The sequence below is a fragment of the Salmo salar genome, unplaced genomic scaffold, assembly GCF_905237065.1.
Source record: "Salmo salar unplaced genomic scaffold, Ssal_v3.1, whole genome shotgun sequence".
Taxonomy (NCBI): domain Eukaryota; kingdom Metazoa; phylum Chordata; class Actinopteri; order Salmoniformes; family Salmonidae; genus Salmo; species Salmo salar.
The window spans coordinates 1-72,089 of NW_025549090.1; the positions used below are offsets into that span (position 1 = coordinate 1).

Consider the following 72,089-nt stretch of genomic DNA (forward strand, 5'->3'; position numbering starts at 1 on the left):
GGATATATTGAACAGAACAGCCCTATATAGGGATGGCAGGAGGGGACAAACTGAACAGAACAGCCCTATATAGGGATGGCAGGAGGGCAACAAAGTGAACAGAACAGCCATATGTAGGGATGGCAGGAGGGGACAAATGAAAAGAACAGCCCTATATAGGGATGGCAGGAGGGGACAAACTGAACAGAACAGCCCTATATATCGATGGCAGGAGGGGACAAACTGAACAGAACTTTTTATTTCACCTTTATTGAACTTGGCAAGTCAGTTAAGAACAAATTCTTATTTACAATGATGGCCTAACAAAATGTAAAAGGCCTCCTGCGGAGACAGGGGCTGGGATAAAAAAATATATAAGACAAAACATACATCACGACAAGAGAGACAACACAACACCACATAAAGAGAGACCTAAGACAACATCATAGCAAGGCAGCAACACATGGCTACACAGCATGGTAGCAACACAACATAACAACAACATGGTAGCAACACAACATGACAACAACATGGTAGCAACACAACATGACAACAACATGATAGCAACACAACATTGTAGCAGCACAAAACATGGTACAAACATTATTGGGCACAGACAACAGCACAAAGGGCAAGAAGGTAGAGACAACAATACATCACACAAAGCAGCCACAACTGTCAGTAAGAGTCTCCATGATTGAGTCTTTGACTGAAGAGACTGAGATAAAACTGTCCAGTTTGAGTGTTTGTTGAAGCTCGTTCCAGTCGCTAGCTGCAGCGAACTGAAAAGAGGAGCGAACCAGGGAGGTGTGTGTTTTGGGGACATTTAACAGAATGTGACTGGCAGAACGGGTGTTGTATGTGGAGGATGAGGGCTGCAGTAGATATCTCAGATAGGGGAGGAGTGAGGCCTAAGAGGGTTTTATAAATAAGCATCAACCAGTGGGTCTTGCGGTGGGTATACAGAGATTACCAGTTTACAGAGGTGTATAGAGTGCAGTGATGTGTCCTATAAGGAGCATTGGTGGCAAATCTGATGGCCGAATGGTAAAGAACATCTAGCCACTCGAAAGCACCCTTACCTGCCGATCTATAAATTATATCTCCGTAATCTAGCATGGGTAGGATGGTCATCTGAATCAGGGTTAGTTTGGCAGCTGGGGTGAAAGAGGAGCGACTACGATAGAGGAAACCAGGTCTAGATTTAACAGGCCTGATAGAGGAAACCAGGTCTAGATTTAACAGGCCGGTGCTGAAGGAGGACGAGCACCCAGCAACAGTCAACAAAGAGCTAATTTAAAGTTTAATGCTTAAAACCAGCAAATCAAATTGTTTGGGGACAGACTTGGTGGAGACAACCGAGCACTGAAGGTGATCCTTGGTAAAGATTTCCACTTCACCACCTTTGGAAGATGACTGTCGTTCTGCTGTAGAATTTGTTAATTTTGTCTCGTGTAATAAACTCTATACATTAGTTTATACTGGATTAATCATATATTTTTTCTAACTTTAATTTTGTTAGTTATATTCCAACATTCCCTCCATCTTGTGCCCAATATCAGTTATTTTTAAGTCTTGGTTCCTATAGTTTATATTTTCTTCTAAACACATACTAACTCACTCAATATATTTAACCTTAGTTTGATATATTTATCACATTTGATGAATGTTTCTGCATAGTTACCAAGATGTTCAAATAATAACTACAAATATATAAACTCTAAAAAGAAAGTGGCTACTGAAGATATTGAACTCACACTAGTGTCTGTATGTTGCAGAGTGGACTGGTTAGTCCAACACAGAGCAGCTCCACTCCTCTGTCTCCCAGGTCATTGTTGCTGAGGTCCAGTTCTCTCAGGGGGCCGTTTGGTGTCTGCAGAGCTGAGGCCAGAGATTCGCAAGATTCATATGTGAGGGTACAGCCATCCAGTCTGGAGAGAGGAGATAATCTGTTAGATATAAAAATCCTTCATTATAATGATACTGTAAACATCAACTCAATAACAGAACTTACAGTGCTCTCTTGCAGGTTTTCACTACCGGCAGCAACCTCTGATAACCTTTCTCTGATGTGTTGTATGTCTTCAGGTCAAACTCCTCCAGCACCTCCTCTGACATCAGTAACAGGTAGGCCAGGGCTGAACATTGGTCAGGTTTTAGTCTTGTTTCTGAAAGAGTTCCTGATCGCAGGGAGGTCTGCATGTCTTCAACTAGAGAGTTGGCACCAAGTTCATTCAGACAGTGGAACAAGTTGATGATCCTTTCTGGTGAGGATTCCCTTTCGATGTTGTTTGAAAGGTACCTGACTGTTCTCTCAACTGTTTCCTCATTGGTCTGTGTTGTACTTCCTGTCTGTGTCAGAAGGCCTCGTAACAGATTCTGATTGGACTCCAGTGAGAGACCCAGAAGGAAGCGGAGGAACAGGTCCAGGTGTCCATTCTCACTCTTCAAGGCCTGGTCCACTGCTCTCCTGTGTAAGACAGACAACTGTATTGACTCCTTCTCTTTATCATCACTAGTGGGGGAGAAAACATTTTCCTTCTTGTCCAGACATGATTCTAAAGCATGCACTGCTGCTAGAAACTCCTGAATGCTCAGATGCACAAAGCTGTAGACCTTGTCTTGGTACAGCCCAGATTCTTCCTTAAAGATCTCTGTACACAATGCTGAGTACTCTGATGCCTCTGTGACATCAAGGCCACACTCTCTCAGGTCGTCCTCATAGAAGATCAGGTTGCCCTTCTGCAGCTGTTGGAAAGCCAGCTTTGCCAGTTTCAGGATCATCTCTTTGTCTGACTGAGACAGTTCCTTTGGGTTTGTCTCTGTTGCTTTGTTGTACTTCTTGTTCTTCACAATGGTTTGGATGAGCATGAAGTGTGAATACATCTGGGTCAGAGTTTTGGGGACTTCATCCTTCTCTGCCTCTTTTAGCATCATCTCAAGGACAGTGGCTGATATCCAACAGAAGACTGGCATGTGGCACATGATGTGGAGGCTCCTTGATGTCTTCATGTGTTTGATGATATCATTGGCCAGATTCTGATCTGGGATTTTCTTCCTGAAATACTCCTCCTTCTGTGGATCATTGAACCCTCGTACCTCTGTCACCTGGTCAACACACTCAGGAGGGATCTGATTGGCTGCTGCAGGCCGTGAGGTTATCCAGACGAGAGCAGAGGGAAGCAGATTCCCCTCGATGAGGTTTGTCAGCAGCACGTCCACTGAGGTTGGCTTCGTGACATCACAGCACTTCTCATTGTTTTTTAAGTCTAGAGGAAGTCGACACTCATCCAGACCATCAAAAATGAAAACAGTTTTGGTTTCACCATCTTCAATGCTGTCAATCTCTTTCAGCTCTGGGAAGTAGTGGGAAAGAAGTTGCATCAGACTGTATTGGTCCTTTTTCAGGTTCAGATCACGGAAAGGAAGAGGAAACATGAAATGAACGTCCTGATTTGCTTTTCCCTCTGCCCAGTCAAGGATGACCTTCTGCACAGAGACTGTTTTTCCAATGCCAGCGATTCCTTTTGTCAGCACAGTTCTGATAGGTTTGTCTTGTTGAGGTAAAGGCTTGAAGATGTCGTTGCATTTGATTGGTGTCTCTTGTGTGTTTTGTTTCTTGGATGCCATCTCTATCTGTCTAACCTCATGTTCATTATTGAGCCCTCCACTTCCACCCTCTGTGATGTAGAGCTCTGTGTAGATGTCCTTTAACAGACTTTGGTTTCCATGGTGTCCAATTCCTTCAGATACGTGTTGATACTTGTGTTTCAGTTTAGCCTTAATGTCTTGTTGGACTGTCAGTAGAGTTTGACCTGTAGGAAAACAATGAGAGTTGGGACTCATAACTTTGTGTGTGTGTTTTATATAGGCCTTTGTACCGTTCTTTGTAATATTGTATGAAATACAGTCTTACTTCTTCCGTCCAGAAGGTTGTGTGTGATATTTAATGGATCCTCACTGTCCAAACTCTCCACTTCCTTATTGTCATCTGGTAATGGTTCCTGGCTGAAAGCAGGTGGCTGATCACTCTTCATTGATAGCAGGCTAGTTGTAGGGGACTCTGCTCTGGGCTTCTGGACACTGAACAAAACAGGGAGACAGATCACCTCATCAATATCTCATCAACTTCATTTTAACAACTGTATAATGGACCTTCTACTGTATAAATCCAGATGTTTCTTTTTAAATGAATCCACATTTGGGAAAACAGCAGCACTGAGTGGTTTCTACTCTGTCTTTTATAAAGCTAGCCATCTTCAGTTAGCTAGCCATCTTCAGTTAGCTAGCCATCTTCAGTTAGCTATCCATCTTCAGTTAGCTAGCCATCTTCAGTTAGCTATCCATCTTCAGTTAGCTAGCCATCTTCAGTTAGCTAGCCAGCTTCAGTTAGCTAGACATCTTCAGTTAGCTAGCCAGCTTCAGTTAGCTAGCTATCTTCAGTTAGCTTCACATTCCAGGTCCGGCTTCATCCATACTATGATAGTGTATACGTCCGCTGCTAAGTCTAGTAGGCTTATAACTGTATGTCGCACATGGCTAGTCGAACCCCAAACTCTTCAGTTAACTCAGATCTAACTCCACTTATCCTGAATGAAGTGTCTGAGCCACTAGTTGAGGACCAATGAAATCAGATACCATTCCTCTCACACAGATTGGGTCATCCTCCCCTTCATTTGAGGAAGATGACCGATTTAAAGATTGGATTAATCATATAGCTCTGCATTGACATGATTGGTTGACGGTAGGTGGGGGCGGGATGTCCTGTATAAACACAAAATCACTTCCTTGACAACAGCTCTGCACTGCTCCTCAAAGAACAGGAAGTATGAACGCCCTGACTTCTACAAAGGCCGTATCACCGTAAAATGCTGCATGGCAAATGCAGACGTCAGATTGACCATGCAGAGCCTTTATTTTTGTATTTAACCTTTATTTAACTAGGCAAGTCAGGCAAGTCAGCGGTGCTGCAATCTACTGCAGAGATAGCCTGCTGAGTTCTGTCTTACTATCCAGGTCTGTACCCAAACAATTTGAGTTCCTACTTTTAAAAATCCACCTTTCCAGAAACAAGTCTCTCACTGTTGCCGCTTGCTATAGACCACCCTCTGCCCCCAGCTGTGCTCCGGACACCATATGTGAACTAATTGCCCCCCCATCTATCTTCAGAGCTCGTGCTGCTAGGTGACCTAAACTGGGACATGCTTAACACCCCAGCCATCATACAATCTAAGCTTGATGCCCTCAAACTCACACAAATTATCAATGAACCTACCAGGTAAAACCCCAAAGCTGTAAACACGGGCACCCTCATAGATATCATCCTAACCAAATTGCCCTCCAAATACACCTCTGCTGTTTTCAACCAAGATCTCAGCGATCACTGCCTCATTGCCTGCATCCGTAATGGGTCTGTGGTCAAACGACCACCCCTCATCACTGTCAAACGCTCCCTAAAACACTTCAGCAAGCAGGCCTTTCTAATCGACCTGGCCCGGGTATCCTGGAATGATATTGACCTCATCCCGTCAGTAGAGGATGCCTGGTTATTCTTCAAAAGTGCCTTCCTCACCATCTTAAATAAGCATGCCCCATTCAAAAATGTAGAACTAGGAACAGATATAGCCCTTTGTTCACTCCAGACCTGACTGCCCTTGACCAGCACAAAAACATCCTGTGCATTAGCCCCCATGATATGCAACTTTTCAGGGAAGTTAGGAACCAATATACACAGGCAGTTAGGAAAGCTAAGGCTAGCTTTTCAAGCAGAAATGTGCATCCTGTAGCACAAACTGAAAAAAGTTCAGGGACACTGTAAAGTCCATGGAGAATAAGAGCACCTCCTCCCAGCTGCCCACTGCACTGAGGCTAGGAAACACTGTCACCACCGATAAATCCACTGTAATTGAGAATTTCAATAAGAATTTTTCTACTGCTGGCCATGCTTTCCACCTGGCTACCCCTACCCCGGCCAACTGCCTTGCACCCCCCCACAGCAACTCGCCCAAGCCTCCCCCATTTCTCCTTCACCCAAATCCAGATAGCTGATGTTCTGAAAGAGCTGCAAAATCTGGACCCCTACAAATCAGCCGAGCTAGACAATCTGGACCCTCTCTTTCTAAAATTATCTGCTGGAATTCTTGCAACCCCTATTACTAGCCTGTTCAACCTCTCTTTCATATCATCTGAGATTCCCAAAGATTGGAAAGCTGCCGCGAACATCGCCCTCTTCAAAGGGGGTGACACTCTAGACCCAAACTGCTACAGACCTATATCTTTAATATCCTACCCTGCCTTTCTAATGTCTTCGAAAGCCAAGTTAACAAACAGATTACCGACCATTTTGAATCCCACTATACCTTCTCCGCTATGCAATCTGGTCATGGGTGCTGGTCATGGGTGCACCTCAGCCACGCTCGTGGTCCTAAACGATATCATAACTGCCATCGATAAGAGACATTAATGTGCAGCCGTATTCATCGACCTGGCCAAGGCTTTCGACTCTGTCAATCACCACATTCTTATCGGCAGACTCAACAGCCTTGGTTTCTCAAATGACTGCCTTGCCTGGTTCACCAACTACTTCTCTGATAGAGTTCAGTGTGTCAAATCGGAGGGCCTGTTGTCCGGACCTCTGACAGTCTCTATGGGGATGCCACAGGGTTCAATTCTCGGGGAAACTCTCTTCTCTGTATACATCAATGATGTCGCTCTTGCTGCTGGTGATTCTCTGATCCACCTCTATGCAGACGACACCATTCTGTATACCTCTGGCCCCTCATTGGACCCTGTGTTAACAAACCTCCAGACGAGATTCAATGCCATTACAACACTCCTTCCGTGGCCTCCAACTGCTCTTAAATGCAAGTAAAACTAAATGCATGCTCTTCAACCAATCGCCGTTACACTCATGGATTTGATATTTCAGCATTATCTCAACGAAGTGTTCGGTGTTCGACTAGCAATGTGCCTCATTCACGAGCAGTTAAAAGCCTGCTAGAGTGAAAAGGCTCTGCATGGTCAATCTGCCGTCTGCATTGACCAGAAGTCAGGGCATTCATACTTCTTCACTTTGCTGAGTAGAGCAGAGCTGTTGATCAGGAAGTTTAAACCTCCCGCCCTCACCTACCATCAACCAATCATGTCAATGCGGAGCTATACGGAGACCGCCACATTGTTGCAAAATTTGGGAGGTGCATGGCATCGCCGTACAAAGCTCAATTTGGCCTCCAAGCCTCTGGAGGCTCCACAATTGCTTAACTGATCAAATCAAATGTATTTATAAAGCCATTCTTACATCAGCTGATATCTCAAAGTGCTGTACAAAACCCCAGCCTAAAACCCCAAACAGCAAGAAATGCAGGTGTAGAAGCACGGTGGCTAGGAAAAACTCCCTAGAAAGGCCAGAACCTAGGAAGAAACCTAGAGAGGAACCAGGCTGTGAGGGGTGGCCAGTCCTCTTCTGGCTGATCCTCTGAACCGTATACCACATTGCCAGATCAAGCAGAAATTGGCTTTAATAGCGGCAGGCGGGTGAGCAATTTCCACCGTCGTAGTATGGATGAAGCCTGACCTGGAATGTGACGCTAACTGAAGCTGGCTACCTGAAGCGGGCTAACTGAAGCTGGCTAACGGCAGCTGGCTAACTGAGGCTGGCTAACTGAAGCTGGCTAGCTTTATAAATGCCTGAGTAGATGTAGCTGTAGCTTGCTTCGTAGTGTAACACTTAGGTTAATTCTGAAGGATTCGTTGCCATAGAGATGTACCTGGCTAAAAGATGAGACACTTGTGGTACTGGGTATCTCGAGTTGAACTCAGAGCAGTGGCATGTATTCATGGATGCCAGGCTTCCCCAAAAAATTGACCAATAGAAAAACAATACAAAGAATAAAACCATTCATCTTACGCCTCTCTGCGTTTCATAATGTTCCTTCAATTCACAAGAGGCTGAATATATCTCAGAGGAGAAGGCATCTGAGTGAGTGAAACAGCGCCCCCTCTGTCTCTAAACATGTAGGACATCTATTCAATTCAATTCAATTCAAGGGGCTTTATTGGCATGGGAAACATATGTTTACATTGCCAAAGCAAGTGAAAAAGATAATAAACAAAAGTGAAATAATCAATAAAAAATTAACAGTAAACATTACACTCACACGTTTCAAAGGAATGGACATTTTAAATGTCATATTATGGCTATGTACACTGTTATAACGATGTACAAATGGTTAATGTACAAAAGGGAAAATAAATAAACATGAATATGGGGTCATGGGCGTCGAAGGATTGGACCAAGGCGCAGCGGGTAAAGTGCTCTTCTTCTTAATTTATTTAAAGAAAACACTTAAACAAAAGACGAAAACAGTTCCATAAGGCTCCCAGGCTATACAGAAAATAACCACCCACAAAACACAAGTGAAACAAACACAACTAAATATGGCCTCCAATTAGAGACAACAACAACCAGCTGCCTCTAATTGGAGGTCATTGCCAAAAACCAACATAGAAATAGAAAACTAGATTTAAACATAGAAATAGAAAACATAGAACCTAAACCAAAAACACCAAAACACACAAAACAAACACCCCCTGCCACGCCCTGACCAAACTACAATGACAAATAACCCCTTTTACTGGTCAGGACGTGACAATGGGTTGTATTTACAATGGTGTTTGTTCTTCACTGGTTGCCCTTTTCTTGTAGCAACAGGTCACAAATCGTGCTGCTGTGATGGCACACTGGTATTTCACCCAGTAGATATGGAAGTTCATCAAAATTGGATTTGTTTTGGAATTCTTTGTGGGTCTTTGTAATCTGAGGGAAATATGTGTCTCTAATATGGTTATACATTTGACAGGTTAGGAAGGGCAGCTCAGTTTCCACCTCATTTTGTGGGCAGTGTGCACAAAGCCTGTTTTCACTTGAGAGCCAGGTCTGCCTATGGCAGCCTCTCAATAGCAAGGCCATGCTCACTGACTCTGTACATAGTCAAAGCTTTCCTTAATTTTGGGTCAGTCGCGGTGGTCAGGTATTCTGCCACTGTGTACTCTGTAGCATTGAAGACAAGGGAAGCCAGAGAGCATCTGGCATTCCTTGACAAAAAGAGTATACAAAAATTAGCCAATCAGCGTTGAGCTAAACTGAGTGAGCTTAACTGTGAATGGTCCTGGCACACAAAAAAACAGTGTCAAGGGAAGCCAGTTTGGATTTGGCTTCACTCCAATCAAATCCCACTGAGAGCATATTTCATTGACAGAAGAACTTGAATTGTTGCACCTCGTTGTGGCTTGCTTGCCAGCTAGGTAAATCTTAACCTTTCCTAAATTAGCCATGGATGGAGATAGGGATTTGGACTTGTGGTTTTACTTAATTCTCCGTAATGGCTAATGATTATAACGGCGATTCTGATCCAACCATTCATTCATAAAAGTGGGTACTGTGTGTCAGAGTGATAGACTGTTTTGTCAACATGAAAGACAGGAGGATGGCATTTGTGTTTCTTTACAAGTAGGGTGAGTCAACATTATCTTTCTACTTCCACACACACAGCCACATCATATTTAGCTTATGTTGATTGGACTCAATTATTTTTGGTTGAACTGGTGTTGGAACAGTGGAAGCAGCTCCTGTTTTCTTTGTGACTTGCTGTAACTCTCTGTGGTTCTAAATCAATAGTTGTTCAGTGGTCAGAAAATGTCAGAAACATTAACTTGACCATGCTGTAGGTCATGTAACTGTTTGTTACATGCAATATGCTTTGTGGACTTCACTGGACAGAGGTTTCTATCCGGTTTTGTGATAAAACAAAGTTGTGGTTGAATTTATTCTGCCACAGTGTCTTATTGTCTCAGCCTTTAGTCCTATATATCACTGTGTCTTATTGTCTAGGCCTTTAGTCCTATATATCACTGTGTCTTATTGTCTAGGCCTTTAGTCCTATATATCACGGTGTCAAGGCATATGAATTAACAGGTTATAGAGCACACAATGAAATGATCACAACACATGGGTTTTAATATGGCTGCCTCCCCCAGTGATTTTACCCACGCACCGCTACTGATTCAGAGTTGACCACATTTGACTCTCTAACTCCTCATATCTGATTAACAGTGATTTGTTTACACCGGAGGGAGAAGAGCATCCGGCAGCGTGTGCAACGATGTCCGAGAGGGAAAGAAAACTGTGTTCGTTGTTTGTAGTAACATCTTTGTTGTTGTAACATCCCAAACGGATGGTTTCACCGTTAAGGAATCTAGCTTTAAGAGAACTGTATATATTTACAATTAATCGCTTACCTCTTAGAACTGGTGTCTTGAGTCATTTTAGAGGCAGTGGTCCCCTCCTCTCTCTCCCCAGAGAGACTCGTTATAGAGGCAGTGGTCCCCTCCTCTCTCTCCCCAGAGAGACTCGTTTTAGAGGCAGTGGTCTCCTCCTCTCTCTCCCCAGAGAGACTCATTTTAGATGTAAGTCACAGCTCACACAGCTACAATAAGAAATAACAGAACAGTCAATATTTCTGAACATTGAAGAACCAATAACAATGACAACACTTTTACGGTCTGTGGTCAGAGTTTAAACAGAGACTTCATGTTGCATTTAAACATTTACAGTCCAATATGTTATTACTTTGACCTGGATCTCCATTAGCTAGTCTCCCTTGTTGGATCCCCTCAGTCCATAACAACAGCTGTCTACATGGGCTCCACACACAACTAAAATACATTATAGACATCTACTTTACATTGAAAGACGGTAGTAGACATTATAATGTGCAATCAATCGCCTATAACAACTCTATACCTCATAGCCTATAACATCAAATATTAATTAGGCTAATCAATATAAATCAACATAAAAGCCTACAATTATTATTCTTGAAAGTTGAAATCAGTATTGTAATAACTTTACAATTCTGCGGATGTTTAACCCCCTAAATCACCTCTCTCTAAAATAGTCTAACTTCTCAAACACTTTTCTATATTAAATTGTAAAAGGCTACAAACCTCAAACATGTTTCTTCGGCCGTTATTTCTCTACTTCCTTATAAAATGTTGGCTACTTCCCATTTCAACACAGTCGACGCGTTCAACACGTATATTTTTATATTATATGTTCATATTTATGTAACATTAAGTCCCCTAACCCAGACGACGCTGGGCCAAATTGTGCGCTGCCCTATGGGTCTCCTGATCACGGACATTTACAGCCCGCGATCGAACCCGGCTATGTATTGATGCAGTGTCTTAGACCGCTGCGCTACTCGGGAGCTTAAGTTAAAACAGCTGACAGATATTTCTTCCTAACCCTTTAAGAGAATACAGCCTACACACCATCGTTTCTTGTTCTGGTTTAGTAGTAGCCTACAAGGTGACACGCATTGCTTTGTTATGCAAGAAAATGTCCAAAAATTGACACATTGGTTTGTCTGGCAAGTCCGTTTGATTGTGCATGAGCTGGGGTGTACTACTTAGTGCACACCGTACCAAACCGTTGCAAAACGTTTTGGAACGACAACGAGTTTCAAATTCAGGTAATTCAGAGCCAGACCGACTTTTGGAAACCCTGATTTAGTCAACATTTACATCGTTTATGTAACAATTGTTGCATGTCACTTTTACTTGACCGACTTGACGAGACGGACTAGTTTCTTTAGCGACAGATTTACAAAATTCCGACGCACGTCGTCTTTCAGGAATTGAAACAACGCAAAGTGTCGACTGTGTTGGGGATCATCGGATAGCAAATCACGATAATGTGCAATCAATCACCTATAACAACAACTCACTACCTCATAGCCTATAACATCACATCATATTAATTAGGCTAATCAATATAAATCAACATTTACCTACAATTATTATTCTTGAAAGTTGAAATCAATATTGTAATAACTTTACAATTCTGCGGATGTTTAACCCCTAAATCACCTCTCTCTACAATAGTCTAACTTCTCAAACACTTTTCTATATTAAATTGTAAAAGGCTACAAACCTCAAACATGTTTCTTCGACCGTTATTTCTCTACTTCCTTATAAAATGTTGGCTACTTCCCATTTCAACACAGTCGACGCGTTCAACACGTATAGGTTTTTTTTATATTATATGTTGATATTGATGTCATATAAAGTCTTCATACACTTCATGCAGGTGTTCAGCCCATAAATTCATATTGTATCTGGTAAAAGTGGATTTGTATTAATGTGATGTGATTGAGTGATGTTTTGCAGTGCTACCAGCAGAGGGCAGTGGGACAACAACCAGGTTCGGCAGAAGGACGCTGGACGGGTCATATCTGTGTTATTATGGTAACATGATAGAATGGGGAACCAATGATAGACAATGATTCTGCAGAACCCAAAACAGACTGATTATAATGTATAGTATATGATGTTACATTGAACTAATCACATTTATTAAAGACCAACTCACAGAGACACATAAATACATTCCATAACTTTTCATTTTATTTATTGAAAATGTATTTGACAGGGATTCTGCACATCAATCAACATTTCTGTAAATGTGACAGATTTAGCCAGCTAGCTAGTTTTCAACTGTAGTCCCTGGGCTGGTAGATAAACATTTTAATAAAAACAAAATAAATGTTTTTGCACTAACAACAACTGATTCTACTAATCAAAGGCTTGATGGTAATTAGTTAATTAGTTTAATCTAAGGTGTTCGTTCTCGGGTAAAAACTAAAACATGCAGCCCTTTGGGGTCCCAGAGGAGAGGTTTGGAATAAACTGACCTAGAACAATGTTACACAAATTAACTCATTATTTATTAATTATCTCACCAATTCACACACACACACCACAAAACACACAACACACACACACACACACACACACACACACACACACACACACACACACACACACACACACACACACACACACACAGAAAAGACACAGACACACACGAAAGTAATGTGATACAAATTTACCCTGCCCCCACCACCCAACAGACTTTTACCCTGCCCCTACCACCCAACAGACTCTTACCCTGCCCCCCACCACCCAACAGACTCTCACCCTGTCCCCACCACCCAACAGACTCTTACCCTGCCCCCCACCAACCAACAGACTCTTACCCTGCCCCCCACCACCCAACAGACTCTTACCCTGACCCCACCACCCAACAGACTCTTACCCTGCCCCCACCACCCAACAGCCTATTGCCCTGTCCCCCACCCAACAGACCCTTACCCTGCCCCCACAACCCAACAGACTCTTACCCTGCCCCCCACCACCCAACAGACTCTTACCCTGCCCCCACCACCCAACAGACTCTTACCCTGCCCCCACCACCCAACAGACTCTTACCCTGCCCCCCACCACCCAACAGACTCTTACCCTGCCCCACCACCCAACAGACTCTTACCCTGCCCCCACCACCCAACAGACTCTTACCCTGCCCCCACCACCCAACAGACTCTTACCCTGCCCCCACCACCCAACAGACTCTTACCCTGCCCCCACCACCAAACAGACTCTTACCCTGCCCCCACCACCCAACAGACTCTTACCCTGTCCCCCACCCAACAGACTCTTACCCTGCCCCCCACCACCCAACAGACACTTACCCTGCCCCCACCACCCAACAGACTCTTACCCTGCCCCCACCACCCAACAGACTCTTACCCTGCCCCCACCACCCAACAGACTCTTACCCTGTCCCCACCACCCAACAGACTCTTACCCTGCCCCCCACCAACCAACAGACTCTTACCCTGCCCCCCACCACCCAACAGACTCTTACCCTGATCCCACCACCCAACAGACTCTTACCCTGCCCCCACCACCCAACAGCCTATTGCCCTGTCCCCCACCCAACAGACTCTTACCCTGCCCCCACAACCCAACAGACTCTTACCCTGCCCCCACCACCCAACAGACTCTTACCCTGTCCCCACCACCCAACAGACTCTTACCCTGCCCCCACCACCCAACAGACTCTTACCCTGCCCCCACCACCCAACAGACTCTTACCCTGCCCCCACCACCCAACAGACTCTTACCCTGCCCCCACCACCCAACAGACTCTTACCCTGCCCCCACCACCCAACAGACTCTTACCCTGCCCCACCACCCAACAGACTCTTACCCTGCCCCCACCACCAAACAGACTCTTACCCTGCCCCCACCACCCAACAGACTCTTACCCTGTCCCCCCACCCAACAGACACTTACCCTGCCCCCCACCACCCAACAGACTCTTACCCTGCCCCCACCACCCAACAGACTCTTACCCTGCCCCCACCACCCAACAGACTCTTACCCTGCCCCCACCACCCAACAGACTCTTACCCTGCCCCCCACCTAAAAGACTCTTACTCTGCCCCCACCTAACAGACTCTTACCCTGCCCCCACCACCCAACAGACTCTTACCCTGCCCCCACCTAAAAGACTCTTACCCTGCCCCCCACCCAACAGACCCTTACCCTGTCACCCACCCAACAGACCATTACCCTGCCCCCACCACCCAACAGACTCTTACCCTGCCCCCACCACCCAACAGACTCTTACCCTGTCCCCCACCCAACAGACTATTACCCTGTCCCCACCACCCAACAGACTCGTACCCTGACCCCACCACCCAACAGACTCTTACCCTGTCCCCCACCCAACAGACTCTTACCCTGCCCCCACCTAAAAGACTCTTACTCTGCCCCCCACCTAAAAGACTCTTACCCTGCCCCGACCACCCAACAGACTCTTACCCTGTCCCCCCACCTAACAGACACCTACCCTGCCCCAACACCCAACAGACTCTTACCCTGCCCCCACCACCCAACAGACTCTTACCCTGCCCCCACCACCCAACAGACTCTTACCCTGCCCCCACCACCTAACAGACTCTTACCCTGCCCCCACCTAAAAGACTCTTACTCTGCCCCCACCTAACAGACTCTTACCCTGTCCCCACCACCCAACAGACTCGTACCCTGCCCCCCACCACCCAACAGACTCTTACCCTGACCCCACCACCCAACAGACTCTTACCCTGTCCCCACCACCCAACAGACTCGTACCCTGCCCCCACCTAATATACTCTTAGCTTGCCCCCACCACCTGCCCCCACCACCTAACAGACTCTTACCCTGTCCCCCACCTAACAGACACTTACCCTGCACCCCCACCTAACAGACTTTTACCCTGCCCCCACCACCTGCCCCCACCACCCAACAGACTCTTACCCTGCCCCCTGTCCCCACCACCCAACACTCTTATCCTGCCCCCAACAGACTCTTACCCTGCCCACCACCACCCAACAGACTCTTATCCTGCCCCCACCACCCAACAGACTCTTACCCTGCCCCCACCACCACCCAACAGACTCTTACCCTGCCCCCACCACCCAACAGACTCTTATCCTGCTGCTGCTCCCCCAACAGACTCTTACCCTGCCCCCACCACCCAACAGACTCTTATCCTGCCCCCACCACCCAACAGACTCTTACCCTGCCCCCACCATCACCCAACAGATTCTTACCCTGCCCCCACCACCCAACAGACTCTTATCCTGCCCCAACAGACTCTTACCCTGCCCCCACCACCCAACAGACTCTTATCCTGCCCCAACAGACTCTTACCCTGTCCCCACCACCCAACAGACTCTTACCCTGCCCCCACCACCCAACAGACTCTTATCCTGCCCCCACCACCCAACAGACTCTTATCCTGCCCCAACAGACTCTTACCCTGCCCCCACCACCCAACAGACTCTTATCCTGCTGCTGCTACCCCAACAGACACTTACCCTGCCCCCACCGCACCCCAACAGACACTTACCCTGCCCCCACCACCACCCAACAGACTATTACCCTGCCCTCCCCACCCAACAGTCTCTTACCATGCCCCCCCACCACCTAACACTCTTATCCTGCCCCAACCACCCAACAGACTCTTACCCTGCCCCAACCACCCAACAGACTCTTACCCTGCCCCCCCCACCACCCAACAGACTCTTACCGTGCTCCAAACATCCAACACATTCCTACCCTGCCCCCCCCACCCAACAGACTCTTACCCTGCCCCAACATCCAACACACACTTACCCTGACCCCCCACCACCCAACAGAGTCTTACCCAGACCCTACCATCCAACAGACTCTTACCCTGTCCCCCACCATCCAACAGACTCTTACCCTGTCCCCACCATCCAACAGACTCTTACCCTGCCCCCACCACGCAACATACTCTTACCCTGCCCCCCCACCACCCAACAGATTCTTACCCTGTCCCCACCACCCAACAGAATCTTACCCTGCTCTCACCACCCAATAGATTCTTACCCTGCCCCAACCACCCAACACTCTTACCCTGCCCCCCACCACCCAACAGATTCTTACCATGCCCCCACCACTCAGCAGACTCTTACCCTGTCCCCACCACCCAACAGATTCTTACCCTGTCCCCACCACCCAACAGAATCTTACCCTGCCTCACCACCCAACAGATTCTTACCCTGCCCCAACCACCCAACACTCTTACCCTGCCCCCCCACCACCCAACAGACTCTTACCCTGCCCCCACCACCCAACATACTCTTACCCTGCCCCCCCACCACCCAACAGATACTTACCCTGCCCCCACCACCCAACAGACTCTTGCCCTGCCCCACCACCACCCAACACTCTTACCCTGCCCCCCACCACCAAACAGATTCTTACCCTGCCCCCACCACCCAACAGATTCTTACCCTGCCCCCCACCACCCAACAGATTCTTACCCTGCCCCCACCACCCAACAGACACTTACCCTGCCCCCATCACCCAACAGACTCTTTCCCTGCCCCCACCACCCAACAGACTCTTGCCCTGCCCCCACCACCCAACAACTCTTACCCTGCCCCCCACCACCCAACAGACTCTTACCCTGCCCCCACCACCCAATAGACTCTTACCCTGCCCCCCCACCACCCAACAGACTCTTACCCTGCCCCCACCACCCAACAGATTCTTACCCTGCCCCCCACCACCCAACAGATTCTTACCCTGCCCCCACCACTCAACAGACTCTTACCCTGCCCCCACCACTCAACAGACTCTTACCCTGCCCCCACCACTCAACAGACTCTTACCCTGCCCCCACCACCCAACAGACTCTTACCCTGTCCCCACCACCCAACAGACTCTTACCCTGCCCCCACCACCCAACAGACTCTTACCCTGTCCCCACCACCCAACAGACTCTTACCCTGCCCCCCCACCCAACAGACTCTTACCCTGCCCTCCCCACCCAACAGACTCTTACCCTGCCCTCCCCACCCAACAGACTCTTACCCTGCCCCCACCTCCCAACAGACTCTTACCCTGACCACCCCACCACCCAACAGATTCTTACCCTGCCCCCCACCACCCAACAGATTCTTACCCTGTCCCCACCACCCAACACTCTTACCCTGCCCCCCCACCACCCAACAGATTCTTACCCTGTCCCCACCACCCAACAGATTCTTACCCTGCCCCACCACCCAGATGTAATGTGTCATTGCTACAGTTGTAAATGTGTATATATTATTATCATCTTTATCGTCTCATTCACTTCTCTTTTTATTTTTTATTAATTTTGAGCTGCATTGTTGGAGCCCATAACAAGAGAGAGATTTTCACTGTACCCTGGAATTACATCTGAGTCCCTGTCCATGTGACCAATTACATCTGAGTCCCTGCCCATGTGACCAATTACATCTGAGTCCCTGTCCATGTGACCAATTACATCTGAGTCCCTGTCCATGTGACCAATTACATCTGAGTCCCTGTCCATGTGACCAATTACATCTGAGTCCCTGTCCATGTGACCAATTACATCTGAGTCCCTGTCCATGTGATTAATACACTCATCTAATCTAATTAACAACGTTATTTAAAAGTGTTTTCTAAAATGTATTATTATTACAATAATACTGTTGATAGTTATTATTATTGTTATTATTATTAATAGTAGCATTATATATGTTTTGTTATTTGTATTACTGCTGTTACCATGACAACTATCTATCTAGTAATCATTACTTTTAATGCTGTTAACAAATATCAGTGTTATAATATTATTTCTGCTTTTGACGGTGATTTGATGGTCTCCAGAATGGAAAAGGTTGGGAACTGCTGAGCTAGTCAGTCACATCTGTGTGGTAACATGATAGGATGGGTAACCAATCATATACAATGATTCTGCAGCCCCAAAACAGACTGATTAGAATGTATAGTATATGATGTTACATTGAACTGTCACGTCCTGAACCTTGTAAGGGGTCATTTTCTATAGTAGAGTGGTCAGGGCGTGACAGGGGGTGTTTTTCTTGCTTTCTGTTTCTATGTGGGTGTTCTAGATTTCTATTTCTATGTTGGGGTTATTGGGATGATCTCCAATTAGAGGCAGCCGGTCCTAGTTGTCTCTTATTGGAGGTCTTATTTATGTAGGGGGTTTTCCTTTTGTATTTTGTGGGTTGTTAATTCTTGAGTAGTGTTTGCCTGCTCTGCGTTACGGCTTTTGTTGTTTTGTTATTTAAAGTGGTTGGTGTATTGCATTTAGTTTCACGATTAATAAAAAGATGTGGAACTACGAACACGCTGCGTTATGGTCCGATCCTTCAGAAAGCCGTGACATGAACTAATCACAGTAATCACAGACCAACTCACACACACAGTATATACAAAGACACACAAAATACATTCCTTTTAATTTACATGTACTACATGTATTTGCAGAGATTCTGCACATCAGGAATATGATGCCATTTGCGTCATCTTTGGCTGATCAGTAAAGGTCCAGGGTCATGCTCAGGGGGTTACTATGGAGATAGAGGAATACGTAAAGGAGTGACAGGTTACACAGCTCCTTATATGTCCTTCAGACACTCTCAAGTCATTGGTAAAGGAGTGACAGGTTACACAGCTCCTTATATGTCCTTCAGCCACTCTCAAGTCATTGGTAAAGGAGTGACAGGTTACACAGCTCCTTAAAACCTGTTACGGCTGGGGGTTCCGCTAGCGGAACGTTTCGACAACATCCGGTGAAATTGCGGAGTGCGAAATTCAAATTACATTATTAGATATATTTAACTTTCATAAAATCACAGGTGCAATGCACCAAAATAAAGATTAACTTCTTGTTAATCCAGCCGCTGTGTCAGATTTCAAAAAGGCTTTACGGCAAAAGCAAACCATGCGATTATCTGAGGACAGCACCCCATCATACAAACACATGACAATCATATTTCAACCCGCCAGGCGCGACACAAAATTCAGAAATAATGATATAATTCATGCCTTACCTTTGAAGATCTTCTGTTGGCCCTAACCCTAACCCCATAAACATCACAAATGGTCCTTCTGTTCGATAAATTCCATCGTTATATCCCCAAAATGTCCATTTATTTGGCGCGTTTGAATCAGAAAAACACCGGTTCCAACTCGCCCAACATGACTACAAATGATCTAATAAGTTACCTGTAAACTTGATCCAAACATTTCAAACAACTTTCATAATCCAATTTTAGGTATTTTAAAACGTAAATAATCGATCAAATTTAAGACGGAATATACTGTGTTCAATAGCGGATAAAATGAAAGTGGAGCGAGCTCCTGGGCGGGCCCCAAACAAAACAGTCAACTCGGCTCGACACTCAGAAAGGAAAGGGCTACTTCTTCATTACTCAAAAGAAAAACAACAACCAATTTCTAAAGACTGTTGACATCTAGTGGATGGCATAAGAACTGCAACCAGATGCCTCAAAAATCTAGATTCCCATAGAAAATCTATTGAAAAGAGTGAACTCAATTGTTTTTTTCCTGGATGGTTTGTCCTCAGGTTTTCGCCTACCAAAAAAGTTCTGTTCTACTCACAGACATTATTTGAACAGTTTTAGAACCTTTAGAGTTTTCTATCGAAATCTACCAATTATATGCATATCCTAGCTTCTGGGCCTGAGTGGCAGGCAGTTTAATTTGGGCACGCATTTCATCCGGACCTGAAAATACTGCCCCCATCCCAAACAGGTTAAATGTCCTTCAGCCACTCTCAAGTCATTGGTAAAGGGGTGACAGGTTACACAGCTCCTTAAATGTCCTTCAATGGTCAATGTGTTCCAGACGTGAGGCTCTCACTGAGAAAACTGCTGATAGACTGAGGTGGTTGTGTTGATATTCAGTCTCTCTCATGAACCTCTAACAGGAAAGCTGCTGATAGACTGAGGTGGTTGTGTTGATATTCAGTCTCTCTCATGAACCTCTTACCGGCCAACACTGTACAATATATTCATCAAATACATCTATGTTGAATGTGTGTAGGACTGACTGACCCTCCTGCTAGATAGTGGTCCAGCTAGGAACCTAGTAGACTGACCCTCCTGCTAGATAGGGGTCCAGCTAGGTACCTAGTGGAGGACTGACTGACCCTCCTGCTAGATAGGGGTCCAGCTAGGTACCTAGTGGAGGACTGACTGACCCTCCTGCTAGAAGATCCATACTTCCAGGAGGCTGCAGAAGGAGAGAGGCTGTGTGGTTGGTCCTTCAGTAAGTTTATTGGTATTATAGTGGTCATGTTTGATTGACATTTTCTGTACATTTTTGGGAGCCTGAATTAAAGCAACAGACAGCAAGAACATGTTGAACCATCCTGTCTGTCTATTCTGCCTGGTCTCCCCACACCCAGGGGTTGATTACAACTGTTGATCTGAAGCAGTGACCAAAGACAGGGGTCCAGCTCCACAAGAAGGTTGATCATCCTGGAACTAGACTCATTTCCTTTTCTCAACACCATGTCGATGAGGTCACGTGCCTTCTCTGCCCTCTCAGCTATCCCCTTTAGTGAGTCCTTTTCCTCACTTCCTTCAGACAGAGTGAGTTGTAATCCCATAAAGAATTGTCGTGTCTTTGGGGTACCATTAAACTGAAGACATGTTTATCAATTAACTCCCTGTAATTATTATCACGCGATTAAACTGATTAATCGTTTAATTGTAATTAACTAGGAGATCGGGGCACCAAGGAAAATATTCAGATTACAAAGTTATAATTTTCCTAATATAACTTTCCTATATTATAATATAGGCCGATTATCTTCTGGTTTAAATGGTGTATTTTACCTCGCGTCCAGTCTCATTCCAAACGTCGTAAATTGTTGTATCTGCACGAACCCAGTCTTTACTAAAATCATCCATACATCAATTGTCTTAAAATCATTTATTTACTACACTAAGTAATTAACAGAAAACATACAAACAGTAATTATCGTCACAAAGGATTGGTAGAGTAATGTGCCCTAATGGCTAACAGGCATGGCTGGTCTGTTAGACAATGGGTCATAAACGGTCAGCTGAGGAGGTACACAGAGTTCATTAATATTAACAATTGACAATTGAACGCTCACTCATTCGGGAACAATTGCAATCAATATATATTTACGATCAGTGTGTCGTCGGGATCCTTGTTGGAGCGTCGTTCTGATGGAGAGTTCTCTCTCTCTCTCTCTCTCTCTCTCTCTCGGTTAGAATGGATCTTTCAAAGCGACATTCATTAATGTCGTCATAGAATGGATGTTTCGTTGGTCTTCGCGTTCAATGATATAATTTACTTAGCTGCAGACTAATAATTAATATCAAAGACAGTTCTTATTCTGTCGGTATCAATAGTCTAAAAGTTAACCACGTGGTATGGTTCACTTTCAGTAGAGTACTTGGATGGTCAAACCTATGGGCCAACTCGCAATGGAGTGGAGGCCTGGTCTGGAGAAATGTAAATCAGGGTGGGTTTTATAGGTGACCCTAGAACAGGCTTGTCAAATGACGCCTGGTCCTGTCTGTGTCCCTGGGGGGTGTGCCGATGACTGAGTTAAGCTTGGTACAGAAATACAATTCTATCACATTAACATCAGTACATAGCATCTCAATGTATTACAAATAGCTTTATCCTTATTAATACATTTTATACAACCATGTGGATTCAAGTCTCAAGGCTGAGGCTATTATATAAACAGTTTTATGGTAATATGGCTATATTGTCTCTTCTGAGTATCACAAAATTGTACCAAGCGGACCAGTTCGTAGCTGGATTCTGCACCAATCTTTCATACCTTCTCCAGAACACAAATGTCGCTTGGCTCCCCAATTCTGTGAGTTGGAAGAATTTACTGTGTCTCTCTATGGGCCATGTGGCAAGAGATTCTCCTGGAATGTTAGAGTTTTTACAACCCTTTCACACAGGGCCTGGGTGGAGGGAGGTAGGTTGGGGGATGGTGCAAAGGGGGGGAGGGGGTCAACTGTCCTCCCTGTACTCAAAGAGGCCAACGTCATGACAGAATCTAAGGAAGGTCTTTGGTCAAGATGTCAACATGGTGGTGTGTATCTTTGACTAGCCTGACTATCAGCCTCCCCATCTGTATAGAACAAGAGATCATTCCAGTTCATTCCCTTAATTGTGTTTTCAAAATCGTTGTGGAAATTCTTTCACACAGAGACACTCGAAGTCAATCTGAAATGAATCATTGTTTATTGTCAGCGAGCTGGAGAGGTTCCAACCAATCAGGAGCTCTCCTTGGTCAGACCCAACTCAATGTACCATAGTACACATGTCAATCAGGATCTCTCCCTGGTCAGACCCAACTCAATGTACCATAGTACACATGTCAATCAGGATCTCTCCCTGGTCAGACCCAACTCAATGTACCATAGTACACATGTCAATCAGGATCTCTCCCTGGTCAGACCCAACTCAATGTACCATAGTACACATGTCAATCAGGATCTCTCCCTGGTCAGACCCAACTCAATGTACCATAGTACACATGTCAATCAGGATCTCTCCCTGGTCAGACCCAACTCAATGTACCATAGTACACATGTCAATCAGGATCTCTCCCTGGTCAGACCCAGCAGTTGTCTTATAAACGGCTATACACAGACAAGTTATATTTGCATGATTTAGCATAATTAATAAATCATTACCGTTTTGTTCCATTCATGTGACCGACCAATACTGGTTCATAACATTTAACAGACCAACACTGGTTCATAACATTTAACAGACCAACACTGGTTCATTACATTTAACAGACCAATACTGGTTCATAACATTTAACAGACCAATACTGGTTCATAACATTTAACAGACCAATACTGGTTCATAACATTTAACAGACCAATACTGGTTCATAACATTTAACAGACCAATACTGGTTCATAACATTTAACAGACCAATACTGGTTCATAACATTTAACAGACCAATACTGGTTCATAACATTTAACAGACCAATACTGGTTCATAGCATTTAACAGACCAATACTGGTTCATAACATTTGACAGACCGACACCTCACCAGTCTTCTTCTCTCTAAGCTGAGACCTTGAAACTGAGATATCTCCTTCTCAAAACAACGTCTGGGCTTACTGCCAAATTACAGCTACTGATAGTGAGGATTTGTACAGTCAGCCACTTGATGAACACACAAATTAGTTTATAGAACAGCACATTAATAAAACACAGACATTTGTTAAAAGAATAGCACAAACATAAACATTTCCCTTACAATCATTTAAGTGTCTTTGTCCACAGACTAGGAGACAGGCCTCAGCATCTTCAGATTAGGTGAAGAAGTGTCTTTGTCCACAGACTAGGAGACAGGCCTCAGCATCTTCAGATTAGGTGCTACAAGACAGAGGATGGAGGAGAAGGGAAGAGAGAGATCAGAAAGTATGGAGAAGAATGAGGAGTGAGATACACCTGAGATAATGATGTGATGATGGTCCTATGATACACCTGAGATAATGATGGTCCTATGATACACCTGAGATAATGATGTGATGATGGTCCTATGATACACCTGAGATAATGATGTGATGATGATCCTATGATACACCTGAGATAATGATGTGATGATGGTCCTATGATACACCTGAGATAATGATGTGATGATGGTCCTATGATACACCTGAGATAATGATGTGATGATGGTCCTATGATAGAACTATAACAAGAGACATTTATTACAGACAGCAACACAAAAACATGCTTCCATTCTGAAAAATACTTTCTCATTGATCTGGGTAGCTATGTTTTTATTTGACCTATATTTAATCATTCCACATATTCAAGGGAGGGAGAAAAGAAAACGGTCTTACCTAGATTCACTCAAGTACTTAACAAGATGGTGTTCATGTTCAATGAGAGCTTTGAGACAAGCTCCCGTCACTTCTGGTCCTTTAGGGAGGACTGATCTCAGTAGTTCTCTCATTCGGTCCTGTTCAGTTGTTTCAGCTTTTATTCTGGAGTACTCTTCATCACCAATCATGCCCTTTGACCGCAGAACATCTGCTATTGGCATTGGGTTTTTGACTCCCTGAATGAGTATAGCCCTGTGATTCTGAAGAAACTCCTCAGCAGGAATCCCAATGAGTATTAATGCTGAAGGGGGGATCAATTAAATGAATATGTCTTTAGGGTGAACAGCAGCTGTTTCTACATCATGCAGTCTCTCCAGTTATCATTCCCCTGATAGTCATTTCTTGTATAGAGCTGACTCCAGGGTTGTGGTCAATTCCAATTGAAGTCATTGAAAGTAGATGCCCTTTTCCAGTTATTGAATTGGAATTTCAGTTCACTTCCTGAATTGACTGACTTATTTGGAATTGACACCTACCCTGGCTGACACGATTGTCTATTCTACATAACATACAGAGCCTTGCAAAAGTGTTCATACCCCTTGGATTTCTCTATTGTGTTACATAGTGGGATTAAAATTGATTTAGTTGTAATGTTTTGTCATCAATCTACTGAAAATAGTCTGTAATGTCAAAGTGGACATGTTCCCCATACATACAATATCTGGAAGTATTACATTTCAAGCACAGATTCAACTATATACAAAGACCAGGGATGTTTTTGAAAGCCTCGTGAAGAAGGGCAGTGATTGGTAGATGGGTAACAATAACAAAATCAGACATTTAATAATTATGCTGTGGATTACATATTAAACCACCCAGACACATCAAAGATAGTGGTCCTTCTGAACTGAGTTGCAGGACAGGAAGGAAACTGCTCAGGGACGTCACCATCAGGACATTGGTGAATTTAAAACAGTTCCAGAGTTAAATGTCTGTGATGGGAGAAAACTGAGGATGGATCAACAACATTGTAGTGACTCCATAATAACGACTTAAATGACAGAGTGAAAAGAAGAATACAAATATACAGAATACAAATATTCCAAAACATGCATCTTATATGCAACAAGGTACTAAAGTAATACTGTAAAAAACATCTACAAAGGAAGACACTTTTTGGCCTAAATGCAAAGCCTCATGTTTGGGGCAAATCCAACACATCACTGAGTAACTGCCTCCTTATTTTCAAGCATGTTGGTGGCTGCATCATAGTATGGGTATGTTTGTCATCAGCAAATACTGGGGAGTTTTTCAGGATAAAAATAAATGGAATGGAGCTAAGAATAGGCAAAATCCTAGAGGAAAACCAAGACACTGGGAGAGGAATTCACCTTTCAACAGAACAATAACCTACATAACAAGGCCAAATCTACACTTGAGCTGCTTACCAAGAAGACATTGAATGTTCCTGAGTGGCCAAGTTACAGTTCTGACTTAAATCTGCTTGTAAATCTATGGAAAGACTTAAATGGCTGTCTAGCCATGATCTCCAACATCTTGACAGAGCTTGAAGAATTATGAAAATAATAATGGGCTAATATTGTACAATCCAGGTGTGGAAAGCCCTTAGAGACTCACCCAGAAAGACTCCCAGCTGTAATCGCTGCCAAAGGTGTTTCTAAGTATTGACTCGGGGGGCTGAATACTTATGGAACGACTATTTTAGGCATTTCATTTCTATCAATCTAAATATATATATTCTTTGACATTAGAGTATTTTGTGTAGATTGTCGTCAAGAAATGACAATGAAATCCCTTTTAATCCCACTGTTAAACAAAATGTGACGCAGATAAGGCTCTGTATTTCTGTCTGAATGTTTTATATCATTACACCCCACTGAACATGACTCATGAAGACCTTCATCACCCCACTGAACATGACTCATGAAGACCTTCAGTGTCCTTCATCACAACTTGAAGAGATGTTAGCTCTGTAACCCGTTTTATAAACCTCATCCACAAAAACAAGCTTACATGTTGGATGAGAGTCTTTGCTGTATACATCTGAAAGACAAACAATAGAAAATATCATAAAACATTTTAAAAGCATCTGTTAGAAAAGGACATTGATGATTGACATACTGTTTATGTCTAGTATTTCTTACCTTTTGATACCACTGATTTCCATACTGTCCTCTCATCTTCCCCGATTAATTCCATCTCAATGTCAACCCCTGTGTTTCTCATAATCATCTGACAACAGCTTGGTGTGGTGTCTGCAGGTAACAGCTGAATCTTCTGTAGAAGGCCATATGGTGCAACGATTGCGACAACAGACAGAGAGAGAAATAGTGAAGTAGAATGATATTCCAGTTATTCATATACAATATGACAGATTCATGTCCTCAGCCTGCTAAAACTGCACCTCTGGATTGATGGAAGTGGAGTGGGGATTCTTGAATGCAAACAAACTGTTCAGCTTTAAGGGCCCGTTTGGACTTGACAGGACGAATTCTGAAAATCCTTTGGACACCTGATCTTTCTCCCGTTCCTGAACAGCCTACAAAATGAGCAATGTAGTAGTCAGTCAGAACAATGTAGTCTCGTAATTCACACAACATGCAATCCATTTTTGTCAACAAAAAAATGTGTAGACTATTGTTCTACTATCCCAATTTTACCAGGATAATATTTTAAAGGTGTACCAGGTAAGTTGACTGGGAAGAGATTCTCTTTTACAGCAACAACCTGGGGAAAAGTTACAGGGAAGAGGAGAGGGGATAAATGAGCCAATTGGAAGCTGGGGATGATTAGGTAGCCATGATAGTATGAGGGCCAAATTGGGAGTTGAGCCAGGACACCGGGTTAACACCCCTACTCTTATGATAAGTGCCATGGGATCTTTAGTGACCATGGAGAGGACACCCATTTAACATCCCATCTGAAAGACAGCACCCTACACAGGGCAATGTCCCCATCACTGCCCAGGGGCATTGGGTTCTCCTTCGACCAGAGGGAGGAGTGCTGTCTACTGGCTCTTCAAATGAATGAGACAAAAATAGATTTCTCACAGAGCTGCATGTTGTCTTTGTAATCTAGAGATTTTCAACAAACTATCAGCTTTCCTTCAGTAAGTTTCAACATACTGTTGTCACTTCAGTGAAAGTGCCTCACCTCTTTCTGACTGGAGTTTCTGAGGAGCAGGTACAGCCTTGAAATGACTGTTGACCTTTTTACTGCCATATAGAGGACCACGTCACAGTGGACATCTATGTTCAAAGACAGTAATCTCAGTATAACAGAGATAAGTGAGAACTTGGGATGGAGAATTTTAGCATGGAATCTGGTAACCTCATGCACTTCCTCTAAAGACACTCCATGTTCCTCTACATGAAGAATCTTCATCTCATTCCTCAGGGACGGGTTGGTCCCTGAACAACACAATAAAAAGGAGACAGAAAGACAAATATTGTATTATTAATCCAACTAAAACACAAAGAATATGCAGTATCAGATCACAGTAAACTCAAACTCCCAGAATAGTTCATTCATTCATTCAGGAAGTGAAACTCAGTTACATGAAAATGTCTTTCTGAATACTATTTCTATATGGTTTTACCTAAACAGACACAGTGTGGCAGATGAACTTCCTCCAGTTCACCTAACTCCATAGTGATATCCAGCAATGGACCACCTTGTGTGTACTGCATGTCTTTCAGAAGGTGATTGTAGGGTTCCCAGTTCCTGAAGTGATACTTCAGAATGACATCTCTCTCACACAGCCAGCGGAGCCCAGACACTGTGCACTCATAACTCCCTTTGGGTGTCCTGTGTCTGAGGGCAACAACAAGATATGGTAGAGAGGGTCAATCGTCAAATGGAGAGGTTGGATTAGAAGACTACTCCCAAAGGTAATGGGGAAATACACTAGCAAGTGGAATGAAATGTTAAAAGTAGTTATTTTACCTGAACATTGTCACTCCCTGGACAGTGGAAGTCAAGGGTTCAATCTGAAGCCAGTGTGTGGAGTCCTGAACAAGGACAAGCATGCCAGTAATACATATGGGGCCTGTTTCCTGGACACAGATTGAGTCTAGTGCTGGACTAAAAAGCATACTCAATGGAAGTTTCAATAGAAAGATCTTATCGGTCCAGGACTAGACTTAATCTGTGTCTGGGAAACTGGCCCATTAACCAAAGTAACTAATCTAATGTATTTATTCAATGTTACTGTCACGAGTACTGTCTTCAAATTTCCTGTCATATAGGAGCCAAGGCGCAGCGTGCCGGTAATTCCACATACTTTAATAGAAGTGAAACCGAACAAAAACAATTAACAGGATAAACAGAAATGAACGTGACACAACTGCAGTACACACAAAACACTCATAGAAAGAATAATAATCCACAAACAGGTTGGGAAAAGGCTGCCTAAGTATGATTCCTAATCAGAGACAACGATAGACAGCTGCCTCTGATTAGGAACCATACTCGGCTCAAAACAAAGAAATAGACATCATAGAAAGCCCACCCCACACCCTGACCTAACCACATAGAGAAACAAACCCTCTCTCTCAGGTGAGGCGTGACAGTTACATGGAATGCTGGTGATTTATCAATTCAACTGTCAAATAAAAAAATATGACAATAGCTAAAATCCTGCATGACTACAAGCAGAACACAGGACTGTCTATATCCCAGTATGAATGGTTGGTCAGTACACACCTGGCTTTGAGACTGTGTTTATATTACTAAAGCAGAACACAGGACTGTCTATATCCCAGTATGAATGGTTGGTCAGTACACACCTGGCTTTGAGACTGTGTTTATATTACTAAAGCAGAACACAGGACTGTCTATATCCCAGTATGAATGGTTGGTCAGTACACACCTGGCTTTGAGACTGTGTTTATATTACTAAAGCAGAACACAGGAATGTCTATATCCCAGTATGAATGGTTGGTCAGTACACACCTGGCTTTGAGACTGTGCCTGACTCCTGCAGGTATGTAAAAGTAAGAATTGACATTATGACTTACCTGAACATGGTCACAAGTCTTACAGCTCTGAGGAATCCCTGAAGTCAAAAGTAGCTGTTCTATAAAACATATTTAAATACAAGTAATTAGACTGTCAAGCAACCAGACGCATTTATGAAATTGCTTATTTCAGTTACTAATAACCATGCACCCATTAATAACTGACTGTAAACGCTGTTAAATTACCATGGATTGATGAGGAATTAAAAATGATATGGTTGAGAGGGAAAAGGAATGACAGACTACTGAGGGCAGTAGGGGCTGCGCTACCCCCTGAAAAATCAGAATGAAATAAATATATATATACATACAGTGGGGGAAAAAAAGTATTTGATCCCCTGCTGATTTTGTACGTTTGCCCACTGACAAAGAAATGATCAGTCTATAATTTTAATGGTAGGTTCATTTGAACAGTGAGAGACAGAATAACAACAAAAATCCCCCCAAAAATCCAGAAAAACACATGTCAAAAATGTTATAAAATGATTTGCATTTTAATGAAGGAAATAAGTATTTGATCCCTCTGCAAAACATGACTTAGTACTTGGTGGCAAAACCCTTGTTGGCAATCAGAGGTCAGACATTTCTTGTAGTTGCTCACCAGGTTTGCACACATCTCAGGAGGGATTTTGTCCCACTCCCATTTGCAGATCTTCTCCAAGTCATTAAGGTTTCGAGGCTGACGTTTGGCAACTCGAACCTTCAGCTCCCTCCACAGATTTTCTATGGGATTAAGGTCTGGAGACTGGCTAGGCCACTCCAGGACCTTAATGTGCTTCTTGTTGAGCCACTCCTTTGTTGCCTTGGCTGTGTGTTTTGGGTCATTATCATGCTGGAATACCCATCCACGACCCATTTTCAATGCCCTGGCTGAGGGAAGGAGGTTCTCACCCAAGATTTGACGGTACATGGCCCCGTCCATCGTCCCTTGATGCGGTGAAGTGTTCCTGTCCCCTTACCAGAAAAACAAACCCAAAGCATAATGTTTCCACCTCCATGTTTGACGGTGGAGATGGTGTTCTTGGGGTCATAGGCAGCATTCCTCCTCCTCCAAACACGGCGAGTTGAGTTGATGCCAAAAAGCTCCATTTTGGTCTCATCTGACCACAACACTTTCACCAGTTGTATTCTGAATCATTCAGATGTTCATTGGCAAACTTCAGACGGGCATGTATATGTATTCTTTAGCAGGGGGACCTTGCGGGCGCTGCAGGATTTCAGTCCTTCCCGGCGTAGTGTGTTACCAATTGTTTTCTTGGCGACTATGGTCCCAGCTGCCTTGAGATCATTGACAATATTCTCCCGTGTAGTTCTGTGCTGATTCCTCACCGTTCTCATGATCATTGCAACCCCACAAAGTGAGATCTTGCATGGAGCCCCAGGCTGAGAGATATTGACAGTTCTTTTGTGTTTCTTCCATTTGCGAATAATCGCACCAAATGTTGTCACCTTCTCACCAAGCTGCTTGGCGATGGTCTTGTAGCCCATTCCAGCCTTGTGTAGGTCTACAATCTTGTCCCTGACATCCTTGGAGAGCTCTTTGGTCTTGGCCATGGTGGAGAGTTTGGAATCTGATTGATTGATTGCTTCTGTGGACAGGTGTCTTTTTTACAGGTAACAAGCTGCGGTTAGGAGCACTCCCTTTAAGAGTGTGCTCCTAATCTCAGCTCGTTACCTGTATAAAAGACACCTGGGAGACAGAAATCTTTCTGATTGAGAGGGGGTCAAATACTTATTTCCCTCATTAAAATGCAAATCAATTTATAACATTTTTGACGTGCGCTTTTCTGGATATTTTTGTTGTTATTCTGTCTCACTGTTCAAATAAATCTACCATTAAAATTATAGACTGATCATTTCTTTGTCAGTGGGCAAACTTACAAAATCAGCAGGGGATCAAATACTTTTTCCCCCACTGTATATACACGGCTCAAAAAAATAAAGGGAACACTAAAATAACACATCCTAGATCTGAAGGAATGAAATAATCTTATTAAATACTTTTTTCTTTACATAGTTGAATGTGCTGACAACAAAATCACACAAAAGTAATCAATGCAAATCCAATTTATCAACCCATGGAGGTCTGGATTTGGAGTCACACTCAAAATTAAAGTGGAAAACCACACTACAGGCTGATCCAACTTTGATGTAATGTCTTTAAAACAAGTCAAAATGAGGCTCAGTAGTGTGTGTGGCCTCCACGTGCCTGTATGACCTCCCTACAACGCCTGGGCATGCTCCTGATGAGGTGGCGGATGGTCTCCTGAGGGATCTCCTCCCAGACCTGGACTAAAGCATCCGCCAACTCCTGGACAGTCTGTGGTGCAACGTGGCGTTGGTGGATGGAGCGAGACATGATGTCCCAGATGTGCTCAATTGGATTCAGGTCTGGGGAACGGCGGGCCAGTCCATAGCATCAATGCCTCCCTCTTGCAGGAACTGCTGACACACTCCAGCCACATGAGGTCTAGCATTGTCTTGCATTAGGGGGAACCCAGGGCCAACCGCACCAGCATATGGTCTCACAAGGGGTCTGAGGATCTCATCTCGGTACCTAATGGCAGTCAGGCTACCTCTGGCGAGCACATGGAGGGCTGTGCCGCCCCCAAAGAAATGCCACCCCACACCATGACTGACCCACCGCCAAACCGGTCATGCTGGAGGATGTTGCAGGCAGCAGAACGTTCTCCACGGCGTCTCCAGACTCTGTCACGTCTGTCACGTGCTCAGTGTGAACCTGCTTTCATCTGTGAAGAGCACAGGGCGCCAGTGGCGAATTTGCCAATCTTGGTGTTGTCTGGCAAATGCCAAACGTCCTGCACGGTGTTGGGCTGTAAGCACAACCCCCACCTGTGGACGTCGGGCCCTCATACCACTCTCATGGAGTCTGTTTCTGACCGTTTGAGCAGACACATGCACATTTGTGGCCTGCTGGAGGTCATTTTGCAGGGCTCTGGCAGTGATTCTCCTGCTCCTCCTTGCACAAAGGCGGAGGTAGTGGTCCTGCTGCTGGGTTGTTGCCCTCCTACGGCCTCCTCCACATCTCCTGATGTACTGGCCTGTCTCCTGGTAGCGCCTCCATGCTCTGGACACTACGCTGACAGACACAGCAAACCTTCTTGCCACAGCTCGCATTGATGTGCCATCCTGGATGAGCTGCACTACCTGAGCCACTTGTGTGGGTTGTAGACTCCGTCTCATGCTACCACTAGAGTGAAAGCACCACCAGCATTCAAAAGTGACCAAAACATCAGCCAGGAAGCATAGGAACTGAGAAGTGGTCTGTGGTCCCCACCTGCAGAACCACTCCTTTATTGGGGGTGTCTTGCTAATTGCCTATAATTTCCAGCTGTTGTCTATTCCATTTGCACAACAGCATGTGAAATGTATTGTCAATCAGTGTTGCTTTCTAAGTGGACAGTTTGATTTCACAGAAGTGTGATTGACTTGGAGTTACATTGTGTTGTTTAACCTGTTGGGTCTAGGGGGCAGCATTTGCACGTCTGGATAAAAAAAATGTACCCGATTTAATCTGGTTACTAATCCTACCCAGTAACTAGAATATGCATATACTTATTATATATGGATAGAAAACACTCTAAAGTTTCCAAAACTGTTTGAATGGTGTCTGTGAGTATAACAGAACTCATTTGGCAGGCAAAACCCTGAGACATTTTCTGACAGGAAGTGGATACCTGATGTGTTGTATTGACTTTAAACCTCTCCCATTGAAAAACACAGGGGTTTAGGAATATTTTGGCACTTCCTATTGCTTCCACTAGATGTCACCAGCCTTTACAAAGTGTTTTGAGTCTTCTGGAGGGGAGATCTGACCGAACAAGAGCCATGGAACGGTGATGTCCCATTAGACACCTGGCGCGCTACTTCATGTTGGGTACCCTCGTTCCAATACGTTATAAAAGGCTATGCATTCGTCCACCTTGAATATTATTCATGTTCTGGTTAAAAAGGCCCTAATGATTTATGCTATACAACGTTTGACATGTTTGAACGAACGGAAATATATTTTTTCCCCTCGTTCATGACGAAGTCCGGCTGGCTTACATCATGTGCTAACGAGACGGAGATTTTTGGACATAAATGATGAGCTTTTTTGAACAAAACTACATTCGTTATGGACCTGTGATACCTGGAAGTGACATCTGATGAAGAGAATCAAAGGTAATGGATTATTTACATAGTATTTTCGATTTTAGATCTCCCCAACATGACGTCTAGTCTGTATCGCAACGCCGTATTTTTCTGGGCACAGTGCTCAGATTATTGCAAAGTGTGATTTCCCAGTAAGGTTATTTTTAAATCTGGCAAGTTGATTGCGTTCAAAAGATGTAAATCTATAATTCTTTAAATGACAATATAATATTTTACCAATGTTTTCTAATTTTAATTATTTAATTTGTGACGCTGACTTGACTGCCGGTTATTGGAGGGAAACGATTTCCTCAACATCAATGCCATAGTAAAACGCTGTTTTTGTATATAAATATGAACTTGATAGAACTAAAAATGCATGCATTGTCTAACATAATGTCCTAGGAGTGTCATCTGATGGAGATTGTAAAAGGTTAGTGTATCATTTTAGCTGGTTTTATGGTTTTGGTGACCCTGTCTTTGACTTGACAAAACATTACACACAACTCTTGTAAATGTACTGTCCTAACATACTCTAAATTTATGCTTTGCCGTAAAACCTTTTTGAAATCGTAAAACGTGGTTAGATTAAGGAGATGTTTATCTTTCAAATGGTGTAACATTTTTGTATTTTTGAAAAATTTGAATTTTGACATTTATTTGGATTCAAATTTGCCGCTCTTGAAATGCACCTGCTGTTGATGGAGTGCACCACAGGTGGCACGCTAGCGTCCCACCTAGCCCCAAGAGGTTAAGTGTTCCCTTTATTTTTTTGAGCAGTGTATATACACACACACACTACCGGTCAAAAGTGTTTGAACACCTACTCATTCAAGGCTTTTCTCTTTATTTTTTACTATTTTCTACATTGTAGAATAATAGTGAAGACATCAAAACCATGAAATAACACATGGAATCATGTAGTTACCAAAAAGTGTTACTCAAAATGTATTTTATGTTTGAGATTCTTCAAATAGCAACCCTTTGCCATGATTACAGCTTTGCACACTCTTGGCATTCTCTCAACTAGCCCAACCAATGCCAAGAGTGTGCAAAGCTGTCATTCCATATGTGTTGATTCATAGTTTAGGGTCGTTGTCTTATTGGAAGGTGATCCTTCACCCCAGTCTGAGGTCCTGAGCGCTCTGGAGCAGGTTTTCATCAAGGATCTCTGTACTTTGCTCCCTTCATCCTTCCCCTCGATCCTGACTAGTCTCCCAGTCTCTGCTGCTGAAAAACATCCCCGCAGCATGCCACCACCATGCTTCACCGTAGGGATGGTATTGACCAGGTAATGAGCTGTGCCTGGTTTCCTCCAGACCAAAGAGTTCAAGCTTGGTTTCATCAGACCAGAGAATCTTGTTTCTCATGGTCTGAGAGTCCTTTAGGTGCCTTTTGGCAAACTCCAAGCGGGCTGTCAGGTGCCTTTTACTGAGGAGTGGCTGATTAGTGGAGTGCTGCAGAGAAGGTTGTCCTTCTTGAAGGTTATTCCATGTCCACAGAGGGCCTCTCAAGCTCTGTCATAGTGACCATTGGGTTCTTGGTCAACTTCCTGACCGAGGCACTTCTCCCCCGATTGCTCAGTTTGGCCGGGCGGCCAGCTCTAGGAAGAGTCACAATCCTGTTTCGGAGCTCTATGGACAATTACTTCGAACCTCATAGCTTGGTTTTTGCTCTGACATGTACTGTCAACTGTGGGACCTTATATAGACAGGTGTGTGCCTTTTCAAAATCATGTCCAATCAATTGAGTTTATCACAGGTGGACTCCAATTAAGTTGTAGAAACATCTCAATGATGATCAACGAAAACAGGATGTACATGAGCTCAATTACGAGTCTCATAGCAAAAGGTCTGAATACTTACGTAAATAAGGTATTCATTTTCTAATTTTGCTAACATTTCTAAAAACCTGTTTTCAGTTTGTCGTTATAGAGTATTGTGTGTAGATTGAAAAAAAGTAATTTAATCCATTTTAGAATAAGGCTGTAATGTAACAAAATGTGGAAGTAGTAAAGAGGTCTGAATACTTTCCGAATGCACTGTACACACAAACATGATAACATACAGACCATACACTCACATACATGGATTTTGTGTTGTAGATATGTGGTAGTGGAGTAGTAGCCTGATGGCACACAGTTAATGTGTTGTGAAATGTAATGTCATGCTGTTTTTTTTGTAGATATCAGTGGAGGCTGGTGGGAGGAGATATAGGAGGACGGGCTCATTGTAATGGCTGGAATGAAATAAATGGAACGATATTAAACACTTCAAGCATATGGAAACCACGTTTGACTCCGTTCCATTTTCAACCCTCCAATCAGAAATTGGGAGAACACTCATAAAACTCCTGAAGTGTGTGTGTGTGTACGCGCAAGTGTCAAACTTCAAGAACATTGATAAGCAGGGCTACTTAAAGAACTGTATGTTACAGAGACTTGGTGTTGTTTATGGTGAAAAAACATTCTGATACAGATTATTTTGTGTTTTTTCCCTTACAATCAAAGCATTGCATGATTATAACTCAATGCACTGCTTTTTAAAAATGGACAATGTTTTATTTAGGGACAAATTTGAACAAATTCTAAAATTGAACTAATGCCATTAACTCGATGAATTGTTTTAATCGTTTGACTTAGACTTGTAATAAAAAGGAATATAAGTGAGCAACAGGCTTAGAATGTTGTGTGGATATTGAAGTCATACATGATTTATACACTCATTACCATAATCTGACGTGAAAAGTATTAAGGATACAATTACATTGTTCTATTAATTCATGTTTGTGGAAGCAGGAAACAACATCGCTCTGGTCCATGTTTTGTAGACGTTAGGGGCCTGATTTCTGGTTCCCTAGTTTCTAAAATGAAAGCTTAAGTTTGTTTTGACCAAATGTGACTCACCACCTAGATTTGGTGTTATTCATTCTCAATTTTAAATTGTGTTTTTTACACTGGATAAAAGTAGAGACTCAGAGCTACAAAATGGTATATCATACACTGCATTTTGAGGAACAATGGGAACATAATTCTGCTTTGAAAGTTGATCAACTTGTAAACTCACTTTTGAGAAAATTGCCTTTGAATGTTTTGGTATTTAGTGAATAGCATCGTTCACACCCACTTAAGCTTTAGCCCCACCCATCTCGTTTCGCTCTTGGAGTGTTCAGAGCACACCTGACACTCTGGCCGATTTGTTTACCTCTGTTGTTTATCTCATGAAAACAGCCTTACCAGCTCTGCTGACTTTTTGTCGACATTTACTGACACTGGCCATATTCAATGGGTGTTGTACACTTTAGCTTAAGACATGTAGCTAGATAGCTAGGTAAACAACGTGTAAGATCAACCACGTCACATAACGTTAGTTAACATTAGCTAACATTATCTGGCTGGCTCGTTAACTAGTTACCCACCAGGTACAACCCTAAATCCGTAAACATGGGCACCCTCATAGATATTATCCTGACCAACTTGCCCTCCAAATACACCTCTGCTGTTTTCAACCAGGATCTCAGCGATCACTGCCTCATTGCCTGCATCCGCTATGGGTCCGCGGTCAAACGACCACCCCTCATCACTGTCAAACGCTCCCTAAAACACTTCAGCGAGCAGGCCTTTCTAATCAACCTGGCCCGGTATCCTGGAAGGATATTGACCTCATCCCGTCAGTCGAGGATGCCTGGTTGTTCTTTAAAAGTAATTTCCTCACCATCTTAAATAAGCATGCCCCTTTCAAAAAATGTAGAACTAAGAACAGATATAGCCATTGGTTCACTCCAGACCTGACTGCCCTCGACCAGCACAAAAACATCCTGTGGCGGACTGCACTAGCATCGAATAGTCCCCGCGATATGCAACTTTTCAGGGAAGTCAGGAACCAATACACAGTCAGGAAAGCAAAGACTAGCTTTTTCAAACAGAAATTTGCATCCTGTAGCTCTAACTCCAAAAAGTTCTGGGACACTGTAAAGTCCATGGAGAATAAGAGCACCCCCTCCCAGCTGCCCACTGCACTGAGGCTAGGTAACACTGTCACCACCGATAAATCCACGATAATCGAGAATTTCAATAAGCATTTCTCTACGGCTGGCCATGCTTTCCTCCTGGCTACCCTAACCTAACCTGCCCTAACCTGGCTAAGGTTAACTTCCGACTTCAAGGATTTACCCTTTGTCAACTATGACTCACCTTTGAATGTATTGGTCATTGATCTGATACAGGGTCACTGATGAGGTTTTCAACAAAAGAAACCCAAACCCAGGATAGAGGGGTTCAGTGAATGTGGTGTAGAATGTGTAAAGGTGTGTCAGCGTACCAGAGGAGGACACACTATAGAAGGACAAAGTACCAGCTGGCCAGTCCAGATACACTCCAACTCTGTTAGATACAGGGCCAAGGATGGACCTACTATGGACTCCAGCATTGTAAAAGTCATAAACGCTCTCAGAGCCATACATACACCAGGAATTGCTGGTGAGTCCAATACATGCCTTTCCCATCATTCCTTTGTACACCACACCAATGGCAGGCCAACCACCATCCCAGTCCATCTCCCAGTAATAACGAGATCCAGATAAGCCTTCTCTGCAGAGAACTTGGCGATAACGGTCAAATCTGTCTGATTCAAGTCGTGAAATTAGTGCTGCGTTTGTGAAACAAGCATTTAGCATGTAAGATGTGTCTATATGGATCCTGGATCATATTATATCTGTGTCGATCCTTGATCATTATTTAGTTGTATTGACACTGGATCATATCATATCTGTGTTGATCCTGGATCTTCATATATCTGTGTTGATCCAGGGTCATCATATATCAGTGTTGATTCTGGACCGACATATGTGACGAACCGCCTTGATTCGGTCTTACGTAGCAAAATTTGAAATTTAGTTATTTACATTGGATAAAAGCAGAGACACAAAGCTACAAAATGGTATATCATGCATTGCATTTGAGGAACAATGAGAAAGAAATTCTGCTTTGAAATTTGATATACTTGTAATCTCACTTTTGAGAAAAATATTTGGGACCTACTGGAGAGCTGTTCTTTGTCGACTCCCATTCAGCATTGTTCACACCCTCTAATCTTTAGCCCCCACCCAAACTCTGACAGCTGTTTACATGTTATCCAGAGCGTTGGTGACTGTAACTGTGCTGCTGGCAACAATTCAATTATGCTTTTTTGCGGACGTTTACTGACACCGGCCATATTCAACGGTTGTTGAATTCATTAGTTATTCTGCGCACTGGCACACTCAGACAAGAGTGCTCTGAAATCGGAGTAGATGGCCAGACTGAATTTACAAACTCACCTGAAATGGTTACTTGCATAGTGGAGTCTTTTATTAAAACAGCTAACAATGAACCATAATCCAAAGTCATGACATTACTATCCTGCATGAATCTGCAGGTAGCTAATTAACCAGGTTCAATGTTAGTCAGCTAGCATTAGTCTATAACTAGCCAAGCAAATGGATCTGAGGGAGAAACTCCCCAAATACAGGTGTGCTGAGCTTGTATCGTCATACCCTGTAATCACTGGCAAAGGTGCTTCAGCAAGTTACTGAGTCAAGGGTCTGAATACTTAGGGCTCTCCAGAGGGTGGCGTAGTCTTCCCAACGTATCACTGGGGGCACACTGCCTGCCCTCCAGGACATCTACTGTACCCGATGTCACAGGAAGGCCAAAAAGATCATCAAGACCATCAACCACCCAATCCACGGACTGTTCACCCCGCTATGATCCAGAAGGCGAGGTCAGTACAGGTGCATCAATGCTGGGAGCGAGAGACTGAAATACATCTCAAAGCCATCAGACTGTGAAATAGCCATCACTGGCCGACTACCACCCGGTTACTCAACCCTGCACCTTAGAGGATGCTGCCCTATGTACATAGACATTAAACTTTTTTCTACCTTTATTTAACTAGGCAAGTCAGTTAACAACAAATTCTTATTTTCAATGACAGCCAAGGAACAGTGGGTTAACTGCCTTGTTCAGGGAGAGAACGAAAGGTTTTTACCTTGTCAGCTTGGGGACTTGATCTTGCAACCTTTCGGTTACTAGTCCAACGCTCTAACCACTAGGCTAGCTGCCGCCCAAATCCCTGGTCTGTCACTTTAAATGGAACACTAGTCACTTTAATACTGTTTATATGCTATTTTACCCATGTCATATGTATATACTGTATTCTGCTGTATTTTCTGTCAATACCACTCAGACATTGCTTGTCCTAAAATATGTATATATTTTTAATTCCATTCTTTTACTTTTAGATTTGTGTGTATTATTGTGAATTGTTAGATACTACTGCACTGTTGGAGCTAGGAAGAAAAGCATTTCACTACACCTGCAATAACATCTGCTAAACATGTGTATGTGACATATAAAATGTGATTTTGATTTGATTTTGTAGTGTATTAAAGGTAGCAACCCTTTAAATGTAATGCTCAATTAAGTTATGTATTTAGATATTGGTTCCCTTACCCAGTAAGCAGTCAATGAACTGCTCTTAGTCTATGCCGCTTTGACATTGCTCATCCATATATTATTGTCATTCCTTTACTTAGATTTGTGTGTATTAGGTATTTGTTGTGGAATTGTTAGATATTACTTGTTAGATATTGCTGCACTGTCGGAACTAGATGCATAAATATTTCGCTATACTCGCAATAACATCTGCTAAACACGTTTTTGATAAATACAATTTGATTTGATTTCTAACGAGTGACTGCAATCAGTCAGTGCCTGGAAACAAGAATGTTATCATTTACAGACAAAACACGTTACTTCCTTCAGCACACTACTACAAGTGTGACTGTTTTGGAATAAAATGTTCAATATATTTCCTTTAACATCCTCTGTGTTGTGTGCTTATTGTTTAACCATTGATATGTTCTAGGTCATTTTGAGACCTTAAGGAGCATCAGGTACTGCTGGAATATCTACCAATAGAATGTCCATCTTTTTGTGATAAATTACACTGGTCACTGTTCGAAACATTTATGAAGTATTAAGAAAGTATGAATAGTCCTCACTTTCTATTAGGGACTGCAAAACTACTTTACTAATGATCAGTAAATGGTTTATAAGAATATTTATTAAACATCTCATGAGTAATCTTCTGAATCATTATTGCAGACTATACCAGTTGTTTGTAAATGTATGAATAACTAGCTTACTAAAATAAATATGGGAGTAATGACAAATTATGGATGAACTATTTACTAATCCATGATAAACTATTTAGTGTGTTACCCAATCTCTATATTAATTCACACTAAACAGCGTCTGAGAGGGCTGCTCTGGCGTGACCCCTGACCTGGCAGCATTGATGTAGTGAGAGTAGTGGTAGTGTTCATACCCAGTATGTTGAGGTTGAAGTGTCTACTGTGGTCTCCTGCTCTGTTGTGTTGAATAATTAATGTATATACTGTAGCAGTTATTTATAAATGTCAGAATACCTAGCTGAATAACATTTCACAAATGTGGCCTTAATATGAAATGGTGAGCAAACTGTAAATGCCTTACAAATGGTTTATTACTGAATGTTATTATAAAGTGTTACCCATAATTGCATATTCTTACATTTACCTTCATCTACTTACACAATACACCATTGAGATAGACTTGGATGTTATCTGATATCATGCAGTATTGTACATTTCAGCTTTACTACACTTGATGAAGACGTTGGGTAAACATTTTGCCACTAGAGGGAGATGTTAAACCACATATAGAACGACTCATGACGTCCTCAGAATGTACTATTATAATACTTACAATTTATCATTAAGTAACACAGAACAACCACAGCCTTAGGTATTTGGAGTACACAATCCACAATGACTACAATGTCCTTTATAAAACAATCTTATGCCTTCTCTAAGTTATTCCAATCCAACCCAGACAAATCATTCTGAATCAACACCACATGTATCTATGATGACAACACTGAGATAAGCAATGTCAGTGTATTGTTACATGAAATAAATAATTATAAGAATTGTAGAACAAAATGATATCAAACCTATGTTTGCCAACCTAGGGAATAAAATTATAGGATCTATAAACGTCTTATCTTCAAAGTTAAAATAAGTTTAGCTGTCACTTTGAACCATGGATAAAAGAAAGCATAAATTATTGGATTTATTAAGGAATTAACAAGTGGCAGAAAACTGATGAAAAATGATATGAAATTGTCAACTAAAATAGAAAACGTGAAGAAAATAAATAGAAATGGAATCCAACAAATGAAATAGTTGATAACAACAATTGAAAGAGTTTTTGCTGCTTTTTTTTCAGACTTTTTAGCCTGTAGAGTTTTAACACCAGACACACTGGCAGCCTCTTTTGAAAATACCTTTCTGGCCTGTGATCTGGCCACCACAAAGATTTTCATATAAAGTGTTATAATAATAGAGCATGGGACAGCCATTGTAATTACAAGGTCAATGATATTACCCCAGGTTATTCCTTCAACAATTAAACATTCTTTCAAACACCTACCAGGTACCTGTAAATATAGAAAGTGTTTTATAATAGCAGCACGGTATATGATACAACAACACCAGGTAATGGATATGCAACACATCATTCTTGTTGTTGTTATTTTAGAGTGGTATAATAAGGGATCACACACAGCAACATAGCGGTCAATAGATATCAAGACCAAATTACCCAGAGATAAAGAAGTACATAAAAAAGAGATGTAGAATTGAAACACACAGAAATATTTCCCAAACCCCCAGCATGATTCCATTTTTGCTACAGTCGTTACTGGTATCACAATCAGTCCCACCAGCAGATCTGACACAGCCAGAGAGAGGATGAGCAGGTTGGTTGGAGTGTGGAGCTGCTTGAAGTGAGAGATGGAGATGATCACCAGTATGTTCAAAAATACTGTAACTGCTGAAATCAATGACAAGAAGATGTACAGTGTAATGTAGATAGATGTCGATAGCAAAGCCTTTCTGCAAGAAGAGTTTCTGTCTTGAAAACAGTATTGAACATCTTTGTTTTCCTCCATTTGTAATAAAGGGTCAAAATGCTGAGGTCCTGCTGCTCCTGCTTGGTCCTGTGTGTGACCCTGTCAGGTCCGCCTTCTGAGAAACTCTGAGCTCTGCCTCTCTATTTATCCCTAAGTGGCAAACAGATACTCTCCTCCCCAGCGTCTCTCTGCACACACACACACACGCACACACACACACACACCACCAACAAAACATACACAAGTGAGCACAGAAATGAACAAACGGTTGGTTAAACAAATCATTGGTGAAAGGATGATATAATGAATGACAGGATTGGATGGTGCTGTGCCCACCTAGCCTGTCCTTCAGCCTTACTGATAGTTAGAGATGACAGATATGGTACATTTAATCAACTAAGCATTTTAATGGGGAAAATATAGCATGGGTGATGTTTTGGTCCATCAAAGGCTATTTTACATGGGAAATAGGATAACTGTGCAGACTAACTGGTTTGGGTGATGTCAGTGCTTAGTTTGGAACATAATCCACAACCTCAGGACACATGATGGCACGACACATGTCAGCTGGCAACTGTGTAGGAAAGTTGACAGTAGGGAAGTTGATGAGATAGCATAAGTTCATGGTGTACGCTTATAGCAAATGCAATCAAAATTGTCTCATTCCATAGGAACATAGACTTTAAAAATGTCCATCTGATCTGAATTATACACTACAAAATCAAATCAAAATCAAATGTTATTGGTCACATACACATATTTAGCAGATGTTTTTGCGGGTTTAGTGAAATTCTTTGTTCCTAGCTCCAACAGCGCAGTAGTATCTAGCAATTCACAACAATACACACAAATCAAAAGTAAATGAAGGGAATAAAGAAATATATAAATAATAGGAAAAGCAATGTCTGCATTGATGCACCTGTACTGACCTTCCCTTCTGGATGATAGCGGGGTGAAAAGGCCGTAGCTCGGGTGGTTGATATCCTTGACGATCTTTTTGGCCTTCCTGTGACATCGGGTACTGTAGGTGTCCTGGAGTGCAGGCAGTCTGCCCCCGGTGATGCATTGGGCAGACCGTACCACCCTCTGGAGAGCCCTGTGGTTGTGGGCGGTGCAGTTGCTGTACCAGGTGGTGACACAGCCGGACAGGATGCCTCCAGTTGTCCCCAAAGCACACACATCCCTGGGTCGAGCTGCAAGAAACATTCAAACTGAACAGTTTTATCTTAATCTCTTCATTCAAAGACTCAATCATGGACACTCTTACTGACAGTTGTGGCTGCTTTGCGTGATGTATTGTTGTCTCTACCTTCTTGCCCTTTGTGCTGTTGTCTGTGCCCAATAATGTTTGTACCATGTTTTGCGCTGCTACAGTGTTGTGCTGCTGCCATGTTGTGTTTCTACCATGTTGTTGTCATTTTGTGTTGCTACCATGCTGTGTTGTCATCTTAGGTCTCGCTTTATTTGGTGTTGTGTTGTCTGTCTTGCCGTGATGTGTGTTTTGTCCTTATATATATATATATATATATATATACTACCGTTCAAAAGTTTGGGGATACTTAGAAATGTACTTGTTTTTGAAAGAAAAACATATTTCTTGTCCATTAAAATAACATAATATTGATCAGAAATACATTGTAGACATTGTTAATGTTGTAAATGACTATTGTAGCTGGAAAGTTCCTCTGTCCAGTTTCTGTGTTCTTTTGCCCATCTTAATCTTTTATTTTAATTGGCCAGTCTGAGATATGACTTTTTCTTTGCAACTCTGCCTAGAAGCCCAGCATCTCGGAGTTGCCTCTTCACTGTTGACGTTGAGACTTGTGTTTTGCGGGTACTATTTAATGAAGCTGACAATTGATGACTTGTGAGGCGTCTGTTTCTCAAACTAGACACTCTAATGTACTTGTCCTCTTGCTCAGTTGTATATTAATACAACTTAATAGCGGAGAAGGTAAAGTGGGATTCGAAATGGTCGGTGATCTGTTTGTTCACTTGGCTTTCGAAGACTTTAGAAAGGCAGGGCAGGATGGATTTAAGTCTGTAAAAGTTTTGGTCAAAAGTGTCTCCCCCTTTGAAGAGGGGGATGACCGTGGCCGCTTTTCAATCTTTAGGAATCTCAGACGATACGAAAGAGAGGTTGAACAGACTAGTAATAGGGGTTGCAACAATGGCGGCGGCTAATTTTAGGAAGAGGGGGTCCAGATTGTCTATCCCAGCTTATTTTTTGGGATCCTGAGTTTGCAGCTCTTTCAGGACATCAGCTGTCTGGATTTTGGTGAAGAAGAAGCGGGGGGGGGTGCAGTTGCTGGCGGGGGGTGCAGAGCTGTTGACCGGAGTAGAGGTAGCCAGGTGGAAAGAATGGCCAGCTGTAGAGCAATGCTCATTGAAATTCTTGATTATCATGGATTTATCAGTGGTGACAGTGTTTCCTAGTCTCAGTGCAGTGGGCAGCTGGGAGGAGGTGCTCTTATTCTCCATGGACTTTACTGTGTCCCAAAACTTTTTGGAATTACTGCTGCAGGATGCAAATTTCTGTTTGAAAAAGCTAGCCTTTGCTTTCCTAACTGACTATGTGTATTGGTTCCTGACTTCCCTGAAAAGTTGCATAACACGGGGACTATTCGGAGCTAGTGCAGTACGCCACAGGATGTTTTTTGTGCTGGTCAAGGGCAGTCAAAGTCTGGAGTGAACCAAGAACTATATCTGTTATTAGCTCTACAGTTTTTGAAAGGGGCATGCTTATTTAAGATTGTGAAGAAAGCACTTTTAAAGAACAACCAGGCATCCTCTACCGACGGGATGAGGTCAATATCCTTCCAGGATACCGGGGCCAGGTCGATTAGAAAGGCCTGCTTGCAGAATTGTTTTAGGGATAGTTTGACAGTGATGAGGGGTGGTCGTTTGACAGCGGACCCATAACGGACTCATGCAATGAGGCAGTGATCGCTGAGATCCTGGTTGAAAACAGCAGAGGTGTATTTAGAGGGCAAGTTGGTCAGGATGATATCTATGAGGGTGCCCATGTTTACGGATTTGGGGTTGTACCTGGTAGCTTCCTTGATAATTTGTGTGAGATTAAGGGCATCTAGTTTAGATTGTAGGTCACCTAGCAGTACAAACTCTGACGATAGATGGGGGGCAATCATTTCACATATGGTGTCCAAGGCACAGCTGTGAGCTGAGGAGGGTCTATAACAAGCGGCAACAGTGAGGGACTTATTTCTGGAGAGATGGATCTTTAAAAGTAGAAGATAGATTGCAATTCCGCCCCCTTTAGCAGTTCTGTCTTGACAGAAAATGTTGCAATTGGGGATGGAAATGTAAGACATTTTGGTGGACTTCCTAAGCCAGGATTCAGACATGTTTAGGACATCAGGGTTGGCGGAGTGTGCTAAAGCAGTGAATAAAGCAAACTTAGTGAGGAGGCTTCTGATGAACCAAGACTTTTACAGTTGCAGAAGTCATGAGAGTGCCTGGGGACACACAGGGCCTGGGTTAACCTCGACATCACCAGAGGAACAGAGGAGGAGTAGGATGAGGGTACGGCCAAAGGCTATAAGAACTGGTTGTCTCCTGACCCCTCCTGTCTCAGCCTCCAGTATTTATGCTCCAGTAGTTTATGTCGGGGGGCTAGGGTCAGTCTGTCACATCTGGAGTATTTCTCTTGTCTTTTCCGGTGTCCTGTGTGAATTTAAATATGCTCTCTCTAATTCTCTCTTTCTCTCTTTCCCTCTCTCGGAGGACCTGAGCCCTAGGACCATGCCTCAGGACTACCTTGCTTGATGACTCCTTGCTGTCCCCAGTTCACCTGGTCGTGCTGCTGCTCCAGTTCCAACTGTTCTGCCTGCAGCTATGGAACCCTGACTTGTTCACCGGACGTGCTACCTGTCCCAGACCTGCTGTCCCAGACCTGCTGGAACCCTGACCTATTCACCGGACGTGCTACCTGTCCCAGACCTGCTGTTTTCAACTCTCTAGAGACAGCAGGAGCGGTAGAGTTACTCTCAAAGATCGGCTATGAAAAAGCCAACTGACACTTACTCTTGTGTTACTGACTTGTTGCACCCTCGACAACTACTATGATTATTATTATTTGACCATGCTGGTCATTTATGAACATTTCAACATCTAGGCCATGTGCTGTTATAATCTCCACCCGGCCCAGCCAGAAGAGGACTGGCCACCCCTCATAGCCTGGTTCCTCTCTAGGTTTCTTCCTAGGTTTTGGCCTTTCTAGGGAGTTTTTCCTAGCCACCGTGCTTCTACACCTGCATTGCTAGCTGTTTGGGGTTTTAGGCTGGGTTTCTGTACAGCACTTTGAGATATCAGCTGATGTAAAAAGGGCTGTATAAATACATTTGATTTGATTTGATTGTCTAGTGTTTTGGGAACAGAGAATAAAAGGAGCAGTTTTCTGGGCGTGGTAGGATAGATTCGAGGCATAGTGTACAGACAAGGGTATGGTAGGGTGCGAGTACAGTGGGGGTAAACCTAGGCATTGAGTGACGATGAGAGAGGTTGCATCTCTGGAGGCGCCAGTTAAGCTAGGTGCAGTCTCCGCATTTGTGGGGGGTTGGACAAGGGGGCTATCTGAGGCATATTGAGCAGCACTAGGGGCTCTGCAGTAAAATAAAACAATGAGAGCTGCAGTAAAATAAAACAATGAGAGCTGCCCTAAACAACAGTACATAAGGCATATTGATATTAGAGAAAGGCATAAAGTAATCACAGGTGTTGATTGGGAGAGTTAAGACAACAACAGTTGAGACAACAACAGCTAGGACAACAACAATGGGTAAATGGCTATGAATGGGCAGAGAGGGTCAGTTAGCTATACACAGGGCCTGAGTTCGAGGCTGGGGGCGACAGCTAAACAAAATGAAGTACCGTGTTGATGAACAGTCCAGCAGGCATCAGCTGTGTAGTCGAGTGATCATAGGGTCCAATGACCGGCAATAGATGAAACTGGGAGCCGTTCAGTAGTCGATTACTCCACTAGGCGAGCGGGAGACACGGCGTTCAGGAAGCTAGCAGGCCAGGGCAGCAGAAAGATCATCACTAACATCCACGACGCAGAGACCGGTTGAGAGCACATCGGTCGAATTACGTCAGACCAGTAGTGATGGATCGGTGGGGCTCCGTGTCGACAAAGGGTCCAGGCCAATTGGCAAGAGAGGTATTGTAGCTGGTGTACTTCGTTTGCTATCAGGAGAGGGGCCTAGCTCGAGGCAAGCTCGAGGCTAACTGGTGCATGCTTCTGGACAAGGGCATTAGCCACAATAGCAACTAGCTAACTGCGAAGATCCGGTGTAATGGTCCAGAGCTTGCGACAGGAATCCGGTGATGTAGTGGGGGGAAAAAGCAGACCGATATGCTCAGGGCTGATATCGTGCCAGATATAAGTTCCAGATATAAGGTTAAAAAAAATAGCAGATCCATACCACATTGGGTGAGGCGGGTTGCAAGAAGGTATATTTAATTTGAAAATGGAAAAAAAGATATTGAAATATAATGAAATATATACCAAAAAAACGAAAAAGATCATATTTACATGGGACGAAAACAAACACCTCTTACTGCTGCGCCATCTTGGAAAACAAAGTGCAGGAGCAAGACGTCGGTATCCGTGACGTGGCTGGTTTTTCCTTTGTAATCCCTGGTGGTCTATAGACCCTGGCACATAAATCTTGTGTCTAAACCTTTGAATTGCGACTCCAGTTTTTCTCTCTACTGACCTTTTGCCTGTTTGATTGCCGAAGTTGTCCAAATACTTATAAATTCTTTACTTGGGGGGAATAGATACATAAGGTGTTTCTAAACTGTAAAACAGATACTTACGTTAAAGCCCTATTCTAAAAAATGTTGAATATATCTTTTTTTACCCCTAATCAATCTACTCACAATACACCATAAGAATATTTTAAGATAATACACAACGCAGAGGACTAACGGTCAAGAGGGAATTAACGATCAATGGAAATAGTGTTTTTTCTGTAATAGGGAAGTAATGATGAATGGGTCAGAGACATGTAAGGAATTTGTCTAGGCATTGAGCCTGAAACAGGATACTTATTTGGCCATTGGCCCAGTTTTTTTGCAAGGAATTCTAATTGGTCAACCACAGGCTAGGGTTGGGTTATAAAACTACATCATGTCTATTTGTTCTGTGGAGAGAATCACTGAGGAGAGGGGAGAATGAACATCTACCTCTCAGCATAAAATCTATGATATGTCCTCTTTGAATAAACCGATTATTCTCCCTTGATCTGTTTTGGGGTCTGTGTTATTGAAGAGTAACATCAAGTGCTAACCTGATGAAAAAAAAACTGGTTTTATTTTTTTGGCAAATGTATAACACATTTCAAACTGAAATGTACATAAGTATTCAGACCCTTTACTCAGTAGCTTGTTGAAGCACATTTGGCAGCGATCACAGGATATGACGCTACAAGCTTGGCACATCTGTGTTAGGGGAGCTTGTCCCATTTTTCTCTGCAGATACTCCCGAGCTCTGTCAGGTTTTCCTCCTAACGTGACACCTGGCATTCAGGCCAAAGAGTTCAATCATGGTTTCATCAGACCCGAGAATCTTGTTTCTCATGGTCTGAGAGTACTTAAGTTGCCATTTGGCAAACTCCAAGGCTGTCATGTGCCTTTTATTGAGGTGTGGCTTCTGTCTTGCCACTCTACAATAAAGAGCTGATTGTTGGAGTGCTGCAGAAATGGTTGTCCTCCCATCTCCAAAGAGGAACTTTGTAGCTCTCTCAGAGTGACCATCAGGTTCTTGGTCACCCCCCTGACCAAGGCCCTTCTCTCCCGAGTGCTCAGTTTAGCCGGGCGGCCAGCTCTAGGATGAGTCTTGGTGGTTTAAAACTTCTTCCATTTAAGAATGATGGAGGACACTGAGGTCTTGGGACCTTCAATGGTGCTGACATTTTTCCCCAGATCTGTGCCTCAACACAATCAGATCTCTACGGACAATTGTCGCCTGATATTAAACATTTGATCTCATATCCAAAGTGCTGGAGTAAAGAGCTAGATTTTTTTAAACGTTTTCTTGCAGAGTGAAACAGAGGACAGGGATTACTTTCAGTACGTACATTGGCCAGAGTAAAACAGTATAGATCACAATCTGTGACAGAGGGATAACTTGACTTATTCTATACTGAACAAAAAAATAAACGCAAGAGTTACAGTCATATGGAAATCAGTCAATTGAAATGAATTCATTAGGCCTATGGATTTCACGTGATTTGGAATACAAATATATATATATGTTGGTCAAAGACATACAAAAGTATGGGGACACCCCTTCAAATGAGTGGATCTGGCTATTTCAGCCACACCCGTTGCTAAGAGTTGTATGAACTTGATCACACAGCCATGCAATCTCCATAGACAAACACTGGCAGTAGAATGGGCTTACTGAAGAGCTTAGTGACTTTCAACGTGGCACCGTCATAGGATGCTACCTTTTCAACAAGTCAGTTCGGCAAATTGCAGCCCTGCTAGAGCTGCCCCGTTCTACTGTAAGTGCTGTTACTGTTCAATGGAAACATCTAGGAGCAATAATGTCTCAGTCACAAAGTGGTAGGCCACACAAGCTCACAGAACGGGAAGGTGTGAATCTTTTGTACTCGGTTGCAACACTCACAACCGAGTTCCAAACTGCCTCTGGAAGCAACGTCAGCACAAGAACTGTTCGTCAGGAGCTTCATGAAATGGGTTTCCATGGCCGAGCAGCCGCACACAGGCCTAAAATTACCATGCGCAGTGCCTAGTGTTGTCTCAAGAGGTGTAAAGCAATGGAAGTTCCAACAGCAATTATCCAACATCTAGTGGAAAGCCTTCACAGCAGAGTGGGGGCTATGATAGCGGCTAAGGCCGGATTAACTCCATATTAACAGAACTAGAGAAACAGGAAGGCGGGAAAGAACGCTGGTAAGACCTGACAAGACAAGACGAACTGGCAACAGACAAACAGAGAATATAGGTATAAATACACAGGGGATAATGGGAAGATGGACGACACCTGGAGGGGGGTGGAGACAAGCACAACGACAGGTGTAATATCGCAAACGGACATGGCAGTTTCACCGATACGAATTACAGCTTTAAAAGGAAATGTCACTCAAAAACAAGAATCAAAGTGTCGACAGCCACATCATCATGATGATGCAAAATATTGCATGATGCAAATGGCATCGTCATACTCTATGATGATGTGGCCGGTGACTCTTTGATTCTTGAAAGTCCAATTTATTAAAAAGTTGACATCAGACATACAAATCATTGTGGGACTGTATCAACATTGGACTAGTAAAAAAAATAACTAAGGATAGTTTTTCAGTGTAATGTGTAGCAGAGGTGAGTAAGACTCATGCTCTTGTGATGAGGTAGCCCTGCATGGTACTTCAAAATCAGTGTCACCCTCGGTCCAAGAGGGTCTTTCCTCTTGGACTTTTGGTTAAGATGTTGGTTTTCCACTCAGGATACCACGGTTCAGATCCCAACTGTGACAGAGTCATGACTCAGAAGTGGGATTGTTGACCTGTGCAGGGAAGACTAGTTTAGGGGTGAGGGGTTGTAATGAGGCCTAATGGAAGTTGTACTCACACAAATGACAATAGAGCTGTACTTAGGTTCACTTTGAATGTTTATGCTGTATTGGGGCCTTATTAGGGCCCTGGAGTAAAGCGTTTGTGTCTCCAACACCTTTAATTGGTAGAATTCCTTAGAGTTTTGGACATCATTGTTCCAGAGCCTTGCATACAGGTAATAACAGGACCCTCTGGTGTCAGAAACTTAAGTCAAACTAACATCATTAAAGAGTTGTCCACTTACCCGGTAGAGACAATATAGTCCCAGTGACATCAGTCACAGAGCACAGGTCGACTTTTGCTGATGTAATATGCTCAATATGCTAAGAATCATTCTAGGTTTACCTAGGTTTACCTACAATGTACTCACATCCTACCTTACCTTTGTCTGTACACTATGCCTTGAATCTATGCTATCATGCCCAGAAACCTGCTCCCTTTACTCTCTGTTCCGAACGTTCTAGACGGCCAGTTCGTATAGCCTTTAGCCGTACCCTTATCCTACTTCTCCTCTGTTCCTCAGGTGATGTAGAGGTTAATCCAGGTCCTGCAGTGCCTAGCTCCACTCCCACTCCCCAGATGTTCTCATTTGTTGACTTCTGTAATAGTAAAAGCCTTGGTTTCCTGCATGTTAACATTAGAAGCCTACTCCCTAAGTTTGTTTTACTCACTGCTTTAGAACACTCTGCCAACCCGGATGCCTTAGCCGTGTCTGAATCCTGGCTTAGGAAAACCACCAAAAACCCTGAAATCTACATCCCTAACTATAACATTTCCCGCCAAGATAGAACTGCCAAAGGGGGCGGTGTTGCAATCTACTACAAAGATAGCCTGCAGAGTTCTGTATTACTATCCAAGTCTGTACCCAAACAATTTGAGCTTCTACTTCTAAAAATTAACCTTTCCAGAAACAAGTCTCTCACTGTTGCCGCTTGCTATAGACCACCCTCTGCCCTCAGCTGTGCCCATCGACACCATATGTGAATTGATTGCCCCCCATCTATCTTCTGAGCTAGTGCTACTAGGTGACCTAAACTACCAACACCCCGGCCATCCTACAATCTAAGCTTGATGCCCTCAATCTCACACAAATTATCAATGAACCTACCAGGTACAACCCCAAATCCGTAAACACGGGCACCCTCATAGATATCATCCTAACTAACTCGCCCTCCAAATACACCTCTGCTGTTTTCAATCAAGATCTCAGCGGTCACTGCCTCATTGCCTGCATCCGTAATGGGTCTGCGACCAAACGACCACCCCTCATCACTGTCAAACGCTCCCTATAACACTTCTGTGAGCAGGCCATTCTAATCGACCTGGCCGGGGTATCCTGGAATGACATTGACCTCATCCCGTCAGTAGATGATGCCTGGTTATTCTTTAAAAGTGCCTTCCTCACCATCTTAAATAAGCATGACCCATTCAAAAAAATTGGAACTAGGAATAGATATAGTCGTTGGTTCACTCCAGACCTGTCTGCCCTTGACCAGCACAAAAACAACCTGTGGCATTCTGCATTAGCATCGAATAGCCCCCGAGATATGCAACTTTTCAGGGAAGTTAGGAACAAATATACACAGGCAGTTAGGAAAGCTAAGGCTAGCTTTTTCAAACAGAAATGTGCATCCTGTAGTACAAACTGAAAAAAGTTCTGGGACACCGTAAAGTCCATGGAGAATAAGAGCACCTCCTCCCAGCTGCCCACTGCTCTGAGGCTAGGAAACACTGTTACCACCGATACATCCACTATATTTGAGAATTTCAAGAAGCATTTCTCTACGGCTGGCCCTGGTCAACTGCCCTGCACCCTCCACAGCAACCCGCCAAATCCCCCACCATTTCTCCTTCACCCAAATCCAGATAGCTGATGTTCTGAAAGAGCTGCAAAAGCTGGACCCCTACAAATCAGCCGGGCTAGACAATCTGGACCCTCTCTTTCTAAAATTATCTGCCGAAATTGTTCCAACCCCTATTACTAGCCTGTTCAACCTTTCTTTCGTAACGTCTGACATTCCCAAAGATTGGAAAGCTGTCACAATCATCCCCCTCTTCAAAGGGAGTGACACTCTAGACCCAAACTGCTACAGATCTATATCTACCCTACCCTGTCTTTCTAAGGTCTTCGAAAGCCAAGTTAACAAACAGATTACAGACCATTTCGAATCCCACCGTACCTTCTCCGCTAGTCATGGGTGCACCTCAGCCACGCTCAAGGTCCTACACGATATCATAACTGTCATCAATAAGAGACATTACTGTGCAGCCGTATTCATTGACCTGGCCAAGGTTTTTGACTGTCAATCACCACATTCTTATTGGCAGACTCGACAGCCTTGGTTTCTCAAATGATTGCCTCACCTGGTTTACCAACTACTTCTCTGATAGAGTTCAGTGTGTCAAATCGGAGGGCCTGTTGTCTGGACCTCTGGCAGTCTCTATGGGGGTGCCACAGGGTTCAATTCTCGGGCCGACTCTCTTCTCTGTATACATCAATGATGTCGCTCTTGCTGCTGGTGATTCTCTGATCCACCTCTACGCAGACGACACCATTCTGTATACTTCTGGCCGCTCTTTGGACACTGTGTTAAGGGAAATAGGCAATGGATTCCTATGGGGAGAGAAGTCAATGCAAACTGTTTGATGTAAACAACTTATTTTCACTGTTAAGGGTTAATGCCACACGGTCAAGGTTAGGCTTGCACAGATTGGGAGGACCTTAGGAACATTCCTGTGGTTGAATTGTCCTTCTAACCCTAACGGTTCCGCCACTGTCCCCCAAAAGCACCTGAATTTTAGGGCCAGGCTTCATTTTGGGCCTACTTTTTGAACGGTCGCTGCGCTCAGACCGAGTGAGCTACAGTCAAGGGGGGCATCTCTTTGAACTCGGCATGGCCTAGAGACTATGGTGATGCCATTATTAGTGTTGATTTCAGTCTGTCATTTTAAACATATTGCAAATGTACAAAAGTCAACCAGCAAGTCAGCGTCCATCAGTGAATTAGATGTCATTCTGACACCATCTGACACCAATCCCACTTTTTCCAACTCGTTTAGAAGCCAACTATCACATATTTCAGAGCAGGCCCATTATTGCCAGCGCCACCAGATCAAACAAAATAAAAACGTAAAACATACGTTTTAGCTGTGGGTCCAGCTCTGACTTTATGTGTAGGCCTATGTGAGGCGACCCCGAATCCCAAGTTTCGGCTTGATAGGTCATTCGGTGCCCGAGCAACGACCTTAATTGATGCTGAAAATCCACCTTTTCCGGGCATTGCTACGGGGTCCTTGAATGAGCTATCGGACAGAAACATTGGGGTCCATCTCTATGGGCCGAGGCGGTTTCAATGCACCTCTAGTCTTGTGACTCTGGGACTTTTCTAAATGTTGTCATTTTCGCGATGGTCAAAATGAATTGAGATCATTGCAAATGTACTTGGCTGTTTCTCGGCCTGAGAACCTTCCAGAGCCACATAACTCACCATGCACGACCGACTTAAGCTCTAGAACAGGTTTCTAAAGTTTCAGAGCTCTAGGTCTGATGGTTCTTTGATAGTTCAAACGCAGGTAACTATTGCAGTCTCTGTGTGTCTCTCAGCCCCACACTGTGTCACTGCCCATTGACTGTGTGTGTGTGATTTCAGAAAATCACAGAATATCACAGAAATCACATAGAGCTCCAAAACCCACCTTAACGGATTCGTCTGAACACGTCACAACTGGATCTTTAACTTTTTGAAGAAAAAAATACTTTAACCATCAGCAATTGTACATTGTACTAATTCTCATAAATTACGATAGATAAATGTCTGGTTCTTTTTTTCCTGACACCGTAGCTTCATGTACTTTGACGTGAAGCGGTCAAATGAGTGCTCTATGAACGTTTTTGACATTTAATCTCACAAAATGGGCCTTAACTTAAAAAGCATTGAGGCCTCGACGCCATCTTGTTTCTGAGCTAACAGCCCAGATGGCCAAACTCATGCTCATGCAATCTCCATAGACAAACATTGGCAGTAGAATGGGCTTACTGAAGAGCTCAGTGACTTTTAATGTGGCACCGTCACAGGATGCCACTTTTCAAACAAGTCAATTTGTCAAATTTCTGCCCTGCTAGAGCTGCCCCGGTCAATTGTAAGTGCTGTTATTGTTCAATGGAAACATCTAGGAGCAACAATGTCTCAGCCGCGAAGTGGTAGGCCACACAAGCTCACACAACAGGAAGGCAGAATCCTCTGTCCTCGATTTCAACACTCACTACCAAGTTCCAAACTGCCTCTGGAAGCAACGTCAGCACAAGAACTGTTTGTCAGGAGCTTCCTGAAACGGGTTTCCATGGCCGTGTAGCCGCACACAGGCCTACAATCACAATGTGCAATGCCAACTGTTGGCTCGAGTGGTGTAAAGCACACCACCGTTGGACTCTGAAACAGTGAAAAACGCCTTCTCTGGAGTGACAAATCTGGATTTGGCGGATGCCATGAGAACGCTACCTGCCCCAATGCATAGTGCCAACTGTAAATTTTGGTGGTGAGGAATAATGGTCTGGGGCTCTTTTTCATAGTTTGAGCTAGACCCCTTAGTTCCAGTGAAGGGAAATCTTAACACTACAGCATACAATGACTTTCTAGACTTTGTGACAACAGTTTGGGGAAAGCCCTTTCCTGTTCCAGCATGAAAATGCTTCCATGCAGAAAGTGTGGTCCATTCAGAAATAGGTATGTTGGGATCTGTGTGGAAGAACCTGTCTGGCCTGCACAGGGCCCTGACCTCGAGCCCATTGAACACCTTTTGGGATGAATTGGAACGCCGACTGCGAGCCAGGCCTAATCACCCAACATCAATGACCAACTTCACTAGTGGAAAGCCTTCCCAGAAGAGTGGGGTCTATTATAGTGGAAAAGGGCTGACCAACTCCATATTAATGCCCATGATTTTGGAATGAGATGTTCAATGAGCAGCTGTCCACATACTTTTGGCAATTTAGTGTCTAAGAAATTTCTGGAAAAACTAGGAAACAGAACTAGAGAAACAGGAAGGTGGAAAAGAATGCTGCTAAGACCTGACAAGACGAACTGGCAACAGAAAAACAGAGAATACAGGTATAAATATGCAGGGGATAACGGGAATATGGGCGACACCTGGAGGGGGGTGGAGACAAGCACAATGACAGGTGAAACAGATCAGGGTGTGACAAAATCGCATGTGTAATATCGCAAACAGACATGGCAGTTTCACCGATACGAATTCCATCTTTAAAGGGAAACGTCACTCAAAAACAAGAATCAAAGTGTCGACGGCCACAACATCAAGATGATGCGAAGTATCGTATGATGCAAAAGTCATTGTCATACTGTATGATGATGTGGCCGGTGACACAAAAGTTGACATCAGACATATAAAACATTTTGGGACTGTATCAACAGTGGACCAGTAAAAAAAATAACTTAAGATGGTTTTTGAGTGTAATTTCCCTTTAAGGGCATAATTGCTAACCTCTTGGCAACTCCACACTATTAGCCACAACCCAAGGTCAGCGATGGAGCGCCACACGGCCACCCGGGCTCTAATCGATTTGACACATTGCTGCAAAACTCGCACTGCCGTCAGCAACGCAGCCAAGGAGTACAGCCTGGAGGTATATGGTACGTAAACAACAACCCCAAAATGCTACAAATGTAGGTGTACAGTATGTGTGTGTGTGTGTGTGTGTGTGTGTGTGTGTGTGTGTGTGTGTGTGTGTGTGTGTGTGTGTGTTTTGTCCCTCCAGTCTCCCCCATTATCTGTGGTCAGAACCAGGTCCAGGACATGTGAGTGTGGTGATGAACAACCCTGCGTCTCTAACCTGTGACATCCCTCTTCCTGCTATCACCTGGCTGAACGATGGAAACACAACAGAGCAGGAGACCACAGCAGACACTTCAACCTCAACATACTGGTTATGAACACTACTACTACTCTCACTACTACTATTCTCACTACCACTACTCTCACTACCACTACTCTCACTACCACTACTCTCACTACCACTACTCTCACTACTACTACCTCACTACTACTACTACTCACTACTACTACACTCTCACTACCACTCACTCACTACCACTACTCTCACTACTACTACTCTCACTACTACTACTCTCACTACTACTATTCTCACTACCACTACTCTCACTACCACTACAGTCACTACCACTACTCTCACTACCACTACTCTCACTACTACTACTCTCAGTACGTCACTGCTGCCAGGTCAGGGGTCACACCAGAGTCTTTTGGCATGTTAGATATGTCTATATTGACCCTGGATCATATTATATATGTGTTGATCCTGGATCATGGCCCATGAAATCAGGATGTGCCAACTCAGAAAGGCCAGGTAAAAAAAGGAAATATCAGTTCTGTACTTGTGAAAATGTCTTGTTATTTGTCAAAAACACTACAGAGAGGGTGTAGGATTGAGAGTGAGGTTAGGGGGAGGTTTAGTCTGAAAACCTACCTCTTAATGAGTATCTTTACCAATGCCAAATGTGTTGCAGAGGTGAGTCAGACTCATGGTCTCGTAATGAGACCTGTTTAGGGGTGAGGGTTGTACTGAGGCTGAGGCCTAATGGAATCGGTGACGTCACTCTATTTGAGACCTTAAAGTAGTTGTTGCTTGCTCTGCAATGGTCGCGGCTTTTGTGGAGCGATAGGTAACGATGCTTCGAGGCTGACTTTTGTCGATGTGTGCAGAGGGTCCCTGGTTCGAGCCCAGGTAGGGGCGAGGAGAGGTACAGAAGAAACACTGTTACACTCACACATATGACAATAGAGCTTTACTTAGGTTCACGTTGAATGTTTATGCCTTATTAGGGCCCTGGAGTAAAGCATTTGTGTGTCTCCAACACCTTTAATTGGTAGAATTCCTTAGAGTTTTGGACCTCATTGTTCCAGAGCCTTGCATACAGGTGATAACAGGACCCTCTGGTGTCAGAAACTTAAAAATGCCAAACTAACATCATTAAAGAGTTACACAGTAGAGACAATATAGTCCCAGTGACATCAGCCACAGACGTTTGCTTGCTTGTGTGTGTGTGTGTGTGTGTGTGTGTGTGTGTGTGTGTGTGTGTGTGTGTGTGTGTGTGTGTGTGTGTGTGTGTGTGTGTGTGTGTGTGTGTGTGTGTGTGTGTGTGTGTGTGTGTGTTCTTGTTTGACACCTTAAATAAATAAAAATATTGGGTCAGAATACTGCAGGGTGATGACTGGTAAATATTATGTGTCCCAATGATGTAACTGTCTCCCTCAACTTGAATCATTGTTTCATACTTCAGTTCAGGTGGACATTTTTACAAGTCTATGGAATGTTCCTATGAAATGCAATTAGAACATACACCATAAAGATGTAGCGTCTTATCAACTGCTTGACTGTTATTTTCTTATGCACTGACCAAATGACACATGTCATGATGTGTCCTGTAGTTTCGCAACGCCATCCTTCCAAATCTCCTTTTGTTGTCTTGAATATTGGAACTCTAAAGAACTTCAGTTTCACATTTTGCATTTCAATGGCAGGGCTGGCTTCTAACGCTCGCCGTTAGTTTTGTATCTTATGACAGCTTGCTTGTTGCTGAACATATTTCAGAAACACACCCTCTGTTTGGAGCTCCATCTATGCAAAATAGTTGATTGGTTTGATAAGTGACAACCTGTCACCAGTCCACAGAACCTTTATAGAACCTTAGGAAAGAGTTCTTTATGGCACCATGAAGGTTTCAATTAGAACCTTACGATCATGGTTCTTTACACGTTTAACTGTCTCTTCTTGAAATTGAATTTCCAATAGTTTATTTTTTTCAACTTGATGTTTATTTTGGAAATAACCAAACTCTACCAGACAGTTGAGAAGTCAAGGGGGTCATACCAACGATGCCGTTATGGAATGGCAATTTGCATAGCATTTATCCAAATCTCAACAATATTACAAAATCACTTTAGGTCTGCTTCTAATGGCTTTTTTTCTGAATGTAGTTAAGTATTGTTCAAAATGAATTTGGACTGATGTCAAATGTGTATAAATTATGTTAATTGCACATGTGTGTATGAAATGAATACATTTTCAGATGGTGTTGGTTTTCTTACATTTCAATTAATCCAGGTCCTTCCACCATGTTTCCAACATGTTCAGACTACATTTTGAGATAATATATGACGAAGTGCAGTTTATATTATGTTTTGGGATGCTGGAAAACAGTGTTGGGGCACTGTGTTGTAAACAATTCAATCATATTGTTAGGCGGAGCAGCACAGGGGAACCCAAGATGAGACTTAGACAAGGAAACTGGGATGAATGAACCAAGGTATTTATTACAACAGGGAGAGATGGAGTGCAGATCTGGGGAAGCTCGGATGAGTTGTAGGAAACCAGATGTGTAGGCTGAGGTTGGAGTAAGCTTGGTTGGGACAGGGTAAACAGGTCCAGAGGGGAATCCAAGGGAGTGGTGGTGTGTTGAATCCAGAACAGGGTAGCAGGGTGGTGAGATGTGGAACAGGAGACAGGAACCAGAGTCAGAGCGGCAAAACTGCAGTGAGAGGATAAACAGCGTCAGGCAGGGAAACGGGCACAGCAGGATACAGGATCTTAAATAACAACAAATAGCTAGAAGCATGACTGACTGAACAGAGATTACAATCTGTCAGATTGGAAGTGGCAGGACTGAGTATTTGTAGAGGTCTTGATTATGGAATGGGTTGCAGCTGGTGGGGATCTGCTCTGACTCCAGCACACCTGTCTCCAACCACACACACACACACACACACACAGAGGGAGAAGGAGGGGGAGAGTGAGAGTGTACTGGGGGAATGGCTGCAGGTCAAGGAGACACCGGATGTCCACTAGGGGGTGTGGCAGGAGCAGGCATACGACCCGGCTAGTCAGGGTGTGAGGTATGAAAATCCTGTACGAGGGTTCAGAATGTGATGGGGCACCCAGCAACGCTTCTCAGGCCTGTATCCCTCCCAGTCCACCAGATACTGCCAACTGGGACCCTGACGGCACACATCAAAAAGCCGCCGGACGGTATAGGCAGGATGGTCATCGATGAGCCGAGGGGGTGGAAAAGCAGCTGCAGGGGGGGACAGAGGTCTGGAGCAGACTGGTTTAATCAAAGACACATGGAAGGTGGGGTGGATTTTGAGAGAGTCTGGAAGTTTCAGATGCACAGCAGATGGGTTAATGACACTATCAATCTCAAATGGACCAATGAATCGGGGGGCTAGTTTTTTGGAAGCCACTTTCAAGGGCAAGTCCTTAGACGAGAACCATACCTTTTGGCCTGGAGTGTAGACTGGAGTTGAAGCACAGCAACGGTTAGCTTGGGATTGGGTCCTGGTGGAGGCACGGTGAAGAGCAGCCCGGGCCCTCCTCCAGGTGCGATGACAACTTTGCCTGTGGTCCTGGACTGAGGGCACTGCTACCTCGATCTCTTGGGCAGGGAACAAAGGGGGTTGGTAACCCAAAGCACACTCAAAGGGTGACATACCGGACGAGGTGTTGATGAGCATGTTGTGGGCATATTCCACCCAGGGTAGCTGAGCACTCCAGGAGGTAGGGTATCCCGTCAGTTGTGAACTGACGGAATAGGGTGTCAGGATTGGTATTCTTAGATCCGGGGCGATGAGTGTGATGTTGAATCTTCCGAAAAACAATTCCCAGCTGGCCTGCCAAGGGTTCAGACGTTTGGCGGTCTGGATGTAGGATAGGATTTTGTGATCCGTCTACACAATGAAGGGAGAACCAAACCCTCTAACCAGTGACGCCACTCCTCAAGAACCAGCTTCACGGCCAGAAGTTCCCAGGTTACCAATGTCAAAATGTCTCTGCAGGTGAGAGCTTGCAGGAAAAGAAGGCACATGATGGAGCTTCTGAGCAGAGGGTGAACGTTGAGACAGAAAAGCACCTACCCCGGTGTCGGCAGCGTCCATTTCGAGGATGAACTTGAGTTCTGGTTCTGGCTGGGTAAAGATTGGAGAGGAAGTGAAGCGGTGCTTGACTTTCCGGAACACTGCCTCATGGGACCAGTGGAAAGGAGTGGAGGTGGTGGTGAGAGTGGTGAGAGGAGCTGCCAAATGACAGTAGTCACGGATGAAACGTCTGTAAAAATGGGCAAACCCCAGGAAACACTGTAGCTGCTTCAGATTAGCAGGCACAGGCCACTGTGACTGCCCTAACATACATACAGTGCATTTGGAAAGTATTCATACCACTTTACTTTTTCCACATTTTGGGGCTAGGGGGCAGTATTGCGAATTTTGAAAAAAATCTGTGCCCCTTTTTAACTGCCTCCGACACCAACTCAGAAGCTAGGATATGCATATTATTAACCTGTTAGGGCTAGGGGGCAGTATTTACACGGCCGGATAAAAAAACGTACCCGATTTAATCTGGTTACTACTCCTGCCCAGTAACTAGAATATGCATATAATTATTGGCTTTGGATAGAAAACACCCTAAAGTTTCTAAAACTGTTTGAATGGTGTCTGTGAGTATAACAAAACTCATATGGCAGGCAAAAACCTGAGAAGATTCCATGCAGGAAGTGGCCTGTCTGACAAGTTGTTGTTCTTCTTGCCTCTGTTTATTGAAGACTGAGGATCTTTGCTGTAACGTGACACTTCCTACGGCTCCCGTAGGCTCTCAGAGCCCGGGAAAAAGCTGAACGATGTCGAGGCAGCCCCAGGCTGAAACACATTATCGCCTTTGACAAGTGGCCGATCAGAGGACAATGGGCTTAGGCGCGTGCCCGAGTCGACCCCATGCTTTATTTTCTTTCGTCTGTTTACCTATTTGCAGATTCCCGGTCGGAATATTATCGCTTTTTTACGAGAAAAATGGCATAAAAATTGATTTGAAACAGCGGTTGACATGCTTCGAAGTACGGTAATGAAATATTTAGAAATCTTTTGTCACGAAATGCGCCATGCTCGTAACCCTTATTTAGCATTCGGATAGTGTCTTGAACGCACGAACAAAACGCCGCTGTTTGAACATAACTATGGATTATTTGGGACCAAACCAACATTTGTTATTGAAGTAGAAGTCCTGGGAGTGCAGTCTGACGAAGAACACCAAAGGTAATCAAACTTTTCTAATAGTAAATCGGAGTTTGGTGAAGGCTAAACTTGCTGGGTGTCTAAATAGCTAGCCCTGTGATGCCGGGCTATCTACTTAGAATATTGCAAAATGTGCTTTCACCAAAAAGCTATTTTAAAATCGGACATATCGAGTGCATAGAGGAGTTCTGTATCTATAATTCTTAAAATAATTGTTATGCTTTTTGTGAACGTTTATCGTGAGTAATTTAGTAAATTGTTAGTAAATTCGCCGGAAGTTTGAGGGGGGTATGCTAGTTCTGAACGTCACATGCTAATGTAAAAGGCTGTTTTTTTATATAAATATGAACTTGATTGAACAAAACATGCATGTATTGTATAACATAATGTCCTAGGTGTGTCATCTGATGAAGATCATCAAAGGTTAGTGCTGCATTTAGCTGTCTTCTGGGTTTTTGTGACATTATATGCTAGCTTGAAAAATGGGTGTCTGATTATTTCTGGCTGGGTACTCTGCTGACATAATCTAATGTTTTGCTCTCGTTGTAAAGCCTTTTTGAAATTGGACAGTGTGGTTAGATTAACGAGAGTCTTGTCTTTAAATAGCTGTAAAATAGTCATATGTTTGAGAAATTGAAGTAATAGCATTTCTAAGGTATTTGAATAACGCGCCACAGCATTCCACTGGCTGTTACGTAGGTGGGACGATTTGGTGCCACCTACCCTAGAGAGGTTAACAGATTTGGATAGAAAACACTCTGAATTTTCTAAAACTGTTTGAATGGTGTCTGTAAGTATAACAAAACTCTTATGGCAGGCAAAAACCTGAGAGAAATACAAGCAGGAAATGAAAATGTTGTGGCTGTACTATTTTCGAGTGCTAAAAGAACACACAGTGACAAAGGATTCATTTTGCACTTCATACGGCTTCCACTAGATGTCAACGATCTTTATAAAGTTGTTTGAAGCGTCTATGATGAACAGAGACCGGATGACAAGGAAGGGAAGTTGACGTCCCTGGGATGTCGTCACTTCATTATTGCGCGCACATGCGCGTTCATGTGAGATGAGACTTTGTATTTCAAACGTTTATCAAGACACAGGAGAGGTCCTGTTGAAATATTTATCCGTTTCACGTTCTCAAGGCCCTAAAGATTGATGCTAAACAACGTTTGACATGTTTGAACAAACGTAAATAGATTTTTTAAAACTTTTCGTCGTGACTTCCTCCCCCCCGCCCTACATTTTGAGTAGCCTACTGAACGTGCTAACAACGTGGAACAACTTGGAGTTCTTTGGACATGAATTATGAACTTTGTCGAAAGAAACAACATTTGTTGTGCACCTGGGTTTCCTGGAAGTGCCTTCTGATGAAGATAATCAAAGGTAAGGTAATGTTTACAATAGTATTATTGATATTAGATGGTTCCAAGATGGTGCTAACCTGTATAGCCTAGCCTATTGTTCTTAGCATAGCACCCCGTTTATTGCAAAGTGTGATTTCCCAGTAAAGTTATTTTGAAATCTGGCAATGCGGTAGCATTTACGAGATGTTAATCTATAATTCATTGAATGACAATATTATAATTTACCAATGTTTTCGAATAGTAATTTTGTAAATTTTAACGCTGATCACCGGAAGCATTTGAGGGAAAAAATAATCTGAATTTCACCGCCACTGTAAAATGCTGTTTTTGGCTATAAATATGAACTTGATGGAACAAAAAATGCATGTATTGTCTAACATAAGGTCCCAGGAGTGTCATCTGATGAAGATTGTCAAAGGTTAGTGCATAATTTTAGCTGGTTTTCTGCTTTTGGTGACGCCTGTCTTTGAATTGACAAAACATTACACACAGCTATTTTCAATGTACTCTCCTAACATAACCTAACTTTATGCTTTCGCCGTAAAGCCTCTTTGAAATCGGACAACGTGGTTGGATTTAGGAGATGTTTATCTTTCAAATGGTGAAAAATAGTAGATTTTTTGAGAAATTGAAATTATTAGATTCTTGCAGTTTTGAATTTCCCGCTATGGTATCTTGTCAATAAATCCCGGTACCGGGATCAGAGAAGGTACCGGGAAGGGGTCCTCTAGAGGTTAAGTTACAGCCTTATTCGAAAATGTATTCAATTATTTGTATTTCTCATCAATCTACACACAATACCACATAAACCTTTTTTTTGTTAATTTTCAAATGTATTAAAAATAAAAACAGAAATACTTACTTAAGTATTGAGAACCTTTGTTATGAGACTCAAAATTGAGCTAAGGTGCATCCTGTTTCCATTGATCATCCTTGATGTTTCTACAACTTGATTGGAGTCCACATGTGGTAGATTCATTTTTTTTAACATTTTAGTCATTTAGCAGACACTCTTATCCAGAGCGACTTACAGTAGTAAATGCATACATTCCATGCATTTTTTTTGTTGTACTTGCCCCCCGTGGGAATCGTACCCACAACCCTGGCATTGCATACACTGTGCTGGCGTTGCAAACACCATGCTCTACCAACTGAGCCACAGGGATTCAATTGATTGGATATGATTTGGAAAGGCACACACCTGTCTATATAGATTCCCACAGTTGACAGTGCAGCTCTGAGTCAGCATTGTGTCGAGGCACGGATCTGGAGAAAAATGTCTGCAGCATTGAAGGTCTCCAAGACCACAGTGGTCTCCATCATTCTTAAATGGAAGAAGTTTAAACCACCAATACTCTTCCTAGAGCTGGTCGCCTGGCCAAACTGAGCAATCTGTGGAGAAGCGCATTGGTCAGGGAGGTAACCAAGAACCCGATGGTCACTCTGAGAGAGCTACAGAGTTCCTCTGTGGAGATGGGAGAACCTTCCAGAAGGACAACCATCTCTGCAGCACTCCAACAATCAGGTCTTTATTGTGGAGTGGCCAGACGGAAGGCACACTTCAAAAAAAGGCACATGACAGCCTTGGCGTTTGCCAAAATGCACGTTAATGTACTCTCAGACAATGAGAAACAAGATTCTCTGGTCTGATGAAACTAAGATTGAACTCTTTGGCCTGAATGCCAAGTGTCACGTTTGTAGGAAACCTGGCACCATCCCAGTGGTGAAGCATTGTGTTGGAAGAATCATGCTGTGGGAATGTTATTCAGTGGCAGGGACTGGGAAACCAGTCAGAATCGAGGGAAAGATAAACGGAGCAAAGTAAAGAGAGATTCTTGATGAAACCTGCTACAGAGCGCTCAGGACCTCAGACTGGGGCGAAGGTTCACCATCCATCAGGACAATGACCCTAAGCACACAGCCAAGACAATGCAGGAGTGGCTTCGGGGCAAGTTTCTGAATGTCCTTAAGTGTCCCAGCCAGTTCTCGGGCTTAAACCCGATGGAACATCTATGGAGAGACCTGAAAATAGCTCAGCAGCGACGCTCCCCATCCAACCTGACAGAGCTTGGGAGGATCTGCAGAGAAAAATGGAAGAAACTCCCCTAATACAGGTGTGCCAAGCTTGTATCGTCATAGCAATTGCTGCCAAAGGTGCTTCAACAAGGTACAGGGTAAAGGGTCTGAATACTTATTTAAAATTTCCATTTGAAATGTTTCATCAGGTTAGCAGTTGATGTTACTCTTCAATAACATAGAACCCAAAACAAATCAGGTGGAGAAAATAGGTTTATTCAAAGAGGACAGATGTTAGATGTTAGGCTGAGGTTGATGTTCATTCTCCCCTGTCCTCAGTGATACTCTCCACAGAACAAAGAGACAGGAAGTAGTTTTATGACCGAAACCTAGTCTGTGGTTGACCAATTAGAATTCCTTGCAATAAAACTGGGCCAATGGCCAAATAACAAGTATCCTGTTTCAGGCTCAATGTCTAGACAAATTCCTTCCATGTCTCTGACCCAATGATCATTAATTCCCTATTACAGAAAAAACACTATTTCCGTTGATCGTTAACTTCTATTGGCTAGGTGGGACACAGCCAGTGAAATATCAGGGCGGCAAATTCAAAAACAACAAAATGTCATAATTCAACTTCCTCAACCATACAACTATTTTACACCATTTTAACCTGTTGGGGATAGGGGGCAGTATTTGCACGGCTGGATAAAAAACGTACCCGATTTAATCTGGTTACTACTCCTGCCCAGAAACTAGAATATGCATATAATTATTAGCTTTGGATAGAAAACACCCTAAAGTTTCTAAAACTGTTTGAATGGTGTCTGTGAGTATAACAGAACTCATATGGCAGGCAAAAACCTGAGAAGATTCCAAACAGGAAGTACCCTCTCTGACCATTCCTTGGGCTTCTTGGCTCTGTTTATTGAACATTTAGGATCTTTGCTGTAACTTGACACTTCCTACGGCTCCCATAGGCTCTCAGAACACGGGAAAAAGCTGAATGATGTAATTCCAGCCGCTGGCTTAAAAACTTTAGCGCGTTTGGATGGTGGTTGATCAGAGGGCCATCAGACTGAGGCTCGTGCACGAGGGGATTTTTGTTTTTGTTTTTAGGGGTAGGACTGCATCTAGGGTATTGCGCAAGGTTAAATTGAGTTCCTCAGTTAGGTGGTTAACTGATTTTTGTACTCTGACGTCCTTGGGTGGGCGGAGGGAGTCTGGAAGGGCCTCTAGGAGTCTTTAGGTTGTCTGAGAATTTATAGCACGGCCTTTGATGATCCTTCATTAAATAGTACCCGCAAAACACCAGTCTCAACGTCAACAGTGAAGAGGTGACTCCGGGATGCTGGACTTCTAGGCAGAGTTGCAAAGAAAAAGCCATATCTCAGACAGGCAAATAAAAAGAAAAAATTAAGATTGGCAAAAGAACACAGACAATGGACAAAGGAAGTCTGCCTAGAAGGCCAGCATCCAGCAGTTGCCTCTTCACTGTTGACGTTGAGACTGGTGTTTTGGGTCCTATTTAATGAACCTGACAGATTTTAAAGCTAAGCCTTTGATACTGATCAAATCAAATCAAATCAAATGTATTTATACAGCCCTTCTTACATCAGCTGATATCTCAAAGTGCAGTACAGAAACCCAGCCTAAAACCCCAAACAGCAAGCAATGCAGGTGTAGAAGCACAGTGGCTAGGAAAAACTCACAAGAAAGGCCAGAACCTAGGAAGAAACCTAGAGAGGAACCAGGCTATGAGGGTTGGCCAGTCCTCTTCTGGCTGTGCCGGGTGGAGATTTTAACAGAACATGGCCAAGATGTTCAAATGTTCATAGATGACCAGCAGGGTCATATAATAATAATCACAGTGTTTGTCGATGGTGCAACAGGTCAGCACCTCAGGAGGAAATGTCAGTTGGCTTTTCATAGCCGATCATTCAGAGTATATCTACCACTCCTGCTGTCTCTAGAGAGTTGAAAACAGCAGGTCTGGGACAGGTAGCACATCCAGTGAACAGGTCAGGGTTCCATAGCCGCAGGCAGAACAGTTGAAACTGGAGCAGCAGCACAGCCAGGTGGACTGGGGACAGCAAGGAGTCATCAGGCCAGGTAGTCCTGAGGCATGGTCCTAGGGCTCAGGTCCTCCGAGAGAGAGAAAGAAAGAGAGAAAGAGAGAGAGAATTAGAGAGAGCATACCTAAATTCACACAGGACACAGGATAAGACAGGAGAAATGCTCCAGATATAACAGACTGACCCTACCCCCCGACATATAAACTACTGCAGAATAAATACTGGAGGCTGAGACAGGAGGGGTCGGGAGACACTGTGGCCCCATCCGACAATACCCCCAGACAGGGCCAAACAGGCAGGATATAACCCCACCCACTTTGCCAAAGCACAGCCCCCACACCACTGGAGGGATATCTTCTACTGGTAAGGCCTAGAAGGTAGGGAGTGATGTATTTTCTGTTTGTCGCTATTGTCAAAGTCTGATTATTGTGGTGTTGAAAATGCAAGACATGATATTGAAGCGCCCAAAGTCGTTACGCTTTGTTTATTAGTTGTGTGATTTATTGGCAAAGAAACCTATTGGTGAAAACTTATGTTGCATTGCATTTATTTTATATTCTTGGCATCAAAATGTTGGAAATCTGATCTCCCACTCGATGATAATTGTCGGCAGCCAGCTCTCATCGTGTTGTAAGCCTAATGAAACATGCAAGGAGATTGAGCTCGTCCGTGGTGGTCGGCGATCCCTCAACCTTCTGGCCCGTAGCCCTGCGTGGCATCGACAGTGCCACAAAAGTATGCTGAAGTGGCAATGTCGATATCCACGTTTCTAAGCATTATTTAGAGTTAATTCTATGAGGGAGGAGGTTGTGTAAATTTTTTACAGTACAAGAGGAGGTTCATGTGAAAATATTCCCTGTACATTTTGAACTGCCCCTAATTACTTGAAGTGCTTTTGAGATCACTGATCGATACAACTGAACTGAACTGGAAATCACACTTCTTGATCACATTAAAAAAACATCAATGGGTGATTGGGTCAGAATACAGTTTGGTTGTTCTGATGTCTGACAAAAAGTATTTGTCACCGTGATGGTTCATAATTCAGGTCAGATGGACAATTTTAAACGTCTTTGGAATATTTATATGGAATGCCACTATTCATTTTGATTATAAGTGCTATAAGCATGTACACAATAAAGTTATGCCATCTCATCAACTTCCTTACTGTCAGCTTTCCTACACTAGCCAGCTGACATGTGGCATCTCGTCTTGTTTTCTGAGGTTGTAGATTATGTTCCAAATTGAGCACTGACATCACCAAAAACAGTTAGTCTGCACAGTTATCCAATTTCCCATGTTTAAAAACCTTTAAATGACCAAATCATCACCCATACTATATTTTCCCATTTATAATGCTCAGAATGGTCTTCCTGACGGGCCACCCCCAGGTGGTAAGGGTAGGTAACAACACATCCGCAACGCTGATCCTCAACACAGGGAGCCCCTCAGGGGTGCTCAGTCCCCTCCTGTACTCCCTGTACACTCATGACTGCACGACCGCATGACAGGCACAACTCCAACACCATCATTAAATTTGCCGATGACACAACAGTGTTAGGCCTGATCACCTACAACGATGAGACAGCCTATAGGGAGGAGGTCAGAGACCTGAACGTGTGGTGCAAGGGTAACAACCTCTCCCTCAATGTGATCAAGACAAAGGAGATGATTGTGGACTACAGGAAAAGGAGGACAGAGCATGCCCCCATTCTCATCGACGTGACTGTAGTCGCGGTTGAGAGCTTCAAGTTCCTTGGTGTCCATATCACCAACAAACTATCATGGTCCAAGCACACTAAGACAGTCACGAAGAGAGCACGACAAAGCCTATTCCCACTCAGGAGACTGAAAAGATTTAGCATGGGTCCTCAGATCCTCAAAAAGTTCTACAGCTGCACCATCGAGTGCATCATGACTTGTTGCATCACTGCCTGGTATTTGTAACTCCTCGGCCTCCGACGGCAAGGCATTACAGAGGCTAGTCAGTACGACCCAGTACATCACTGGGGCCAAGATTCCTGCCATCCAGTCCCTCTATACCAGGTTATGTTAGAGGAAGGCCCTAAAAATTGTCAAAGACTCCAGCCATCCTAGACATAGACTGTTACCTCTGCTACCGCACGGCAAGCGGTACCGGACTGCCAAGTCTTGGTCCAAAAGACTGCTTAACAGCTTCTACCCCCAAGCCATAAGACTTCTGAACAGCTAATCAAATTGCTACCCAGACTATTTGCATTGCCCCTCGCCTCTTTTACGCTGCTGCTACTCTCTGTTTATTATCTATGCGTAGTCACTTTAATTCGACCTACATGTACATATTTTCTCAGTTACCTCGACTAACCGGTGCCCCCTCACATTGACTCTGTACCGGTACACACTGTATAAAGCCTTGCTATTGTTATTTTACTGCTGCTCAAATTATTTGTTACTGTTATTTTTTGCTTCTCTATTTTTCACTTAACATTAATTTTTTCTTAAAACTGCATTGTTGGTTAACAGCTTGTAAGTAAGCAGTTCACTGTAATATCCACACCTGATCGGCGCTTGTGACAAATACAATTTGATTTGAATTGGAGAAAATGTAAGGCTGAAGGACAGGCTAGGTGGGCACAGCAACATCCAATCCTGTATTACATTACATCATGCTTTCGTTAATTATTTGTTTATCCAACCGTGTGTGTGTGTGTGTGTGTGTGTGTGTGTGTGTGTGTGTGTGTGTGTGTGTGTGTGTGTGTGTGTGTGTGTGTGTGTGTGTGTGTGTGTGTGTGTGTGTGTGTGTGTGTGTGTGTGTGTGTGTGTGTAGATCAAAGATGCTGGGGAAGGGAGTTTCTGTCAGTAACTCAGGGATAAATAGAGAGGCAGAGCTCAGAGTTTGTCAGAAGGCGGACCTGACAGGGTCACACACAGGACCAAGCAGGAGAAGGACCTCAGCATTTTGACCCTTTATTACAAATGGAGGAAAAGAAAGATGTTCAGTACTGTTTTCAAGATGGAAACTCTTCTTGCAGAAAGGCTTTGCTATCAAAATCTATCTACATAACACTCTACATCTTCTTGTCATTGATTTCAGCAGTAACAGTATTTTTGAACATACTGGTGATCATCTCCATCTCTCACTTCAAGCAGCTCCACACTCCAACCAACCTGCTCATCCTCTCTCTGGCTGTGTCAGATCTCCTGGTGGGACTGATTGTGATACCAGTAATGACTGTTTCAATAATGGAATCATGCTGGGATTTTGGGGAATATTTCTGTGTGTTTCATGCCTACATTGCTTGTTTATGTACTTCTTTATCTCTGGGCAATTTGGTCTTGATATCTATTGAGCGCTATGTTGCTGTGTGTGATCCCTTATTATACCACTCTAGAATAACAATAACAAGAATAATGTATTTTATATCCATTACCTGGTGTTGTTGTATCATATACGATGCTGCTGTTATAAAAAACTTAGTAAATGTGCAGGTACCCAGTAGGTGTTTGAAAGAATGTTTTATTTTTTGAAGGAATAACCTGGGGTAATATCATTGACCTGGTAATTACAATGGTTGTCCCATGCTCTATTATTATAACACTTTATATGAAAATCTTTGTGGTGGCCAGATCACAGGCCAGAAAGGTATTTTCAAAAGAGGCTGCCAGTGTGTCTGGTGTTAAAACTGTACGGGCTAATAATTCTGAGAGAAAAGCAGCAAAAACTCTAGGTATTGTTGTTATCAACTATTTCATTTGTTGGATTCCATTTCTATTTATGTTCAATTTTTTTTCCTATTTTAAGTGACAATTTCTTACCATATTTCATCAGTTTTCTGCCACTTGTTAATTCCTTAATTAATCCAATAATTTATGCTTTCTTTTATCCATGGTTCAAAGTGACAGCTAAACTTATTTTAACTTTGAAGATAAGAGGTTCATAGTTCCTATAAATGTTTTCCCTCGGTTGGCAAACATAGGTTTGATATAATTTTGTTCTACAATTGTTATAATTATTTATTTCATGTAACAATACACTGACATTACTTATCTCAGTATTGTCATCATAGATACACGTGGTGTTGATAGAGATTGATTTGTCTGGATTGGATTGGAATGACTTAGAGAAGGCATAAGCTTGTTTTATAAAAGACATCATAGTCATTGTGGATTGTGTACTCTAAATCCTAAGGCTGTGGTTGTTCTGTGTTACTTAATGATAAAAAGTAAGTATTCTAAAAGTACATTCCGAGGACGTCATGAGTCTTTCAATATGTTGTTTAACATCTCCCTCTAGTGGCTCAATTGTGACACAACGTCTTCATCAAGTGTAGTAAAGCGGAAATGTACAATACTGCATGTCAGATGACATCCAAGTCTATCTCAATGGTGTATTGTGTAAGTAGATGAAGGTAAATGTAAGAATATGCAATTATGGGTAACACTTTATAATAACATTCAGTAATAAACCATTTGTAAGGCATTTACAGTTTGCTCACCATTTAATATTAAGGCCACATTTGTGAAATGTTATTCAGCTAGGTATTCTGACATTTATAAATAACTGCTACAGTATATACATTAATTATTCAACACATCAGTGCAGGAGACCACAGTAGACACTTCAACCTCAACATACTGGTTATGAACACTACCACTACTCTTACTACATCACTG

At 43.3% G+C, this 72,089-nt stretch overlaps 3 protein-coding genes across 7 annotated transcripts; all 3 read right to left on the reverse strand.

The window, feature by feature from the left end:
- Window positions 1–1,736: 1,736 nt before the first annotated feature.
- Window positions 1,737–11,187, reverse strand: LOC123735240 (protein NLRC3-like; the record flags this gene model as incomplete). Its single annotated transcript, XM_045713002.1, has 5 exons — window positions 10,984–11,187; window positions 10,276–10,463; window positions 3,896–4,062; window positions 1,994–3,794; window positions 1,737–1,910 (listed from the first exon to the last, which is right to left on the reverse strand). Coding segments are annotated over exons 2-5 (2,303 nt in total), but the record flags the coding sequence as incomplete, so codon positions are not given.
- A 12,115-nt stretch (window positions 11,188–23,302) lies between these two features.
- On the reverse strand, window positions 23,303–29,449 carry LOC123735237 (NACHT, LRR and PYD domains-containing protein 1 homolog). 5 transcript variants are annotated; one of them, XM_045712998.1, is made up of 9 exons: window positions 29,131–29,449; window positions 28,058–28,122; window positions 27,711–27,925; window positions 27,266–27,522; window positions 26,517–26,651; window positions 26,257–26,389; window positions 26,126–26,155; window positions 24,110–24,392; window positions 23,303–23,636 (listed from the first exon to the last, which is right to left on the reverse strand). In XM_045712998.1, the coding sequence occupies exons 2-9, from the start codon at window positions 28,063–28,065 to the stop codon at window positions 23,630–23,632; spliced, it is 1,068 nt and encodes a 355-aa protein (XP_045568954.1). In that variant the 5' UTR covers window positions 28,066–28,122; window positions 29,131–29,449; the 3' UTR covers window positions 23,303–23,629. The 5 variants fall into 5 exon arrangements, 4 of the variants coding, with proteins under 4 accessions (XP_045568954.1, XP_045568953.1, XP_045568952.1 ...); XM_045712997.1 differs by lacking the exon at window positions 29,131–29,449 and having other exon boundaries at window positions 24,110–24,119; window positions 24,167–24,392; window positions 28,058–28,623; XR_006765341.1 differs by lacking the exon at window positions 29,131–29,449 and having other exon boundaries at window positions 24,110–24,282; window positions 28,058–28,623.
- Window positions 29,450–41,160: 11,711 nt separating this feature from the next.
- Window positions 41,161–42,317, reverse strand: LOC106590941 (trace amine-associated receptor 13c-like). Its single transcript, XM_014182116.2, has one exon. The coding sequence runs from the start codon at window positions 42,315–42,317 to the stop codon at window positions 41,355–41,357; it is 963 nt and encodes a 320-aa protein (XP_014037591.2). The 3' UTR covers window positions 41,161–41,354.
- Between the last annotated feature and the right edge of the window lie 29,772 nt (window positions 42,318–72,089).

Bases quoted from the DNA above. Each gene is read 5' to 3' on its own strand.
- LOC106590941 (XM_014182116.2), bottom strand. From the start codon at position 42,317: ATGGAGGAAAACAAAGATGTTCAATACTGTTTTCAAGACAGAAACTCT.
- LOC123735237 (XM_045712996.1), bottom strand. From the start codon at position 28,206: ATGCTTTTTAGTCCAGCACTAGACTCAATCTGTGTCCAGGAAACAGGC. The intron at 27,523-27,710 runs GTAAAACCATAT...TGTGTTGTTCAG, and splicing joins GCCACACTGTGTCTGTTTAG to GGACCAACCCGTCCCTGAGG. The intron at 26,652-27,265 runs GTGAGGCACTTT...CTCATTTTGTAG, and splicing joins GAAACTCCAGTCAGAAAGAG to GCTGTTCAGGAACGGGAGAA.